Source organism: Onychomys torridus, chromosome 10, assembly GCF_903995425.1.
Source record: "Onychomys torridus chromosome 10, mOncTor1.1, whole genome shotgun sequence".
NCBI classification, from domain to species: domain Eukaryota; kingdom Metazoa; phylum Chordata; class Mammalia; order Rodentia; family Cricetidae; genus Onychomys; species Onychomys torridus.
Window position 1 is genome coordinate 89,450,767 of NC_050452.1, and position 72,089 is coordinate 89,522,855.

The 72,089-nt window shown below is 38.7% G+C and overlaps 1 protein-coding gene across 1 annotated transcript; it reads left to right on the forward strand.

The window, feature by feature from the left end:
• Positions 1–9,967: 9,967 nt before the first annotated feature.
• Positions 9,968–53,390, forward strand: Tmprss11e (transmembrane serine protease 11E). Its single transcript, XM_036201136.1, has 10 exons — positions 9,968–9,980; positions 28,023–28,147; positions 33,351–33,472; positions 35,930–35,997; positions 37,402–37,565; positions 38,663–38,701; positions 40,219–40,399; positions 41,321–41,580; positions 45,472–45,614; positions 51,553–53,390. The coding sequence occupies exons 1-10, from the start codon at positions 9,973–9,975 to the stop codon at positions 51,712–51,714; spliced, it is 1,272 nt and encodes a 423-aa protein (XP_036057029.1). The 5' UTR covers positions 9,968–9,972; the 3' UTR covers positions 51,715–53,390.
• Positions 53,391–72,089: the final 18,699 nt, after the last annotated feature.

A 72,089-nucleotide genomic window follows, 5' to 3' on the forward strand; every position in this document is an offset into this window, starting at 1 on the left:
AAAACTTTCTCTTGGTCAATCATGAAACGAAGGTTTCTCATAAACAAAGTGATTGCCAAAGTGACATTTCAAGTGTGTGCTTCTTACACTGAAGAGTTTGATAGCTTGGACTTGTGGGTCAGAAAATAAGTATGTATTTCACAGAACTGTGCTGTTTCATCCAGCAGAGTCAGTCTCTTCTTCAGTCCATGCCTAAGCCCTTTGCTTCATGCAAATGTAAGTGGGAAATCCCTATTTGCCTTTCTGCTGCATCAAAAATTAACCCCTCTTCCACTTAGCCTCAGAACCCTGTGTAGTAAACATTAAATTTTTATGAATTAAAATTTTTAAATTTTAACTTATTTTCCAATTTAACTGATTGTTTTGATTACTTTATCATTAAAAGACCATGGTGGTTTCAGTATTCAAAAGGCTTTGGTTTATTTTACTGTTCTGATTATCAATAAGAGAATGAGGTAGCAGTGGCATTTGTCTTGAAAGGTGAGGTGTGAGGTGGGACTCATTGCATGATTCAGACTGACACACCTAACCACTGAGTAACTCCTCTAAGGTGATGATAGAGGAAACACACCTAATCAGGGCTGACTAATGAAGAATAATGGGATGTCAGATGAAGAAAGGCCTGTACTCACATATGCTACCCCTGTTTATGGCATTCAACTCTGCATTTCAAGTTAGTTCATCAAAAGAACTCTGGACACTAGTCTAGATTTTTTCTCTTCCAACTCTAAGCACATATCAGGCATTAAAATGCTACAAAATTCTGATTCCTTATATAAGACATTAACCTTTAATAAATTAGCATGTGCCAGAATAAGGACATAGATCAGCAGAAGAGTACTTGCCTTGCAAGCATTAGATCAGTAGAAGAGTACTTGCTTAGCAAGCATAAGGTCATTGGTTCATTTCCCAGTACTGCAGAGAAAAAATTTAAAAAGACATATCTTGGTCACCCAAGTAGTGTTGAGTATGGGTTCCATTCATGGAGTGGGCCTTAAGTCACATCAGATATTGGTTGGATACTCACTCAAGTTCTATGCCACAATTGCACTAGCCTGTCTTGAAGGCAGGACCCCATTGTAAATCAAAGGGTTTGTAGCTGGGTTGGTGTTCACATGTCTTCTTTAGTAGCTTGTGGTATACCTTCTGGTACCAAGAACACTAGTCAGAGTTGTGGAGGTTCTAAGTAGTCAACAGCTTGACTTCTAAGTGTTCAATGAGTTGTGTAGGTGCTGTCTTCAGCAATAGGACCTTGTTTTCAGTTTGTGAAGAACAACCTATAGTCTTGGCAAACAGCCTGGGTTGTCTGGGGATTCCTGTGGGGTCCCTTTGGCCAATAGCTCAATAAGATGTAACCCAATCCTGGTACTGGAAGCTTCGTTTGTTGACAAGAGATGGCTAGCCAGGGCTCAGTCTCCCCTGTTTTTCTGTGATTTCATTTAGACCACCTTCATATATGTATATATCATGGTCATTCATAGTCCTTCCCCTCAAGCAAAGTCCTTCAAGATTCATCTTTATCTATCTCCCTGCAGCTCTTCAATTTGTTTTCTTTCCCCTTCTTCTTCCTCCTCCTTCTTCTCCTCTTCCTGTTCTTACTTTCCCACTGCCTTCCTCCCTCCCCTTCTTCCTCCTCCTTCTTCTCCTCTTCCTGTTCTTACTTTCCCACTGCCTTCCTTCCTCCCCTTCTTCCTCCTCCCTTCTTCTTCTCCTCTTCCTGTTCTTACTTTCCCACTGCCTTCCTTCCTCCCCTTTTTCCTCCTCCCTTCTTCTTCTCTTCCTGTTCTTACATTCCCACTGCCTTCCTCCCTCCCCTTTTTCCTCCTCCCTTCTCCTCTTCCTGTTCTTACTTTCCCACTGCCTTCCTCCCTCCCCTTCTTCCTCCTCCCTTCTTCTCCTTCTCCTCTTCCTGTTCTTACTTTCCCACTGCCTTCCTTCCTACCCTTCTTCCTAATCCCTCTTCTTTCTTCTTATTTCCCTAGTCTCACTTTTCCTCTCCCCCCTCATTTATCATCGTCTTCTTCTTCTTCTTCTTCTTCTTCTTCTTCTTCTTCTTCTTCTTCTTCTTCTTCTTCTTCTTCTTCTTCTTCTTCTAATTCATGCTGCCATATACTCCTAGGTGTGGGCCATCTGTTGGAGTGAGGTCAGCTTACAAGAATCTATTCATTTACAGAAAAATGCTTCTCCCTCTCCCAGAAGTCATCAATTGTTCATTGTTTGTTGATTAGGAGTAGAGGATCATAATATTAGAAAAATAACTTTCAAACTATCATGTACTAAATCATTATTATTTTGAAAGCTATAATTCTCTTTTACAGAACAATATTTTATGCAAACTTTAGGTGAATACATTTTAAAAAGAAAGCAAATAAGATTTTGTAGCATTGAATCTTGAACAGTTAATGCATCCAATTTAGATAGTACTTCACACATATTTTCTTTCTGGTTAGCCTACATTCACCACATTGTAGTCTTACATAGGTGAATTTCACTGAAGAAGACCACTCTTAGCCCTTGTGTTGTGTGCATACTAATGTTATCAAGTATTAACCACTTTCTTAATGCCCATGCTTAAACCTGACTGTGTATTTTGTCTTAATAAGCCCTGCAATTGTCTTTACTTAATAAATATGAATTTTGCCTCATAAAAATGATACTCATTTTTTTACACTTTTTAAAAAGATTTATTTATTTATTATGTATACAGAAGAGGGTGCCAGATCTCTTTACAGATGGTTGTGAGCCACCATGTGGTTGCTGGGAATTGAACTCAGGACCTCCGGAAGAACACTCAGTGCTCTTAACGTCTGAGCCGTCTCTCCAGCCCAAAAAATGATACTCTTAAAGGTATTTTTAAAATGAAAAATACATTAAAGCTGAAAGGCCATTGGTTTAGAAGTGACACATGCAGTATAACAATGCAGTTGTTAGTAGCCTATGCTACAAGCTAGAGTTTGATTTAATCACAGCTAATTCATACACCATTGTGTGTCCTGGGTTAACTCCTATCTCCATTCATTTATCAACAAAGAGATAACAAAATCGTAACACCTACTATGTAAGATTGTTGTGAAGATTAGGCCAACAAATACATGGGAAGTACTAAAAAGAGGGCATGACAAGGTAAATGCTTCAAAGTGTTACTTATTTTCACTTTACTGGAGTGTGGAAGCTTGCTATTCAATTATGCAGGTAGTCTTATAGTGCTCCAGAATTAGATTGCGTGCAGTGAAACATGAAACAAATATTTTTATGTGTGGTGTGTGTGTGTGTGTGTGTGTGTGTGTGTGTGTGTGAGATGCTGAGAACTGAAGCCAATATATTGTACAGGTCAGGCAAACATTCTATCATTGAACTACATCCCAGTTCTCAAAACAAGTATTTCCTTAGTGCATTTATGTCAGTCACTGCCTAAATAATGAGTATAAACCCAAGGAAGAGTAGATGCAGTTTCTAGTTTGAAGGGACTACATTCCAATGAAGCAAAATATATGTATTACAGTAAATTGTGTGTGTGTGTGTGTGTGTGTGTGTGTTAATGGCCTTATAGAAAAGACAGTGGCTTTAGGAATGGAGACTAATGGGATGTACAGATGTTCCTCTATTTAGAACAATGTTAGTGTCTCTAAAAGCCCAAAGAAAGTTGAAAAATACTTAGTTGGGTGGTAGTGGCACACACCTTTAATCCCAGTGCTCAGGAGGCAGAGGCAGACAGATCTCTGTGAGTTTAAGGCCCACCTGGGCTACACAGTGAGTTCCAGGAAAGGCACAAAGCTACATAGAAAAACCCTGTCTCAAAAAACCAAAAAAAAAAAAAAAAGTGAGTTGAAAACACTGAGTGAAAATGCACCTAGAACACCTGACCTACATCACAACTTAGAAATTCACCACGCTATAGAGAAAAGGTGATCAATCTTCCCAATTGCTTATCTGACTCAGGGCTGTGCCTCACCATTGCTGCCCGGGGATGTCAAGAGAATATTATAGTAAACAATGTTAGTCTAGGAAAAGCTCAATGTTCACATCTCAAAACATAGTTTTTACTTAATGTATACAGCCTTCTCATATCATCATAAAATGAAGAAAATTAAGTTGAATTACTGTGGATGTTAGGACAGGTTGTTTTTGATGGAGTGTTCAGGACTCACTGGAGTAGTTGTTATTTGAGCATAGATGTGAATGAAGTGAGAAAATAAATACTAAGAAAATCAGAAAAGAAAGGATTCTAGAAGACAGGAACAACAGAATAAAGACGGAGGCAGAGCCAAATTCAGTAGTTCAGGAGCAAACAGAGGGGCCATGTGGTAAAAGAGAAGGTTTATGTTTGGGGATGAGCTAGGAGTAGCCAAATGATTTGGGGTTCGTATAGATAGTAGTTATATTCTTTCAACTCAATGGAAATGATGAGCATCATGTGAAAATGCCTTAAGTATAAAATTATAAAGAAATTATATCTAGAAATAAGGAAGATTTTTAGATGGCTAGGGGATGATTTTTAACTGTTCACAACTGAAAATAGTTCACTAAGATGCTACGAGTTTGGACTTCTCTACCCAGCAGGGCAAGCAAACTACAAGGTACTATAGTGTGCTGTCTGTCTGGCACTCGGTACTCATTTTGCAATATGAGGACAAAGAAACTTAGACAGCTGTGTAGGGCTAGTTTGTGGATTCATATGTTGACAGCATTCATGGAGAAAGGTTACTGCTCTTCCTAAAGGGAACATGTATCTTTTTTCTGCCTAAGGTCAAATGATTCAAACCCAATAGGAGTTGTATGCACCATGGAAGTAAGGAAAGGGGCAGGCTAATGGATATAGAAAGGGATAGTACTCCAGATGGAGGAGGAGTATGTACAGGAATTGTTATCAAAAGCCAAAGTAGATTGAAGATGAGTAAAGATGAACACTGTCTCTAGGAAACCACATGTATTTCCCAGTGCCAAAATCTGTCAGTGATAGACAGAATGGGATTTAACTGGCAGAAGACTTAGGTCATATACCTCTACAGATACACAAGCGAGTATGTGAGATGTCCACCACCCTTGCCTCCTCACCAGAGACCAAAATCACAGAAGTTAAGCAGTGTGAGTGAGGATGAAGAGCTCCAAGTCAGAACTTGCCCCGTATCTCTACACACACAGTTAGCTTCACTGTTATGTGAAGGGCTTGGTTATATTTGTGTTAGCTTTGTAATTGAGATTTTGAATTTGACAAATTAAGTGTCAATGACGAAAATTAGTGGAAAAGAACACAAAGATGAGATTTGATACTTCATGACTACATGTCTGACTGGAATAAAGAAAAATTATTTTAAGGTTATTTTCTGAGATATTGTATACATATAGCCAAACAAATAAGGCACAGTAAGTCAACTAAGGACTCAAAAGTCATTATCTATAAAGAATAATTCAAATAAAATATCACCTTGATCCTGTTTCCACAAAGTATAGGTTGTTCAACTGTTTCTTCGGTTTAATAAGGTAATTGGTTTTCTCACTTAGCAACATCTAAATTCTCCAAGCCCATCCCAGAGATATGGCCTCAAATCATTGCCTGTTTGTTCCTGTAAGTTCTTGTGGGAGAATTACCATTCACAAAAGACTCATCTAAGGAACATTGTGCCTCTCTCCTAGGCAGCTACAGCTCAAGCTAAATAGAAGTATGTATGCATACATGGCCACATAGAAATATGTCTTTATAAGAGTCAGTGACCTACTGCAACTTCAGTTATTTTCTAAGATAGCTTTAATTAAGTATGAGAAATGATTATATAAAATTCTATAGTATTTTTTTGAGAAAATATTCCTGGTGGTATTCAATACATTTGTGCTTCATATGAGACATTCCTTTATCAACTTAAAAGACAGAGTTTTTACCCCTCTGTTGTTTTCCTCTTCAGTAGTGAGAACGGTGTAACTTTGCTTCCCATGCTATTCTTGCTTCCAAAAAAGCACAAAATCCTTGTTACAACTCTATCAAAACAAATGTCTTAAATCAGATCTAGAGCACACTTGATTCTCAACTTTTTCTTACCTTTGCTTACTGTTTGACTAAGCTGTTATGTACTTTGGAGGAGTGTTCTTCCCCTGAGGATCAAGCTCAAGTCATCAGGCTTGATGGCAGGTGTCTTTTTACCTGAGAAGCCATTTTGCCTACTCTTATTTTTCAATTTTAACAAATCGTCTGTCTGTCCACCATCTATCTATCTATCTATCTATCTATCTATCTATCTATCTATCTATCTATCTAGAATGGTCAGCTTCCATATATATGTACACACACACACACACACACACACACACACACACACACACACACAGGAATAAATTCTCTACTGGCAGCATCTTTGCTTACCCAGACAGCTAATTCACTCGCTATTTTAACAATATTGGTCAATGTGTAATATACATCCCAATAAACTGACCAATGAAAAGCATTCCTTTATTATTAGAGTGATACAACCTCAGGATAATTTTAAGGGCTTCCAGAAATTAATCAGATTATTATAGACATCTGTGTTTCACCTAGCATTAAATAACTAGGTACAAGCTAGGGTGTATTTAAGCAGTGATAAAAATCATCCCTGACTAGCCACAGTGGCACTATACCTCTGATGCTTGTGGCACCAGATGGTCATTGTTGTAAAATTGCTAAGTGTATAAAAGGACAATGCAATAATTTGTCGGCTGATAAAAATACCTGTGGTCAAGTTGCTAACTTTACCTGTTATGCAGTGCAGGGCATTTGCTATGGTCTTACAAGAGAATCTCCTGCCCAGATATTCTCTAGACTCTACTTTCGCTCTTCAGTGGACTGTGACATTCATAACTGATTCATGCCCAGAGTGAAGGTTTCTTCACTCCATTGCTTAGGATGCAGAGAATTGTTTCTGAAAAATGGCAAAGAAAAAGTATTTGAATGAAAAATGAAATTCTTCTCCAAGAAACTTTTTTGTCTCTCTTAGAGATACTTTTAAAATGATTAATATTATTTTTAGTTCTACAACTTGAAAAGTAAATATTTTTTTAAAAAAAGCCTAAGTTCATGAATTTTCTCAGTGGAGCCTTCAAGTCTAGTATTTTCTTTCCTCTTTTCCTTGTCGTTTTAAAATTTCTACTAAACTGTTAATAATATCATTAACTTTGCTGTTATATACTGTTACAGCTTTGTGTATGAGTGAGATGTGTGCCTGTGGAGGTCAGAGGTCAACATCAAATGTTCTCTTTGTCCATTGCTCTCCACATTATTTGTTGAGGCAGGGTCTCTCAATAAACGTGGAATTTACCAACTTACTAGACTGGCCAGCTACCTAGCTCCAGGGATTTTCCTGTCTCTACACCCCTGTACCGCACAACCACAATGCTGGGGTGACATGTGCATGACACTACTCAGTTTTTATTGTGGATATTAGAGTAGAATCATGGCCCACTGACATGTCTGCCCCAGGCTGTGTAGTGGCTTTTGAGTGGCCTGATTAGAGGACAGACATATTGTGATTATCTTTCAAAATCTTTAAATAGATAGCTATTTAAACCTGTTTACATACCCATAGCCCCTGATTTTGTCAAAGCCTGTTCTCATAGTGTTTAAACAAAGTCAAAACTGTCCTCTTATTTTCCGCATCTTTATCTATAGGTATACATGTATAGGTATACACATAGCCATGTATATAACATCTTAGAGACATAAAAAGAATTTATTTGAATTTGAAATGTAGTATTTGTGAAATAACAAAAGAAGTCATGAGATCTTGTTAGCTGAGTCTGGCAAGTCTCGGCCCAGAGTTATGTGGGAGAGAAGTACATTTTCCCTTGAAGATAAATGCCTAATGAACATTTTCAAAAGAACTTAATTCAAAATAAGATGTAGGCTGGGTGGTGGTGGCGCGCGCCTTTAATCCCAGCACTCGGGAGGCATAGCCAGGCGGATCTCTGTGAGTTTGAGGCCAGCCTGGGCTACCTAGTGAGTTCCAGGAAAGGCACAAAGCTACACAGAGAAACCCTCTCAGAAAACCAAAAACAAAATAAAACAAAACAAAAAACCCAACAACAACAACAACAACAAAAAAACAAAACACCACAAAATGAGATGTAATATTATTAAGTGATAACATTTCATTGTCAGAAGTGCCATTTTTTTAAAGGCTGTTTAAGAACAATTTTGCCTCAAAATCCAGAGGATTTGTTTTTTGCTGTTGTTGTTTGTTTTTTCATTCTTTTCTTTTTTTAAACTATATTTTGTTTTCTTTTTATTTTTGGATAAATTTGTAAGTAGACAAAAATCTGATACATATATTGAAAAACTTCCAGTAAGTAAATATGCATATCGTTCACCTGTCTTAAGTGATTTATTGACTTGAATACATTGGGTTTGAAAGGTAGCTCAAGTATTTGGTAGAATACTTGCCTGGGTGTGCACAGAGATCTGGGTTTGATCCCCAACACCATTTAAACCAGATGTGCTTGCTGGTAATCCTAGCATGGGAGGTAGAAGCAGGAGGATCAGAAATTCAAATTCTGTTGACCGTCTACTGATGGGCATACAGCTTACCCTTAAGAGCAGTTTATTTCCCAGAAAGACTCCCTTGGAGAAAACTAGGTGTGGTTATCAATTGGAGATAACTTTAGGGTTAGGGATGAGGGCTCATGTCCACTTCTCCTTTCAATTCTAGGACCCCATCTGGTGTAAACTCCTGCAGGCCCTGTGCATGCTGCCTCAGTCGCGGTCAGTTCATGTGTGTGTTGGTTCCACTGTGTTTAAAAGGCCTTGTTTCCTTGGTGTGCTCCACTCCTGGCTCTTACACTCATTCCGCCTTCTCTTCTACAGGGTTCCCTGGGCCCAATTAGTAGAGATTTTTTTTTTTTAAAAGTACATCTGTGAAGACACAAGGACAACTTGCCCAGGTCAGAGGTTCCTTGCAGTACTGCTAGAGTGAAGTTACCCTCATTCCTCATCACGAATCCTTACTTCTTGCCCTTGTTCAGCTGAGCCCTGGGATAACTAACTGGTTATACAGTCCAATCAAGCAGTGTTCTTTCTCTTCCATATATAATTTTAAGAGTCTATGTATGCTACAAGAGATTCCTTTCTGTTAAAAATTTATAACCAAGTAGAGTGAGAGACAATTAAACAAAAAATTCCTTTACAGTAGGCAAGAGTCATAACACCATGAGAACCCAGAGGTGAATGGCTAACCTGCTTTATGGGGATTAGAGAAAGCAATTTGCAGATAATGTCTCAAACAAACATAGAGAGTCTTACATTCTGTTTACAAGAACACATTGACAAGTATATTTTATTTGTTTTTTGATATAACTAGTCAGGCAATATGCCAGATTCTAAAAAAAGGAAAGAAATAAATAGACTGCCTTAAGTGGGGATTAGTATTTGTAAATGGCTTGACTTTTCTAGAACAACAATGACACATAGTTTTAAGATGTTAATGTTTTTCCATCTTTGATGTATTTCCAGCACCTGGCTTATAGTTAATTCCGAAGGGAAACTTTCATTTATATGCTTGACTGAGAAGAAAATGTGTCAGCTTACTTAAAAAATAATACTGTTGTTAGTCCCTGTTGGGCAGTTCATTTAACTTAATTAAACCTGGAAGCTCGAGGAGGCTGAGAAGGATAACTCCTAATTTTGCCTCTTTATACATTTAAACAACTGGACATCCTAAAAAATCCCATCATGTTAATGTTTTACAAGCAGTTCAAGACAATAGCTTTTAAGTCCTTACTCCTAGAAAGTGCTTATAAATTATTCTTGTTGTTGGTCTCTATAAGAACGTCTTTGTTGCACGAACCGCAGGAATAGTCTCCACACTAGCCAAGACTTGTCAGACTGGTTCTCTACAGATCATCAGTGACTTCTTTCTTCACCTCACTTTAGCCTACAAAGCCACAGGTGAGCTGATGCACATGCTCAGTCTCGGACCGGTCACCACAGCACTCGGATCTTGCTAGTCAGCGATGCATCGGTGAGTCCTGGTCTCCCTTCTACCCAATAACTTGTAGTCTGCAGTGTTCTGAGGCACCCAAGGACTCTGGGGTCTCCAGCTGACTATACTTAAGGTTTTATACATGTCATTGTGTCAAGTAGGTTCTTGTTCTTTCTCTAGGAGTGTTCTCTCTCTCTGTCTGTTCATGCTCCGAAGAGTTTTCCAAAATGTAAAGGAGACAGTAATGGACTGCTCTGCTTAGTTTGCTTGTTTGGGGATGAATACTATATTTTTCTGGTTTAGGCTTTGTGGGTCTTATGAGAAAGTACACTTATTTCATAAAGTATATGTAAGAAATGTAAATGTGAGCTCATGTTGGTTAAAGTTGTTTACTTCTTTAAGTAGTCTAATATTAAAAAGTATAAAATTTTGAAAGAATAAGAAGCAATTTCAGATGGCTGCTTTGAATAGCTAAATTGCCATAATTAGATTTTAAAAATAAATCTAGTGATGGAGATGTAGTAGTTCCGGGGTAGAGCATTTACCTGGCTGGTCAGAGACTCTGAGTCTCATATACACATCGAATCCAATATACCTGGCCACAATAAACTTCTCTATTGTTTTCTTTCAATGTCAGAACCTAAATAGTAACAAAATTTAGTCTACTAATTTGGAATTAAAATAATCTTATTTAATTTTATATTAAAATTTATTTCCTCAAATATGTTGAGTCCCTTTTGTTTTATACTTGATGTGTAATTATCCTTAACACTTTGAGAAGAAAATATAAAAATTTCAGTGAAATCTGTGCCTTCACTACATAAGGAAAAAGCCTGATTTTGTCACTGGTAGAAATTATATATGTATTTTATGAGAAGTTGGATATTCTAATATCTCAAAGAGGCAACTAAGAGCTATAGATCTTGCAAACATGGTGATATCTACCCTTTACAAGCACTTTTGATAACCACAGTGCTTGTTGTATCTATACTTCTTCCTTTTATTCACTTTAAGAACGTTACTATAGACAACAGCACTTCAAGAAAGTCTCTATCACGCTCACCATACTAGCTTCCAGGTCTTGTCTATGTTAGATCTGACTGAATTTGAAATTGATTCTAAATGCTTAGAGAAGCTGCAATGGAGAAAATATTACAGTGAATTCTTTTTCTATAATTTATCTCTATTTTAAAACAGAAGATGTGCTAATTTTCAAAAGTCCTGTTTCAGAATAGATGAGATTTCCTCTCAAGTAAACAAACAAACAAAAAATCCAAACCAATAACAATAAAAAAATCTTACCCATCTGAAGGTTTTATGACTGATAAGCAAGCTTGTGAGAATGGGAGCAATGTTGGATGAGGTATCAAGGGACTGAGCTGAGGTGTAAAGGGACTGGGCTTATTACACAAATGTTTAACAAGGTTGCTCTGAAAAAATACGAAGAAATACATGTTGATAATTTCTGTTTGAGGACTTTGGCTCATTGCTAGAGTGTAGAAGAATTAGCTGGAGAGTTGTATTTAATTCACTTTCATCTTTAGCCAAATTCTGACAGCCTTCTCTCCACTCCACCTAAATGAGAATCATTATTTAAGAAATTTAAGGGTAAGAAAATAATTTGGACTGGGTAAAGATTTTTCCTCTTACCCTTCAATTTTCTTCAAATAGTTATGCTATATTATTTTTTGAGCATGAAGAAATCAACACATGGGTTTTCTAAACACACACAGAAGAAAGTCAACAAAATCCTCACTGTGTAAGCTTATAGGAGGAGGCTTGGGAAGAGGAGAGGATATTTCTTAAATATTTTTATTTTCTTAAATATGTTTACCAATAACTGATGATAATGAAAATTAAAAGTAAGAGGATCAAACTTATAGGGATTACTGTCTAGACTTTTTAAATGGCTGAAGGTGAAATGAGTACTATTCAAGCAAAACAAAATATACAACTTTAATTTTTACTTATAAACTACTCAGAGAGTAGCCCCTATACAGCTTCCCATTAGAATCAATAAGCACTTAATTAAAGTAGAGTTGTTTGGCTCTGTGCCATAAAACCTAATAAATCTGTGGTTGGAACACATGTTAAACATTTGCCCAAAGGAAATCTCAACTCCCTTATGTTTGAGAAAAAAACAATATAGTGTAGACATGAAAAAGAAAGGAATATGCGAGGCTGAAAAACACCCACAAAGCATTAATGAAGCAGTTGTTATTAAAAAGAATCACCCTTTGCTTTGTTCAAATTGAAATAATTGTATCTTAGTGAGAGGTGCTCTCTCCCTAGTCACCTTTCCCTTCAAGGAAGGTGAGCACTTATTTGGGCAGCATGGTGACGACCTTGCAAACAAGGGTCATTTCAGAAGGTATGGAAAGTGAAGGGAGGGGGAAGACATATTTGGGTAGCTCACATCCAACAGGGAAGCAGGCCTTATTTTTATCTTCAAAATAGGTTTGTTTACAGGAAAAACCTCACCGTAAAAACTATGCCACACCCGGAAATTAGTCAGCGGTGACATTGAAAGGATTTTTCATTGACAGGTAGGTTCAGAGTTGCAACACGTCTGTGCTACAAGGGTTTAACATGCACTCATTTCTCTTTCAGCTAAGATCAGTGCTGTCCATAGAAAAAGCTGTAGTAAGTTCTCATTGGGATAAGCCCTATGTGGATACAGATTATGTATTTTGTAAAATGTATCCCATTGAGTAAGTGAATACAATAAATAATCACTCTTCTAAGTGATTGTTGTTATCATTCCTTTTAAAAGATAAGGTGGTGTGGTACAGATGGACCAGGCTCACTGTGGGATCTAGTACCTGCACTTGTGGTCTGAAAATCCAGGCCCAATTGCCAACAACAGAGTGTCTATCACAGGTGGTTACTGGAGGCCCCTTCAGTCATTGGAGAGCTTGACAGAAATGGGAAAAAATCTCCATATATCTACATGGATAAAATATAATTACATAGGTCAAGAGACAGATGGTATGTAAAACCAACATGCACTTGTCTACACATGTGCTGAGGAGAGACTGGAGTATAATTTGACTTTCATGTATGGGTTTCTAAACATCTTTAAAGAATCAACTATCTTACTAATGTCTAAAATTTGTCTTCTATAAAATAAACATGTGACCTAATTTCCCTGTTGTCTTAAAGGTGACCAGTGACTGTGAGCATAGCATTTAGATTATATCACTGTTTCCCACAATTGACTGTGACTGTCTTTTCTTCTGAAATAAGATTGGTCATTTTAAAGAGGGAACAATTTGAAACATCAGCACTGAGTTTCATACCCAAATTGGAAAGGATTCTATACTCAGCAGTTGTGAAATAGTTCTCCTGAGATATTCTGTGGGAAAAATGGGTTCCATGGATATTCAATAGCTCTTTCAGTGTTAGTGTTTTAAGAACTATATTAATAGTTACTCAGGGTGGGTGAGGTGGTATTCAAGAAGCTGAGGATTGTTTGGGTTTAAAAGTTTAAAAGTTCATGGACATCCTGGGCAATATAGTGAAACCTCAGCTCAACAAAAGAGAATAAGATAAAATTCATTCCAACATATATTCTGGGAGCTACTTAATTGAAGATAATGGGCAGGAAATGTAAATAATCTCCCGAGTCTGAGATCAGTAGATTAGGATCAGGAGGACTGAAGGCTGAATGAAAGTGGGCTGCAGAGGCATTAAGACACCACGCCAGGACCTGCAAGCCTGACCTTTCTCCAAGTACGTACAGGGCTTGAGTGGGAGGATGAGGTTTCAGAGTTTTCAAACAGCAATTCTAAGATAACAAACTAGTTTCAGGGAAATTCAAAATGCCACTGAAGCATCATTAAATTTTATCTTAAAAACATTTCATCTGAAGATGTCAGATGACAAGTATTTTGAAGCTGAATAAGTAAAGCCAGAGGGATTTTGAACTTTGTCTAAAGTTAAACTGTGAGTCAGAGCACGACAAAATAATAATTGCTATCATTTGAATATACTATGTAACAACTACCATCTTAAAACATTACTTGTGTTTAATCTTCATAACAACCCATGGTTATATTGCACCCATTCTATAGATGGGGAAATGGAGGCTCAGAGACATATCATTGTTTTTCAATTGGTAATAAATGACAGAACTGAAAAGGAACACAGGTCTGTAAGACTCCAAAACCTATGTTTTAATTGCTATACTGACTGACCCATTCTTACTGGGCCTTTATGTTCATCTATATGGCCCTCTAGGACCAGTTTAACTGTCTTACTATGCTAAAAGATAGAAAAGCTACACTTTGAAAGAATGATTCAGTTATCCAATAAATGTTCTCTAAAATGAGCCTCTGCAGCAGGAAACATGGAAATTCTATTCTACAAAGGGAACAGAGCAAAATTAACTTATTTGCATATGGCCACAGGAATAGGTGAGTCAGTCATTACTGGAGATAGAATCTGACCTCCCAGTGCACCTGTGTACTCTGCATAGTTTAGGAGGAGATATAGAATAGTGTGGGCTAACTACATGGCCCAGGAACTGTTGTTATGACTAATACTATTAGATCTTGAATAAAAATAAATGGCCCTCTTAAAAATTAACATACATTTATTATGTACATGTTGATTTGAAATACCTACACATTATAGGATGGTTAAATTTAGCAAATGAACATATACAGTACTTCACATAGATTATTATTATTTTTTTAGTGAGAACAGGTAAAATCTACCCTCAGTATTTTTCATGCCTATGATCCATTGTTATTAAATGTAGTCACCATGTGGTAGCTCTCTGATGCTTATTCCTCCTGGTTAACTGAAAGTCTATTTTATAAAGTTATGCTGAATGTTTAAAGCTTGTCAGTCCATATATCATAAAATGCTAGGAGGACACATGCAGGGGGATAAATAAAAACACTACCTGATAGAGATTCCAGTATGGATGCTCTCATTTGTTGCCTTCTAGCAATCCCGTGAGGCAACTAATTTTAATATTAGATGGCAGTACACACAGAGAAACTAAAGATTGGTAGGACTGAGTCTTCCAAATCTCTGAGTCAGTGATGGGTGGAATTGAAGGTTTAACAGGCATGTTCTAGCCCTAGCTCTGTGCTGTACTGTACTCCCCCGTCTCTGTCATGCCATCAACCTTGGGTTGCTAAGTCCTACCTTGGCTATGCAGGGTTAATTTTCCTTGTCTTTTTAAGGAGTTCATTCATCTTTGCATCTTAACTTTTCTAATCAAGAAAATTTCAAATCCAATTAATTAATATACACCTATGACACTATAAAACAATCATTCAAACATACAGTACAGTCAAGCCATTATTAAGCTCTTGGTCACTCATTTCCTACCTCTGGCTTTGGGAATTAAAAGAATGGTACATTTGCACTGTACATTGGCTAACAGGAGGTAGCTAGCTGTGTGACTTCTCAGAGCCTAGCACAGTATTGACCTCAAGATGGATGCTTTTCTGCAATTATTTTTTCAAATCTAATTGCTCTATGCCTAAAGCAGGTCTCCAGTATCAAGAAAAGAATTGCTTTGGATGGATTAGGACCAGGTTTGGGAGGTTCCTCCATCTTCCTTCCATAAACCCTCATGCACATGTGAGGCCACTTGATGAGAAAACTGATTTCATATTATGGAAGAAATAGCGGAGCGGTGGTGGCACACACCTGTAATCCCAGCACTTGGGAGGCAGAGGCAGGTGGATCTCTGTGAGTTCAAGGCCAGCCTGGTCTATAGAGCTAGTCCAGGACAGGCTACAAAAGCTACAGTGAAACCCTGTCTCAGAAAAAAAAAAAAAAAAAAGAAAGAAATAATGGCAATAGCTGACAATCACTGAGTATCTAGTGTTTGTTTGGAAAAGTGCCATCACCTCTATAAATGTTTGCCATTTGATGTTGGAAGATTCTTATGAATTGGGTTAGCATTGGTTCAATTTGTTGGTGGGGAAATGTAGACTCAGGGAGGCAAGCAACTTCCCCAGTGTCATCTAGCTAATGAAGGGCACTGTAAGGGACAAACCCAGGCTGTTCATAGCTTAAAAGCTCATGTCTTAATCTACCAGGTAAAAGAATGAAAACATTTAGCTCGAAGTTTCAGAGCTTGTATCAGGAGATTATTATTATTTTTTAAAATAATATAGAATATATGATTTTCTTAAGATCTTTAAAATACATTTCAAAGTAAAATGATCTGAAAATAATGCATCAATAATCACATTGAATGTATATGGTGTAAATCAGTGGTTCTCAACCTTCCTAAAACTGTGACCCTTTAACGGAGGTCCTTACGTAGTGGTGACTCCCAATCATAAAATTAATTTTGTTGCTACTTCATAGCTTTAATTTTTCTACCATTATGAATAATGATGTAAATATCTGATATGCAGGGTGGTCTTAGGTAACCCCTGTGAAAGAGCTGTTTGACCGCCAAAGGGGTCGCCGCCCACAGGTTCAGAACCACTGGTCTACATACTGAAAGACTGGGCAGAAAGGGGACTCAGTGGGTAAAGGCACTGTGCCAAGCCTGGTGTCCTGAGTTTAATTCCCAGGGCACACATAACAGAAGGAGGCACTGTCTTCTGGGAGCTGTATGGTGTTTCTAAAGCCATTCCAGTAATAATTATGAAAGCCTGGTCAAATCTTTTCAAATTTAAATTTTTATTATTTACATATATTACATCCTGACTGCAGTTTCCCCTACTTCCACTCCTCCAGTACCCCTTCTCCCTGAAACTCCCCTCATCACCAGATCCTCCTCTATTTCTCTTAAAAAATTTCCTAACACTAAAGCTATTGATAAAATCAAGAAAAAAATGACTTGTAGTCTCTTAAGTCTCTTAGCTTGCTGCAAATTTGGTCAAATTGTCCAATACTGTAGTCAAAATAAAAGGTATATGTAGACATAGGTAGTGTGCTTACTAATTTTATATATCAGCTTGACATAAACTAGAAATTATATGAAAGGAGGGATCCTCAATTGAGAAAATGCCTCCAATAAGTACTGGCTGGACGACATTTTTCTAAGGGCTGGGAGGGCCAAGCCATTGTGGGTGGTGCCACCCCTTGGCTGGTGGTCCTGGGTTCTGTAAGAAAGCAGACTGAGCAAGGCATGGGGAACAACTTACTGTAGCATAACAAATAACAGCAAGACTAGGCACAAACCCTCATATCAAGGCTGCATGAGGCAACACAATAGCAGAAAAAGGGTCCCAAGAGCAGGTAAAAGAGTCAGAGGTAACCTCTGTTCCTGCTGTTAGGGGTCTCACAAGAACACCAAGCTAACGTAACATAGATGCAGAGAACCTAGCTCAGACCCGTGCTGGATCCCTGTTTTCACCTCAGTCTCTGTGAGTCCCTGTGAGCCCTGCTTAGTTGATTCTGTGGGTCATGTTCTCATGGTGTTCTCGCGGGTCAGATATTTTTAAAACTGATGGAAGGGCTTTGTGTCTGAATGGTTTAATATAGCCCCTTTCCTATCAAATTACTTTTAATGAACTGTTATTGACACTGCCAGTATTGAGGGAAATAATAAGAGTGTTCTGCAGCTCTTTTTGTTTAGATGTTAATAATAGAGACTGAAGTTAATTACATTGCACAGCATGCTTTTTATGAAGGCCTAATAATGATGTTGTTAAACACCTGTGCTACTTTTTTCTTATGGATGCTGAAAAGAAGGTATCAGATCAGGATTTGCTTTTTTTTTTTCCCTCTATTTGGGGGATGTCTTCTAGAAACCTACCATACTCAAGGAGATGTCTGTATGCAAATACTTCTAGTACTATTTCCATTTCATATTTTTACTTATTTTGCCTTCTCCTTCCATCCACAAATTTAATTTAGTAACAACAGCAACAACAACACTTTCTCTTTCTCTCTCTCTCTCACACACACTCACACATGCACACACACACTTTTAGAAGTCATCTTAAATCAGTTTGGTACAATGTGGCAGACAAAAATATTTATGATAAGAACACTTATAAAGCAATTACCCAACATAGGTCTTAAATTAATCCCCAGAGCTGGAGATAAAAGCAGTTTTCTGAGATGTCATTGAGACACAGAAGGAGTTTGACACATAGAATGGGAGAGAGGTAAAATCCACAGAACATAGATTAATAAAAACATGGGTTAGTTTAAGTTATAAGAGCTAGTGGGATAAGCCTAAGCTAATGGTAAACCTTTAATAATTAATATCTCCGTGTCATTATTTATGAACTGATGACCTAAAAGAAAAACCAAACTACATGACACCATCACACAGACATACATGCAGGCAAATAAAATAATAAATTTTTTAAAAAGAAAAAAAAAACAGTTTTCTTTTATTTGTAATGATGCTGTAAAAATAAAATAGAATCAGTTGTTTGGCAACTAGTGACATTCTTGCTTTAATTGCAGTTTCTTTTTCAGAATTATTAATTATCATTATAGGGATTAAGCATAATTCAATCCACATAATAAGATGATTCTCTTAGATGTTTCATAGATGTGTTCTGTACATCAACAAATAGAATAGAAATAGGTTTATTTTTGCAATTTTATAAGAATAATTTGCTTGAATTTCTTCTTAAAAAATTAACAATGACAGTTAGAAAGACAATTCAATGGTTTAGAGCATTTATTGCTCTTGCAGAGGACTCAGGTTCAGTTTCCAGCCCCACAATGTAGCTCACAACCATCTGAAACTCTATGGACCTGATTCCCTGTCTGGTCTCCATAGGTACCAGGCAAACAAGTGGTACTCATGTATGCATGCAAGCAGTCCACTAATACATTAAAAGATAGCAATGAAAACATACTACCTGTCTCGGTGTTACTATTGCTGAGATGAAATCATGTCCAAAAGCAACTTAAGAAGGAAAAGGTTTATTTCACTCACAGCCCCCATAACAATTCATCTTCAAAGCAGGGAGGAGGAGAACTCAAGCAGGGCAGGAACTCAAGCAAGGCCTGAGGCAGGAACTTTCGTAGAGGCCATGGAGGGGTCTGCTTACTGGCTTGTTCCCCATGCCTTGCTCAGTCTGCTTTCTTATAGAACCCAGGACCACCACCCACAATGGCTTGGCCCTCCCAAACCCTAGAAAAATGCCCTCCAGCCAGTACTTATTGGAGGCATTTTCTCAATTGAGGTTCCCTCCTTTCATATAATTCTAGTTTATGTCAAGCTGATATATAAAATTTTGTTTTTCCCTTGGGTACTTATGTAATTTTGTTTTAGAAATGTCAGAAGGAGTAAAAATCAGTGTCCTAACAATACATGGTTTACTTAAAATAACCAGCTGAAGCATTTGCATGGGTGAGAAAAGCAGGCACAATCATGTAAGCCAGAGGTTCTCAACCTTCCTAATGCTGAGACCCTTTAATACAGTTCCTCATGTTGTGGTGACTCCAACCATAAAATCATGTTGTTGCTACTTCATAACTGTATGTTTGCTACTGTTATGAATCATAATGGAAATATTTGATATGCCGGTTATCTGATGTGCAACCCCCAAAGAGGTCTCAACCTACAGGTTGAGAACCACCACTGTAAGCTAAGCTGGTGTCAAACACATAGTAAACACCAAGCAAATGCTAGTTGATATGTTGCTGTTTTATTTTATTTTTGGTTTTTTGAGACAGGATTTCTCTGTGTGCACTTGGCTGTCCTAGAACCGGCTCTGTAGAACTCAGAAATCTGTCTGCTTCCTGGGTGCTGGAATTAAAGTGTGTACCGCCACACCAAGCCTGCTTTTTAAATTTTTAATTGAATAATTTAATGTGTGCACTCATGGGTGGTGTATGTGTGTGGAGGTGTGCATGCTCATAAGTGTGTATCTGTTGGGGCCAGAGGTCCAAATCAGGTGTCTTTCTGTCATTAAAGATGTGCTACATTTGTTTAATGATGCAAAGATGGGTTGCATTCTCTTACATTGCATTTGTTTAAGTCTGTGAGGGTGTTACTTTGCCTGTCTTGGCCTAATAAACACCTGATTGGTCTAATAAAGAGCTGGACAGCAAGTAGCCAGGCAGGAGAAAAGATAGGCAGGGCTGACAGGCAGAGAGAATAAAGAGGAGGAAATATTTGGGAAGAAAAGATCAAGGGAAAAGAAAAGAAGGAGAGAGGACATCAGGGGCCAGCCACCCAGCTACACAGCAAGTCATGGAGTAAGAAGTAAAGAAAGGTATATAGAATAGAGAAAGATAAAGTCCAAAGGCAAAAGGTAGTTAGGATAATTTAAGAAAAGCCAACTAGAAACAAGCCAAGCTAAGACCAGGCATTCATAAGAAAGAATAAGCCTCTGTGCAGTTTATTTGAGAGCTGGGTGGCGGGCCCCCCAAAAGACCAAAGGAGCCAAAGAGTAAAAAACACAAAATGCATCTTCCTCTGTTGCTCTCCATCTTGTTTTTTGAGACAGAGTGTCTCACTGAGCTTGAAGCTCACCAGTTGGACACACTGGCAAGTGAGTCGCTGGAATCCTCTTGTCTTTGCCTCCTTGTTCTGGGATTATAGCATGTGCTGCCATGTCTGGTCCCATGGGTATTAGAGGTCTGACTCAGTTCCTCATTCTTATGCAGCAAGCACTTTACTCACTGATGCATCTCTGCAGCTTTTTGTGTTATGTCTTGAGCACTGACTTAGGAATTTGTAATGCCGTAGATTCTATGATGTTAATACTTTGTGTTATCTTTCCTTCTATTGTTCTGATATTATAATAAGTATGTTATAATATGTCTGAAGTGTGTCTTCTTATTTGCATTACACATACTTTGGCAACAGTTTTGTAGTAGAAAGAACATATAGTTGGAATATCATGTGTTTAAATACAAGTTAAGTGGTAACATCAGCCATAAATCTTGATCACCATATGAAGTATTTTATGAAAGTGAGGCTTTCTGAAATAGCAATTATTCTTAACAAGGTTTGACTTGCCTTTCCTTGTCTTCAGTATCAAGTTGTTTCTTGGAACTAAGGTGGATTTTGAGTTGATTGAGAAAGATGAAATACCATAGTGTGGTATTGAAAAATGACTTTTTTGCAGCTTAATTTAGTCAACTTTGCTTCAGTTTCTGAAGAATGATCAGCTCTTGAGCATGGGGATAAGAATGCATACAGACAGATGAGGCTCAGGCTTATCCCCAGGAAGGTACATAGACAAACAAATGAAACAAACAAAAACCCAAACAAAAAGATGTCAATATGATGCTCAGGATGAAAAGAGTAACCAGAGTAGGGAATTTTTAAACCATCTCCTAAATACACAAAAGCATTTTATGGGGGTGAGCAAAGGATAGGCTCTAAGATACTCTACATGGGAGGCAATAGGAAGAGCTTGCTAAGGGAAGCAGTGTGGTGTCTAGGCAGACTAAACCATTGTCCATGGCACTTGTAGAAAGACAGTTTACTAGAACAGAGAGTGTTTCAGACTAGAGAGCTGGAAGAGAAAACTGTTATTAAGCTGTGAGTCAAATACTGGTGGGCGTTTCCTGAGCAAGTTCATTGGCAGCAGAGTAGGGAACAGATCTGGCAGGACTCCAGATCATTAGCGTTGACTTGTAGGCTATCCAGTAAACCGCCATAGTAAACTATAGGGACCCAATCTGATTCATGATTTGCTTTTATAAGGTGCTTTAAGTAAGAACAGTTTTCATACTTTTAAGTAATTGAAAGCAAACTGGAAAAGGTCATAAACTATTTTGACAGTTAGGACATATTTAACTATCAGTCTCTAGATTTGAAAATGTACCAGGACACAGCTGTGCCCTGCATTGATTCTGTATTGTCTGTGGCTGTTTTACGACACAGTGACAGAACTGAGTAGCTGTAGCAGAGAACCTCTAGCCTAGAAAACAGAAATATGTATCACTTTAACCTTCACCCAAAAGCTGTCTAGACTCTGGCTGAAGAAGCTGATGGTCATTCTTCAGGGTCACCGAGTTATGGACATGAGGAACGTGCTTGTGAGAGCAGCGGGGACTGACAACGTCAGCACGGCTTATCATCAGGGAGAAGAAACAAGAAATTTCAGAACCACTCTTGCTCTAAACGGGGTGCTGACTGTGCTAAGTAGCCGCTTGTTCTGACAAGCTCTCCTCACAAACATCGCACTCCTTACATAATCGCCCACAGCATGCCAGAAGGCCTGCTTGCTGTTTGGCCTCTCCGGGCCCTCATGTTTTGCTGTCACTGGCTTTCTTTCTTTCTCTTTCTTTCTTTCTTTCTTTCTTTCTTTCTTTCTTTCTTTCTTTCTTTCTTTCTTCCTTCCTTCCTTCCTTCCTTCTTTTCTCTCTCTCTCTCTCTCTCTCTCTCTCTCTCTCTCTCTCTCTCTCTTTGTTTGTTTTAAAGTATTGCTTTAATAATGACATATTAAGAAGTGATGTGGACAACACAATGTTGGGTCTATTACTTGTCTCCCAGCAATTTAAAGCCAGTCAAATGTATCTGCACCTTAACACCTATATTTACTCAACTTCTCACTAATTATACATTTCCCCAAATGATAAGAAAAATTACAGAGCAATTTGGTGATTTGAACTTGTTGAAGGAATAGAATTCAAAAAGTCTTCCTGAGGGTGAATTTAGGCGAATTAAGCTAAGTTTTAGAGGAGCAAAGAAGTGTTTGGATAGGATACCTGATACAGAACATGTGCTTGATACAGGAACACCAACTGATATGAGAAATAGATTTATTTCTCTGTTTTATGGATGTTTTTTAGAACACTCTCTAACCATATCTACTTTGGAGCAGTTTAGTACTGAATGACTTCCTGAGGAAAAAAGGTAGCTAAGAAATAATAAATTATACCTTTATAAAGGGAAAAAGGAAGCCAAGTCAATTGGCATCAATGCTATAGACTGGAAAAGCAAGATACAGTGCTTCAAATGGCATATGTCTTGGTAATGTGGGCATCAGTACTGCTATTAATAATTTAAATGATTTTGATAAATGCTACTAATATTTGTATTTTTTTCACATGGGCATTCAATGTAATAAAATGACTGAACTTTTTTACCTCCACAGAGCACATCAGGTTAGGAGGGAGAATAACAATCTTTGTTTTTCGTATAGAGAAAACATGAGAGAGTTATGCATCTACTGGGATAAAGAAGTTGGTGGCAGCACACAGAAATACACTCTCATAATTGTTTGTCTATATTGCTTTGACTGGATTCTCTCTATCTTTGTCACATGATATCCCTCTTCTCCCCCTAATGCCAAAGAAAGCATGCCACTCAGATATTGCCGGGATCATGGAAGGAAACCAGAGTGGTACCTTAGCACAGTGGTAAAAAGAAGTACACACACACACACACACACACACACACACACACACACACCAGACCTGATCTTTCTCTTCTCGATTTAATTCAAAAGACTATTTATTACTTAAAGAATCTATCATAAAACTAAGGCATACATGGATTCAAATGAAAGTTTTGTTCATTTCTTATTCTACTTCTTACTGCTAATAATTCAGCACCTCCTATGTTTTTATACCACATACACCATGTAATTATCTTAAAATTATAATGTAAAATACATCTCATTCATATTATCATCTTGTTTTTTGCTAAATGGATAATTGGCTACTTTCATGAAATACAAGCAGATTTGCACTCAACAACTTAGTAACTGCTTTGCTTGGATTTCTGTCTGGATTAAAAAGGTCACTGTCAAACAAATACAACTTATATTTCATATCTCAGCATTGTAACCATATATTATTGGCCATTCTATCCTGATTTCTACACATGTAAATTTATATTTTTTATCTGGCATGCACAGACATTTGTTGAAAAACCTTCCCTCCCTGTATCAACCCCAAAGTCTTGCTTACGTCTGCTATATGCATCTCCTGTCTTCTGCAACAGATGAATAGCAAGCATTCAGAGATAGATGGAACAGGAATAAGGCTGGGGAGCTTCTGGGGCACAAATGCGCATGGAAAAATAAGCACCTCATGGAAAAGTATTTTTATGTTGTAGTAATTGCCATTCTAGGAACAGGTGTTTGCAACCCTACTCAAGGGAGAACTGGAGATCAAAGAGGTCAGAGAGAGAACCCTGAAGTTTCCACGGATACCATCCCATGGGAAAATCATAACAAGAAAGGAGGGAAACAAGTAGGGTCCCCTGGGCCTAAACACTATATCCCATAATTGGCAGCTGGGAAGAGTAGGATCCTGTGAAGATGGTAACACCAATATTCCCTACTCAGTGTCCAGGCAAAGATGTAATCATGGTGCTGCAAGATCAATGCCATAGTTGATCTTGTATCCTGCTATGTTGCTGAAGGTGTTTATAAGCTGTATCAGTTCCTTGGTTGAATTTTTGGGGTCACTCATGTATACTATCATATCATCTGCAAAAAAATCAGTAGCCCTCCTATATACAATAGACAGACAGGCTGAGAAGGAAATCAGAGATACATCACCCTTTACAATAGCCACAAATGGTATAAAATACCTTGGGGTTACTCTAACCAAGCATGTGAAGGAACTATATGACAAGAACTTTAAGTCCCTGAAAAAAGAAATTGAAGAAAATGTCAGAAAATGGAAAGATCTCCCATGCTCATGGACAGGCAGGATTAACATAGTAAAAATGGCAATCTTACCAAAAGCAATCTACAGATTCAACACAATCCCCTTCAAATTACCAACACAAGTCTTCACAGACCTGGAAAGAATAATACTCAACCTCATATGGAAAAACAAAAAACCCAGGATAGCCAAAAGAATCCTGTGCAATAAAACAACTTCTGGAGGCATCACAATCCCTGACCTCAAGCTACCATAATAAAAACAGTTTGGTATTGGCATAAAAACAACATGTGGACCAATGGAATCGGATTGAAGACCCTGACATTAACCCGCACACCTATGAACATATAATTTTTGACAAAAAAGCCAAAAATGTACAAAGGAAAAAAGAAAGCATCTTCAACAAATGGTGCTGGCATAACTGGATATCAATGTGTAGAAGGCTGCAAATAGATCTGTATCTGTCACCATGCACAAAACTTAAGTCCAAGTGGATCAAAGACCTCAACATAAATCCAGTTACTTTGAACCTGATAGAAGAGAAATTAGGAAGTAATCTTGACCTCATTGGCACAGGAGATCACTTTCTAAATATAACATCAGTAGCACAGACACTGAGAGAAACAATCAATCAATGGGACCTGTTGAAACTGAGAAGCTTTTGTAGAGCAAAGGACACAGTCAACAAGACAAAGCAACATCCTACAGAATGGGAAAAGGTCTTCACCAACCCCACATCTGACAGAGGGCTGATAACCAGAATATATAAAGAACTCAAGAAATTAGACATCAAAATGCCCAACAGTCCAATTAAGAAATGGGCTATAGAACTAAACAGAGAATTCTCAACAGAGGAAGCTCAAATGGCTGAGAGACATTTAAGGAATTGCTCAACATCCCTAATTATCTGGGAAATACAAATAGAAATGACTCTGAGATACCACCTTACACCTGTCAGAGTGGCTAAGATCAAAAACACAGAAGACAGCTTATGCTGGAGAGGATGTGGAGTAAGGGGAACTCTCCTCTACTGCTGGTGGGAATGCAAGTTTGTACAGCCACTTTGGAAATCAATATGGCGCTTCCTTAGAAAATCGGGAATCCATCTCCCCCAAGACCCAGCCATAGCACTCTTGGGCATATACCCAAGGAATGTTCAATCACACCACAAGGGCATTTGCTCAGCTATGTTCATATCAGCATTGTTTGTAATAGCCAGAACCTGGAAACAACCTCGATGCCCTTCAATTGAAGAATGGATAAAGAAAATATGGTACATATACATAATGGAGTACTACTCAGCAGAGAAAAACAATGATATCATGAAGTTTGCAGGCAAACCAATGGATCTAGAAAAAAATCATCCTGAGTGAGGTAACCCAGACTCAGAAAGACAAACATGGTATATACTCACTCATAGTAGGATACTAGATGTAAAACAAAGATGACTAGACTGCTACACAACTCCAGGGAGGCTACCTAGAAAACAGGACCTTAGGAAAGACACAGGGATTGCCCAATGACAGAGAAATGGATATGATCTACACAAATAACCTGGACAACAGTGGGAGTAATGAAGGGCAAGATTCAAGGGAAAGAGAGCTTAGGGGAGCAGGAGATCCCAGCTGGATCAAGAACAGAAAGGGAGAACAAGGAATAACAGACCATGATAAATGAAGACCACATGAGAACAGGAAGAAGCAAAGTGCTAGAGAGGTCCCCTGAAATCCACAATGATACATCCTCTGTAGACTGATAGTAATGTTCGAGAGAAAGCCTGATCTGACCTAGTCTGGTGATCAGATGGCCAAACACCCTAACTGTCGTGCTGGAACTCTCATCCAATAAGTGATGGAAGTGGATGCAGAGATCCTCAGCCAGGCCCCAGGTGGAGCTCCAGTAGTCCAATTGTCAATAAAGAGGAGGGACTGTAAGAGCATGAATTGTTGAGACCAAGATTGGAGAGGCACACGGACAAATAGCCAAACGAATGGAAACACATGAATTATGAACCAAAGGCTGTGGAGCCCCCGACTGGATCAGGCCCTCTGGATAAGTGAGACAGTTGAATAGCTTGAACTGTTTGGGAGGCACCCAGGCTGTGGGACCCAGACCTGTCCTTAGTGCATGAGCTGGCTGTTTGGAACCTTGGGCTTACACAGAGACACTTTGCTCAGACTAGAAGGAGGGGACTGTACCTGCCTGCAGTGAATCCACCAGGTTTAAATGAATCCCCAGGGGAGTCTTGGCCCTGAAGTTGATGGGAATGGAGGAGAGGGGGTGGGGAGAAGGTGGGGGAGGACAGGGGGAACCCATGGCTGATGTGTAAAATCAAAACACAAATATAATAAATAAATAAAAAAGGAGAAAAAAATCAATGCCATAATATTTCCTGATGGTCCTATATAGAAAACAAACGAGTTCTTTTTATTTTCCATAAGTAGAAAGTATTTATTGCAAAGACTTTGTATTTTGCAGAAAGTTTCCTGCAGTCACTGGGGTGTTCTGGACAGGAGGGGCATCCTGTGCCTTATTGATAGGTGGAGAAACAGCGTTTGAATGGTTTAGACCTGAGTCAGAGTTGGTAATGAAAATGCTGCAAGTATAATTCTCTTTCATGTGATTTAATACTCAGAATTCCTCCACCAGGACATTAAATTCTCTCCATCTTCTGTGTATTGGACAAGTAGCATTCTAGAAAGAAAGAAGCCCATTTATAGACATGAGAAATAGCTAATAAAAAAATAGAAGCATTATAGCCCAAAGCCTTACTAAGCAGTGATATTATTATGATTATTATTATTATTATTATTATTATTTTAATATTTGAATTTGCTTACCAACTAGAATATATAATCTGAATGGTTGGCAATTTAATTAACCAAACAAAAGCCTGCTCTACCATCAGGTGTTTGGACTGTGTTTTGAGGGAAAGATGATGTCATACCAAAAGGGCTCCCAAGACATCATTGAAGCTTACTGGTAAATATTAGCTCAAACACTAGGGTTTTTAGGAGGCCTTCCATAATCTTTTCCATGCACCCTCAAGGTTATGTTTGGAATTTAATCATAAAATTAAAAGGCAAGTAGAATTAGATCTGCAGCGTGTTATGCAGGTTAAGCTTTACTTTTTTATAAGCCATTTAAAATTCTACTGTCTAGAAACAAACGTTAAATGTATAGCTAGCTCTACAGCACCCTACTCTGTAGCTTTTACAGTGCTTGTTGGACATATGATAACTAACTGATACAGAACCCTGTGTACAAGTCAGGCACTATTGTCAGTATTTTACATATAAATTTGTGTTTTGTCCCTCCAAATAATCCAACGATATGGGGACCATTGCTATCATCTTTGTTTTATAAATAAAGAAACTAAGGCACAAAAGAGTCAAATTACTTGCCCAAGTTCAGGTAGTCAGAACCAGGACTCGTCTCAGCAGCTGGAAACCAAGGCAGCACACTGCCATCTGAATGTTCTTTGTTCCTAACTTGCCCAAAGTGTAGGTGATGAATGTACTGCCACATAATCCATTTGTTTACTTCTTTCCTCAGGTCACCGGTGGTGAGGGCCAGGAAGAGAACTTGTGTAGAGCCCTGGGTTATTGGCCTCATCTCTTTTTTATCCCTGATTGTCCTCGCCGTGTGTATTGGACTCACGGTTCACTATGTTAGATACAGTAAGTATGAGATGCTATGGTGCCACGTGATTTGCTCCAGCTGTTTCCTCATGGAATTTCCTGTTTTGACTTGCCTTGGGGTTATTTCTTCATCCCTTTGATTTATTTGTGTAGCTAAGAACACTTTGACTGCTTTGTTTTTCATTTTAATCTCCACAAACCAAGGAGGATCCATTCTTCTATCTTTAAGGGAACAGTGCTTCCTACTAGGAATAGAATGCTACTTTTCAGAATAGCTGATAAGTGATAAAGGGATCTTAAATAGGGGAAGACCACAGGTTACCTAGAATACAATGTCTTGAGTTAGCTGAGATCATAGGACAATAACCTTATTTTTAAAAAATGTAGTTCATCAAAATCTTAACATTCCAATGAATGAATTAGATAATGAAATATCATGGAAGGTTAAGCTCTATTTTCTACTAAGTAATTTGAAAAGGTGTTCACAATGGTGGAATATTAAATAAGTGCCCATGTTATTTAAAATCTCACCTTGGAATGTTAGTGATGACAGAGGACAAGATATGGTGAGGTTAATTATGAGGAGGTTCACTTTGTGGTTATGAGGTCTCTCGCCGCCAGATGAACTGCTAGCTGCTGTTATTAAGGAGGTACCCAGGGGACTACAGAGCTATTCTTCCAGGATGTAACAACCCTTCTGAAGTTTCCCTGTACTATGCCTTGGGTTTTAATTAGTTGACTCGACTATGACCTCTTAGTTTACTATCTCCCTGAGTGACTAGATTATGTTTTGATATTGAAGACTTTGAAACCATAGAAGCTAATCACTTGATTCTAATTTAATTGGGAACCTGATGCAGTTGCTTTAGTATACAGAGAAAGAGGAATCTGTAATCTGGTTATCTTCTGTGACTGTCTACAAAGTACAGTCTTGATTTCTAGACCAAGGTGGATACATGTCTTTTGGGTGGTTTAAGGAAAAAGAATGCTTAAAACAGATTTTTTTTTGAGGTAGCATTTATTCATCTTAAAAATTGGGATATATATTGATAATAGAAATTTCTCTGGAATATTTTTAATATAAAAGAGTTGCTAAAATAACATTACAATACCAATATGTTATAAATATACTGAACCTTACTATGTTGTAAGCATTGTTATTCCTGTGTGCATGTGTAAGGCTATGGTTTATTCATTTTTATATTTCTAATAATTTGAATATTTCTGGCATAATTAGGAGCATTATAAATGTTTATTTAATACTAAGTGATAAAAATAAATGGAATATTTTTAGGATTATCTGGTTTCATAAGAAACCCCTGGTAATGTTAGAGGCTTGATCTCTTCTGTGAGAGAAAATCACTTCTTCCTACATTTCTTTTGCCACTTCAAAACCAAGTTTTATGAGATTATAGGTCTTACTCACAGTGTACACTGAAAATCAGGTCATGTTTTCCAGTAACTGCTTCCTGTATCATACTGTTTGGATAATCACATCAGAAATTGTAACACACGACTTCCAATGCCCACACAACACACCTGAATAAACAATGATTCTTGTATGTTGCTATTTTGTATGTGTGATGGGTGATATACCATCCATCTAGGGGTGGAAACTAACAACCAAGTAGCTAAAACAATGAGCAGTCTGGAGCTCACATGCCAAACTAAACAGATGTGTTACAGGATAAAGACATGTGACTAGATTTGGAAAAACATCATTTTGAGCCTCACTTTATAAAGCTAGAACAGCTTAGAATTGTTTGTATAACTCCTGTCCTGTGCCTTTGGGGCTCTATTTATATTTTTTGGGGGACTGTGGATGTCAAGTGGATCTGTTAGTGAACAACATCACTGTGAGTTGTAAAATTACAAGCCTGTTAGAAAATTATCATCAAACTCATGTTCATCCATACTTTTAACATATTCAATATTCATTAAATTGCAAGAGATAGCATATAATGCTAGAAGTTAGAAATACTACTAAAGCTTAGCTGCCTGTTTAAGTCTATAGAGCAGAGTGAAATACTGATTATGTAAATTGTTCCTGTGGGTGATCCATATGAAAGTGCTGATAGTGACCATGTTTGCCTCTTCAAATGATAAATTCAAATGATCCAATCTGTAATTTTAAAAAAGTTATGCTTAAGCAAATAAAGGGGCCTCTCACTTTGTTGATAACATTACTATTTAACATTTGTTTGAGTACTGGCTACATCAGCATCAACTTGGACATTTAGAAATTAAAAAATCTGCATTTACAATTATTTTGTTTTGCCAGAATTCCCAGGTGGCCCATTTATTTATACATTACAGCTTCAGAAGCAATATTTCAAACTAAAGAATGCAGCTATATAGATAGCTATAGTTAACCACGAGACAGATGTTTCAAATGAAAAATAGAGCTGGAGAGATGTTCTAGTGGGTAAGAGAGTTTGCTGTGCAAGCACATGTATCTGCATTTGAGTTCCTAGCAGGTCACACGTGTCTGTAACTTCAGGGTTGGGGTATGGAGATGGGCAGATCCTATGAGCTTGCTGATCAGTCAGCAAGCAGAAAGAGAGCTTCAGGTTCAGGGAGAGATCCTGTCTCAGGAGATTAAGATGAGAGAGAGAGAGAGAACGTCATCCCACCTCCCCTGGCTTCCACGTATGTGTGCATGTATACAGACACATACACACACACACACACACACACACACACACACACACGCACGCACACACACACACACATGCATGCATACACACACACACACCATAAACATACCATCCTACCCAATAAGATAAAATAAAAATGCAAAATAGAACAGCAGCAGTTTATAAAGATAGTTATGCTGCTTGTCAATATTTCGATAACTTGAAAACTTTTCTTTCAAGCATGTATATTTCAGGGACTTGCCTGTCATTCATGTCATCTTGGCCATTCAAGGCAAGACTTGTGTAGAAGAAGTAACAAAACCCCCCACTCTCCCTTGTCCCTCACTTCAGTGGAGATTACACATTGTCATTTGCTGCTTAGGCCTGCTGGAGTGACCATCCATTTCTCCTTCTGTCCTGCCAAATCCTCTAGATGGCCAAGGTAATATCTTTAAGTTTACCAGGATGTTTGAATTAATTTTATAATAAAAACTTCATAATTTTGGGGGACCTGCAAGAAGGTCCCAAGCACAAATGTGCTAGCCATATAAGACTGGCCATTTGATTTTGATCGTTGGAAGCCATGTAAAGGTGTAAGAAAGCACTGGCTCCACCAGTTGTCTTCTGACTGCCGCATGCTTCCCAGGGCACTTATGCTGCACTCATGTGTACCAAGCACATACGTATTTTTGTTTGTTTGTTTGTTTGTTTGTTTTTTGAGACAGTGTGTGTAACAGTCCTGGCTATCCTAGAACTTGCTTTGTAGACCAGACTGGACTTGAACTCACAGATATCTGCCTGCCTCTGCCTCCCAAGTGCTGGGAGTAAAGGAGTGTACCATCACCACCCAGCATGTATATACAATCCCATAGTTTTAATGAGTGGCTATTTGTTTTGTTTTGCCTTTTTCATTCTAAGAAGCTACATGTTAAAGGAGACTGTGCTTTAGCTAGGCCTTGTCTTGAAATTCAGTCATGTATTTTTCTGGTTGTGTTATATTATTTTTGTCAAGTTATTTACATTTCTGAGACTGGAAACTGTTGTAGAATATTAGTTGAAGATATATGACATTTATGCAGTGGAATTTTTTTTAATGATGCAAAGATGTGTTGTTATATTCTTTTATGTTACATTTGTTTAATTCTACGAAGCTGTGTTAAAACTGTGTGTTAAAGCTGTGTGTCTAAAAAACCTGATTGGTCTAATAAAGAGCTGAATGGGTAGGAGAGGGATAGGGGGGGCCTGCCAGGCAGAGAGAATAAATAGAAGAAAAGAGGAGAGGGAGGAGCTAGAAAAGGAGAAGGAGAACAGGATGCTAGGGGCCAGTCACCCAGCAACACAGCCAGCCATGGAGTAAGAAGAAAGAAAGAGATATGGAATAGAGAATGGTAAAAGCCCAGAGCCAAAAGGTAGATGGAATCATTTAAGTTAAGAAAAGCTGCCTAGAAACCAGCCAAGCTAAGGCCAGGCATTCATAAGTAAGAATAAGTCTCTGTGTTTTTATTTGGGAGCTGGGTGGTGGACTCCCAGAGAGCAAAGAGTAAACAAAACAAAACAAAATGAAATGAAACAACAAAGCCAGCCGCAGGAAACCCCTAAATATAGATAACACTGCTTTCTAATGGGTTCTTGTAATTTGAATGAGGCATATGAATAGCCTGAGACACTAGTTCTCAGTGTTAGCTCCCTTTTCTGCTGGGGTTTAAGGGAAGAATGGGAAGGAAGGGGGGGGGAGAGGAAAAAGCCCTAGTCTGGGTGAGGTATAGTCCATTTCTTAGAAATAACCATCTTCAATGGTCTTAGGTTACTGTTATATCTGTAAAGCTTGGTACAACATCTTTCACAAAAATGTGGTAGGCATTAATATCCACTGAAAGTAGATGCAAGTCTCCAACTCATTCATGTACAGGAGAGGAAAACTGCACTACATTAACTCTGCAGCAGGTAAAAAAACCAGGTGTGTGAATTGGTAGCAGAGACTGGACACAGTGGCTAAGAAGCAGATAAGACATCTCCTAAACCCAGTGGAAGAAAAGTTCTGTGACAGAGCTGTCCAGTGAACCTATTTAGTGTCTATGAAGGCTACACCAGGTGGCAATTCAATCTCCCTAAATTTCAATTTTCGGAATTCCTACCCTCATTTCCATTTCCAGAAAAAATTTTTTTTCTCACACTACATCCAGAATTGATGAGTAGTTTAGTGAATGGGGAGGGGTCTACTTCTTTAATATAAAGTAATTCAACCCTGAGGAGCTTCAAAATACAGCCCAATGTGTTCATTCAGATGGCATGACTGCATATGCTTTGGACTAACTAAAGAATGGAAAACATATGAGTAATTAACCCACAGTTCCCATGTGGTATTTGTACAGCACTCCAGAGCACCAGGCATTTATCACAAACTTTACACTCTATATAATAGTATGATGAGTATTTCCCTTTATTCTGAGATCACTCTGGAGCCTGAAGCAGGATGATGGAGCTGATGACCAGGGGTTGGAACATTCCTTCTTGTCTTAGTGTTTCAAGTAATCACCAAATGGGGTAATAATGATGCTTGGTACATCTGATAAAGATTATGATGGGTTTTGCCTCTTTCCTTGTAGATCAAAGGAGGACCTACCATTACTACAGCACATTGCCATTCACAAGTGACAAGCTGTATTCTGAATTTGGAAGAGAGGCTTCTAAAAATTTCACAGAAATGAGCCAGAGAATTGAAACTATGGTAAGTAGGGTTTTTTCCTCCATGTTTATGACACTGGGCATATCTTTCTGAAATATTCAATCATTTGATTCCCTGCATATCTTTGAAAACTGATAGGACATCACACATAAGGGGTCTGAAACAAAACTCATAATAGCTGACTTAGAAGACTACATCAGTAAGGCCAAACCGAGTGGCACCTAGCCATTGGGAATGTCCCTTCCCCTCTCCTTTTCTACAGTGTATTACTTTTGATCAACACAGCGCAGAAACTCTGGAGCTGTGAGGCCTATCCAGAATAAGGTTCTTTTACACAGACATCCATTCTGGGGAGGAGTCTCCAAGCAAAAGACTGTAGAGATTAAAACCATTCAGACCCATATATAAATACTGTGATTTGCTTGTAGACTTATCTAACACATCAATTTGGTGCATACAAGGTATCAGTATTCATCCTACAGAAGGAATTCACTAGTTAAGAAAATAGAAAACCAGTAGTACAGATCAAAATAACAAAGGCCTGAGTGATGAATTTCCATCACTGTATTACCTAGACAACAGTTTGGAAGTTTCTTGGCTAGTGAGATGATTTATGGTATGACATGATAGAAAGAGAATTGAAGAGCAACTTCTGCCCTGATCTGTCAGTCAGTGACATGTCAGTGTGTGACAGATCACCTTTCATTCCAGATAAATTTCCTTGTATGTTAATTCAGGTTTTAAGTTAATGTAATTTGCAAAAATGTCTTTTAGTTTCAATACTCTGAATAGGGACAGAATGGAAATAACCTGCATTGGTCTGCTTTTGTTGCTGTAGTGAAATACTTCAGTAGTCTAGTTCCTAATGCATGGAGGTTATTTTGGTTCATGGCTTGAAAAGTGCTGGCTCAAAGGGCCATATCTGAAGATGGGAGCCTTACCATATCACCACACTAAAGACAGAGAGCACTTGAGTAGTGAGTCTCCCCTGCTGTCTCACTCTTCACCAGGATTCAATCATGAGCTCTGCCCTAATAACCGTATCTAATCTGACTTACCTCCTGAGTGCCCCACCTTTATAAGCACTATGATTTTTCACTCTCTAACTACATGACAATGGGGATTAAATTTTAGTGCATGAAGCCCTGGGAGGCCTTCCAACCATTTCTGAACCTTAAACCCACCAATACCCTTTCACGGAAACTGCATAGCTCTCTAAGGTCCTGGTGACTTGTGTACTTGCGAGTGATACATCAAAGGACCTCTTCCCTAATGTTAATACACACATAAAGTAAGAAAGGTGAACTGAGCTCAGAAAGCTGAAATGTTATTATATCCCTTGTGTTTTGGGCCATTTACCAAAATAAATTTTCTAAGATCCAAATTGATTTCAATCTAAAATAATATAGATCTTTAGTACCTTCCAAATCAATAATAATTGTGAAGTACTTGATAAAAATAAACCCTTTAAGTGAAAACATCCAAGTGAATCAGCAATACAAGGACATAACCATACTATAGTCACTTTAGCATCAGTTCTGGAACCAAGGAAATCAGTTCTGGAACAAGAACAGAACAAAAAGTTAACTCTTTCTGCAAATCACCAGTCTGCACTCACTGTGTCTCGAGCACATCCAGAATATTTCAGAATGTGTGAAAACAAGAAATCACTGAACTCTTTACTTACTCAAATCCTGAATTTTAAAGTTGAAATTCATTTGTACCATTTATAGCCAGAAACAGCTTCACAAAGATACTTCTGTCATCTTACTAGAGGAACTTTGTAGCTGTGTTGCTCAGAGCTCCAATTTATGGGATTTTCTCAGAGCATTTCCAGTCTGATCTGGGCACTCAATATGTGAGCATACTTAGTCACTGTCTCATCCAACCCTGACACACATTCGTTCCTACAACCCACTATCACTGAGGAGAATTACTTCATTCCCTCTTCAAAACCATGAGTCTCAACAATTTTTTTTGTCCTTTAAATGCTCAGGCATTTTGTCACAGTGATAGAAGTCTGAAAACTAAAAGAAATGCTTCATTTTCTTTGTCTGTCTGCACTAAAAGTTCTTAACTCAGGAAGCAGAGGGTGAACTATTTTAAGGAAACAGCATGCTCACTGTCTTTGATAGCCTTCTGAGCAGAGCATGTTAGGTCCTCACTGGCCTCAATGTGGCCATCATTCTGAATGCAGAGCTCAGCTCCTGACACTGGGTAGGATGCCACAGAGGACTTGTCAGCTTCAGTCCATTGTGAATGCTCTCAATGAGTTTTGTTTGCTTGCTTGCTTTGTTTTGTATTTTAATTTTCTCTGGAGCATTGGATTAACTTGAAGGATTTCAGAAAACTGTTCTTGTTGATGTGTTTTAAATGTTTTTGTTTGTTTGTTTGTTTTTGTTTATTTGGAGCTGAGGACTGAACCCAGGGCCTTGTGCTTGCTAGGCAAGCACTCTACCACTGAGCTAAATCCCCAACCCCTGAAATGTTTTTAAACAGGTGAAAAATGCATTTTATAAGTCTCCACTGAGGGGACAACTCATCAAGGCTCATATCATCAAGTTCAGGTATGTAGACCGAAAATGCTATGCTGGATTTAACTTAATGTAGAGACTTTTTTTAATGCTGTAATTTTTAACTTGGTCACTGACAAGTTGTAAAATACTGGTGATATTATGTGATTCAGTTTTACAAACATTTATTCATCTACTGTATGAAATCCATGGGCTAAGAGTACTTTATTTAGTATCTAATTTGAAAATGAACATTTGTGAGATGCCTGTGTAAACTAATCATCACAATTGGGGATTAATTTAATAGCAAACAGTATCCTGCAAATGAGATCTGTGTGTCTTCATGTCTTCTATTACCCACCCCTTACCCTAGTTAATTTAGCCTATTTTCTTCTATTCTATATTTTTATGCTCCAAACATTTACTTAAGAGGATTTCAGAACTCTTATCAATTATTGCTGAATAGGCAAGATCAGAACGTAGTTTTCTACTATTGTTGTTTTGTGTTGGGAACAAGGTCTTGTTATGTAGTCCAGGTCTGCCTTGAACTCTCAACCTTATTGCCTCAGTCTTTGGATTACAACTGTGTAATTACCTGTCAGGCACAACATTTTTAAGTAAAATGCTACTTATGGATTTTAAAGAATGTATTCTAACACACATTATTTACATTTTTTCGAAACAGGGTAAGAACTATTTATAGTATTATTCAAATGATACCATTCTGAATTAATTCCCAGCCTGTAACTTAACTGACACTTCTGTGGCATTGTTCTGAAGACTTTCTCTTGAAAAATTCTATACCTGAGATAACATTCTTTTGGAATATCTCTCTACTTCTTAAATTTCCATTCTTTTAAGGGATACATCATTCACATGGCATCTTATGTTATTGGAATCTGATTTTTTATGTCTAGTCTGAATGGTTTTCCTGATTTCTGTAACTATTTGTCTGTTCTTGCACCCCTGGCAAAAGGTTGCATGGTGAATTCCCTAACTCAAGAAGAATTTAATCACACCACTGAAACCCGAAGTTGCCACAGAAGCCTATTTCACCCAGACCCCTTCACTTATAAAATAACTAAGCACTACCAGTTTTACTTCCCAAGTCACTTTGCAGCTAGCTGACTTCATCTTAGTGATCCTGCTATTGCTCATTTTTCCTTCCTTTGCTGCTGTAACGTGAAAAGCACAAGTTTAGGGGAAGCATAAACACTTAGAGAACCATAGAGTTAAGACACTAGCAGACCACAGGAGCTGAGAAGGTCAGTTTGATTTGATGGACAGACAGGAAGTTGAGGTCAATAATGTTTAAGTTTTAAGAAAACAAAGAAAACCAAAGAACCATGCATAATAATTCTTCTCACAAACTTCCTCCCTCCGACAATTCTTTCATTTCCCCCTCTCTTTTTCTCTCTCTCTCTCTTTCTTCCTTCTTTATATTTTTTGGGACATTAGTAAAGAATATGATGGAGTGTCAGCTCACATGCTACTGATTTTTCGAATTCGCTCTACTGAGGACCCTGAAGCTGTGCATCAAATTATTGAACATGTTCTGCATGAAAAGCTGAAATATGTTCCAGGACCCCCCACAGTAGATCCTGACTCAGTTGAAATTAAAAGTAGGTTGGTTTGTTTTGCTTATTTCTCTCACATAACTCTAAAATAGCTTTAGGCATTTAGTTAAAAATTCTTTTGTCCTTTAATTGCTGAGGTCTTGACACCTGTAAGTTGTAGCTTTGGAGTAAATGGTGTTAATGAACAATTTTCGTTCATGAAAGTGTTCTAGACCTTTTCATGCAGGCTTTCATTATCTTCCAAGAAGTGTCTTTATTGTGCCTTGTATGTTGGATACAGAATCTAATTGAACATGGAAAAAGTGGCTTTGAATATTCTTCTTCTGCTTGTTGCTTCCATCATCTGTTCTGAGAGTATGACATAATGAAAGCTTTAATACACTTTCTCACAGCTACTTTCTTAAGATTATTTCCAGGGAACAACTATAATTTACATATACTCATTTCATGTGCATTTTACAACTGTAATTGAATAGGTTGAGGTGATATTTTTGTTATTTTTTTCTGGAACCACAGAGGATGATGCAATAGTATTTTGTAGTTCCTGTAACTACAGTTGTCCTCTTGGTCCATTGACAAGTTGTAGGCAGTCTTATATCTAAAACACTAGCAGAAAGAAAATTTACAGAGGAGGAGCATTCCTTTTAATTGTGATCATGGAATTGAGGACTGGGTTGCACATGTGGAACTATGCTATGTACATAGTAAAATATTCTGAAATCATGTTTAGTAAAACTATCATTGCATTTAAGGAATCAGCATTATAGTTTAATTTAATATTTATCAAAGAGGGGCCATGGGCTCCCAGAATCTTATTTTCTGCTATAAAACTCACATTCTTAGGTTTCACCACAAAACTTGTGAATCTGTGTTATTGAGAAATGCAATAGTAATCTACATTATATACAGGTTATCTGCGTGCTTCTTTTTCACACCAGAGTTCCAGGCACATTGCTCATGCCTCCCTCTCCTCTTCAAAACAGGAAAAAAAAAAGCATGTCTGTGGTAGCCTAACTATATTTCTTTCCTTATAACCCCAAGATACTGTTTTAGAAGTTTACCAGCTGTCTAGTGCTGAAAACATAGACAGTGAAACTCTCCTGTGCTCACCCCATCCTTTTCACCATTTGTGTGTATTTCAGAAATCAACAAGACAGAAACAGACAACTATCTCAACCATTGTAAGTTGAATGTATGCATTAAGACTCCATTACCTGATTGCACAAAGGTTAACACTCTAGAACATGTACATGGGCTTTGTGTTGATACTGCAGAGATAGAATAGAGTTTTAATGATTTAATGATTTATACAGAGCTCATGGCACTTTGTTTTGTGTCTGAGATTCGCTAAGGAATAGAAAAATTGGGAGAACTTCAGATTGGATGTCCGTGTGTCCATGGGAACCAAAGTGAGTTGGGCAACTGTTAAGGAAGAAGCAAAAATACTTTCTTTGCATGTGGCTATATTCATAGTTTTTCAACATATAACACTGAGACACATGCTGTTATTTTTCATCTTAATGTCAGTCTACTCTAAATAAAATCGTCTTGATCTTGTTTGAGTACAATAGAAATTGTAGGTAATTATGGACTTGTGGTTTATTAGGTGAAATTAAATATGATGAAGTTTTAAAGGTCTTTATTCTAGACCAAGTCCTTTACTCTCTCATAGCAGACCACTCGCTGTGGCTCAAAAATATATTTAGTAGTTACACAATTGGTAAGAGGACATTTATCATTTTTTTTTTTTTAAATGGAAGGAGGGGAGATGGCTCGGCAGGTAAGGGCACTTTCTGCTAAGCTTGACAACATGAATTCAATTCCTGGGACTAAATACTGAAGGCTGTCCTCTGGCCTACACTCACAGTAGTAGATACACACATACTTACACACTAAGTAAATAAATGTAATTAAAACTTAAGATAAAAGCTTGGAATGTTGATTTGTTTATAAAGTTCACTAAGCCTAGAACCAATGACATATATTCTTGCCATCAATAATAATTAGGAAGCTAGGATGTGCTGGTTCTGTGTTAGCCAAAAGCAATGCAAAATGGGCAACATATACCTGCCCAAAGCAGCTTACACTCTGATATTACCAGATGCTTGATTCATGATCACATGATTCTAAAACAGCAGTTTTAAACCCAGGGCTTTGCTATTGCATAAAACATCATGTCCTACTTTGGCCTTTTCATCACAATAGTGTGAGGGACTGTTACTGACATCTAGTTTGTCTCAGTCAGGAGCCCCACTAAAGATAGTCACTCAAAACTAAAACATTTATGACTCCACGCAGCAGTGGCACCCAGGCTAGGGAAAAGCTCCATTGTAAGCAATGTGGAGGAATAACAACAACAACAGGTATAATAATAATAACAACAAAAATGATAATGATAATAAAAGCACTTGCACACACATATGGAATGATATCATTAATTAGTATTTTCACAAAGGAAGCATTAAAGAAGTCACAATTAATTTAGTTTGGAAGCAGAGAAATTGATAGAGAAGTCACCCAAAGACAAATAATGCCCAATTTAAACCTCACAAGATGAATAAGTGTTGACTAAATAAAATGTTATTATTTAATATAATGATATAAACATGAGAAAATGTTTGATCTGTTGGACCATGCAGTAAAAGAGAGTTGGGATGCTTAAAGAACTGCTAATTACTGTCTTCTGTCTACTTGACAGGTTGTGGGACACGGCGGAATAAATCTACAGCGCAGACTGGTCTCAGGATTGTGGGAGGGACACAGGCAGGCGAGGGAGAATGGCCATGGCAGAGTAGCCTGCAGTGGGATGGGTCCCATCGCTGTGGAGCAGCTTTGATCAATAACACATGGCTCGTGAGTGCTGCTCACTGCTTTCGAACGTAAGTCCTGAACTCTGAGGACAGGACAGAAGAAAAGTGCATGAGGTTTTATATTGTATATCCATGAAATAACTCACGGATTTCTAGAGAAGTGAGTTTGGCACAAATCAAAAATGATGTTTATCATAAAACACAGCAGGAATCTCAGCTAACTTAGTAGGAAGTCTTGTGGTCTCTGGGAATGAAAATGACATCAACATACACTATGCGGTGTAATTACTCATTGAGAAATTTATGATAGTTTGCCAAAGAACAATATGTACTTTAAGTCACATTTGAATTTTGAGCTTGTTATCAAAGAGAAGAACTCATGGTAACTAAGTATCTTTTTGAGAACTGAAGTTGATCAGTTGGTAGCTTTAATCCCTATGAGGAAATTCCAAGAAGAAACGAGGAAGTGTGAAGGAAGTTGGAAGTAACAAATTTTATAACTGAATAGTTGATTTTTCATGTTAGAAGGAATGTTGATTTTTCAATATGGTGTCAAAATATTGACAATACCCACAGTACTAATGCTTTTTAAATTATATGTGACCTTTGTGGACTTCAGAAAAAAATATTTTTGCAGGAAGAGGATGTGGGGCATGCAGAATGTTTTACTTTCATCTATGCAGAATTTTCTTTTCATGTGTTGCTTGAAGCCACTTATAGAAAAGGCTCCTGGATCTGCAGTGGACACCACGGTGCACAGTGTGACATGTAACTCAGGGAAAGCAACCTTGTACCCCGTGGCTTCCCCCTGGCTTGAACCTAGAGCCCAGTTTTCTCATTGGAAAGAGTTTATTTCTGCTGATATGAACTATAACTAAAAAAAATAAAATTTTATGCTGATACCTGCAGATATAACCATTACTTACAAATTATTACATTGATACCAAGGTAAGCTCGAATTTATTATTGCTACTATTTTTTTTTTGGTAGGCACAAGGACCCATCCAGATGGACTGCTTCCTTTGGGGCCACAATACAACCTCCAAAACTGAGGACAGGCATCCGGAGGATAATTGTTCATGAAAAATACAGTTACCCATCGCATGACTATGACATTGCACTCGTACAGCTTTCTAGGCCGGTCCCCTGCACAAATGCAGTGCACAAGGTTTGTCTCCCCGATGCAAACCATGAATTCCATTCGGGGCAGAAGATGTTTGTGACAGGATTTGGAGCAGTGCAAAATGATGGTGAGCATCTGGAGGAAAAATCAAGGCACATCAAGGGAAAATCAGGGGAAAATCAGTGACCTAATTTGGAGTCCCAAGGCATTTTAAATAAGTAAGACAACATATGACAGGACAAAGTATGTCGGTTGTTCATCCTGTGGATTCAGGATAAGGCAGGCTTTAAGTCACTTTGACAATGCCTACATTCTTTTTCGCCTTCAGTTTCTATTTATTGCATTTCTGCTGTTACTGTAATAATGTTGTAAGACATGTGAAGGAGCAGATGTGCCTGTTGGACACTGAATTTCTTTTTTTAAATGAGTGTATACACCTGTAGGGTATGTATGTGTGTGTGTGGTGGTGGGGACTGTATGTTTGTGTGCTTGGTGTGTTCTCTGATGTGAGTTTGTCTAGGCCAGAGGATGATTTCAGAATGTTTTACTCATCCTTATTCACCTTGTTATTTACTTAGATACAGGATGTCTTTTTTTGTTTATTATTCTTCTCTTGTATATTACATCCTGACAGAAGTTTCTCCTCCCTCCTCTCCATTCAGCCCCTACCTGCCTCCCCTCTCCCCTGATCCCTCCTCCTCCATCTGTCCCCTTCAAAAAAGAAGAGCAACTGAACATGGCATAAGAAATTACAAAAAGACTAGGCACAAACCCTCATATCAAGGTTGAGGTGACACAGTAGGAGGAATAGGTCCCAAGAGCAGGCAACAGAACCAGAGACAGCCCTGCTCCTGCTGTTGGGAGTCTCACAAGAATACCAAGCTATGCCTGGTGGTGGTGGCGCATGCCTTTAATCCCAGCACTCGGGAGGCAGAGCCAGGTGGATCTCTGTGAGTTCCAGGCCAGTCTGGGCTACAGAGTGAGTTGCAGGAAAGGCGCAAAGGTACACAGAGAAACCCTGTCTTGGAAAAAAAAAGAATAGCAAGCTATGCAACCATATCATATATGCAGAGGACTTAGCTCAGACCCATGCAGGCTCCATGATTGTCACTTCAGTCTCTGGGAGTCCCTGTGAGCCCTGCTTAATTGATGCTATGGGCTGTGTTCTCCACTCCTCTGGCTCCTATGATCCTTCTTCCCCTCTCATGCAGGGTTCCTCAAGTTCTGCCTAGTGTGTGGCTGTGGGTTGCTGCACCTGCTCCCATCAGTTGCTGGATGATGCCTGATTGATGAAAATTGGGCTAGGCACCGATCCATGAGTATAGCAGAATATCGTTAGGAATTATTTCATTGACTTTCTTTTTTCTTTTTTAACCAGTTGTGTTCAGTTCTATCCTGGATCTCTGGGTCGTCCAGTCTCTTGTTCCTGGGCATTCAGGCAGTGTCCAGTATGGGCTCCTCTCATGGCATGGGCCTCAAGCTAAACCAGTCATTGGTTGGGCACTCTCACAAGTTCTGCACCACTATTACCCCTGAACATCTTGCAGGACACATTGTAGACTGAAGGTTTTGTGCATGGTTGATGTCCCGGTCTCACTGATGAAAGTTTTGCCTGGTTATAGAAGATGGCTGGTTCAGGCTCTGTAGCCCCAGTTACGAGGGAGGGGCCTTTGCTAGGGTCGCTCTCATAGGTTCCAGGGAGTTCCCGATGCACTAGGTTTCCACACTGCCCCCAAATGCCCTCCCTGTCCTCTTTTACTCCATTTCCTGCCCCCTAACTCTGACCTGATCCTTCCTGTTCCCATCCACACCTGCATGCCCGCTTTGAACTCTTCTTGTTATTCAGCCTCTGGGTCTGTGTATTGTAGCATGATTATCCTTTATGTAACAGCTAATGTCCACTTGTGAGTGAGTACATACCACATGTAACACAAATTGCTAAACAGTCTTATAAATAAATAATCCAGTGCCAGATATTGGGGTTTTAAACTGAGAGATCAGAAGAAAGGGACAAGCCACAGCCAACCTCACCATCCTGATGCCTCAGTCTCCAAAGAGACCTACTTCCTGTATACCTGTGCCTATATGCAATTCTTTCCCTGCCATACGACTTCCTCTCCCTGCCCAGTTACATCACTCACTTCCTCTTTCTGCCCAGCTCTGTCACTTCTTGTCTGTCTGTACAGACCCCCATACCTTTATGGTTAGCTGGTGTTGGAACTCAAGGCATGTGCCACCATGCCTGGTTCTGTTCCCAGTGCGGCCTCGGACTCACAGAGATCCCAGTGGATCTCTGCCTCAAGAATGCTATGATTAAAGGTGTGTGTTACCATTGCCTGACTTCTATGGTGAATATAGTGGCTGGCTTTTTCCTCTGAGCCTCAGATAAGCTTTATTATGGTGTACAATATATTGGGGAACACAATATATCACCACAGCCACATATGCATTTCTGGGTCTGGATTACCTCATTCATGATGATTTTTTTTTTAGTTCCATCCATTTGCCTGCAATTTTCATATGTCATTTTTTTTTTAATAACAACTGAGTAATACTCCACTGTGTAAATGTACCACATTTTCATTTCTTCTTCTTTTGGCTTTTGGTTTTTTTGAGACAAGGTTTCTCTGTGTAACCTTTGCTATCCTGGAACTCTTTTTGTAGACCATGCTGGCCTTGAATTTGTAGAGATACACCTACCTCTGTCTCCCAAGTACAAATTTTCTTTATCCATTCTTAAGTTGAAAAACATCTAGGTTGTTTCCAGTTCCTGGCTATTATGAATAAAACTGCTATGAACATAGTTGAGCAAATGTACTTGTGGTAGCGTGGAGTGTCCTTTAGGTGCATACCCAAGAGTGGTATATCTGGGTGTAGTTGTTGTTTTCTTTCTTTCTTTTTTTTAATCTTTGGGGGGCTATCATCCAGCTCCCAAATAAAAACATGGAGACTTATTCTTACTTATGAATGCCAGCCTTAGCTTAGCCTGTTTTTTAGCCTGCTTTTCTAACTTAAACTATCTCATTTTACTTTAACTACCCTTTGCCTCTAGGCTTTTTACCCTTTTTTCAGTCTATATATCTTTCTTTCCTTCTTACTCTGTGACTGGCTGTGTGGCTGGGTGGCGTGACCCTGGCTTCCTCTGCTTCTCCTTTTCTCACGCCTCACTACTCTCAAGCCTAGATTTCTCCTCCTATTTATTCTCTCTGCTTGGCAGCCCTGCCTACCCCTCTCCCGTATGAGTATTGGCCATTGAACTCTTTATTGGACCAACTAGGTGTTTTAGACAGGCAAAGTAACACAGCTTTGCAAAATTAAACAAATGCAACATAAAAGAAGGCAGCACATCTTTGCATCATTGAACACCTGTTCCACAGCATAAACAAGTGTAACATATCTTAAACTAATATTTACAATAGTTGGGTCTTGAGGTATATTGATTCCCAGTTCTCTGAGGAACCAACCATTACATTGACTTCCATAGTGGCTGCACAGTTTGCTCTTCTACCAGCAATGCAGGAATATTTCCCTCGCTCCACATCCTTGCCAGCATAAGCTGTCACTTGTGTTTTTGACAGGATGTCTTACTGAATCTAGTGCTGGCTGCCAGCAAACCTCCAGATTCCAGCTGTCTCTGCCTCCCCGCTGTTAAACCCACCAGGGTTTCAGGCATGTGATGCCACACTAGGCTTTTGGTACTGATTTTCCTACCAGACAATTGGCCATGTGAGAAATTAGGGTTTGTTGATATACCTAATTGTGAAGATTAAATAATTGTACAGCTGTTCTCCCCAGACAAAATCTTGTGGTGCTTCAACAACTTGAAGCTCTTTTTTAGGCACTGAAAATTTTATTTAAACTAGTTAGAAAGAATTCCTTCAAATGTTACTGTTTTTAAACACTCCACCAACCCCTCACCTCCCCACATGCAATATTGTCATCTTATCTAATAATTAGAGCAGAGTATTTTCAGGTTTATAAAATACTCATATCTATAAAGATGACTGTCTTTTCTCAGGATTTACCCAGAGTCACCTTCGGCAAGTACAGGTGGACTACATAGACACTCAAACCTGCAATCAACCTCAAGCATACAATGGCGCCATCACTCCTAGGATGTTGTGTGCTGGCTTCTTAAGAGGAGGGAAAGATGCATGCCAGGTATGGACTTACCTATTAGTATACTGTACAATGGTTTCTGCACCTTCCATTTTGAAATAATTATGGATTCCCAGGGCCTTGCATAGATTTCACGGGAGAAGGTCACATGTCCTCTTTAAACAACTTGTGCTCCATGCTATTTTATTTTGTGTGTGTATGGCATGTGGGCATGCATGTAACATAATGTGTATGTGGAGGCCAGAGGATGACTATATGGGGTTCTTTCCTTCCATATGCATGCTTCAGGGATTGGATACAGGGAGCCAGGCTTGGAGGTAAATGCTTTTATCCTCTGAGCCTTCCTTCCTAAAGTGTACTCATTACTCCATTTCCTTCAGTGGTTACATTCACACAACTATGATGAAGCTACAGGGAGTTATTATTGTGTAAAATCAGGGGAATGGACAGTGGCACAGAACTATTCATCTAGGTATGCAGTACTTTGCTACCTAAGATAGATTTATGAAATTGCCATTGCAGTCAAGATGGCATCTATTCCATTACTTTGGAGATCTATATTGGGTAATAAACTCTTGGCCTCCTCTGCCATCTTTAACATCATGCAATTGCTATTTTTCTCCATCTCTATAATCCTGTTGTTTTTCAGGATGTTAAGTAAAATTACACTATTACTTGTTTTGGAATTCCATTTGTTTTATCTGCTACTACTCTCGATTTCTTTGTAGAAAAATGCAGTAGTTACTCTAACTTGTTTGTGTAGACACATGTATGTGATATATACCTTACCACAGTCCATTGCTATTAACATTTTATTCATTCAAGTAAAGAATAGAAAAATACCTTCATTTAAATCTCTACTATTCCTTTTTATTAAATATTAGTAAGTACAAATATTTACATTTCTTCTCTGTGAATATCTACAGTAGGAAACGTTTTCCTTCATTGCTAAACATAATCTAGGTATTGAAGTGAAGAAGGAAACTCTGTTGACTCAAAGATTTTCATATCTCCTTCCTTACTAAGATTCTTTTTCTGTTTTAGGAACTTCCTGTAACCTTACTTTTGATGTAGGTCTGTTGATGACAAGGTTATTTTATTATTATTATTATTATTATTATTATTATTATTATTATTATTATTTTGTCTGTCAGACCATTTACTTCATTGTCATTTCTGCAGCACAGTTTTGCCAGATATAGAGTAGGAGGCAGATAGTTCTCTTTGGGCACTTGCATCATGGCTCCCGCGAGAGATGAGTAGACTCTACAGCCACCAGATTTGCCTGTACATGTCTCTCTTGTCTTCAAGGATTTTCCTTTGTCTTTATAGAGGTTTCACCCTATGTCTTAGCATGGATTTCCTTGGCTTTATTCATCTCAGAGTTTGCTCAGAGTCTGCTGAGACCATGGGTTTATGTCCTTTGCCGCCTGAGAGAATTTTCAGCTGTGACTTCTCTGAATTCCTTCTTGAGTTCCACTTTTTCACTCCCCTCTTCTGGGACTTCGATGTTACATTTCTGGTTTCAGTCCCGGAGGTCCACAAGTTGTTGTTCATGTGTGTCCGCTGGACTTGGCTCTGTTACTTGCTTGCGTGAGTTTTTTGATTCCGATTCAAGTCGCTACCCTCTCTCTGCCCTTCTTCCACAAAGCTCATCAGCCGAATGGTGTTTCCAATTTTGGTTATGATTACAGAGTTCTAGGGTTTGCATTTTACTCTCATTTGCCTAGATATTCTCTGCTGAGGTTTTATTGTTTTATTTTTATTTATTTATTTATTTATTTATTTATTTATTTATTTATTTATTATGTATGTATGTATGTATGTATCTATCTATCTATTTATTTATTTATTTTTCATTTATTTCACACACTGAGATATTGTGACTTTTAAAAAGGGCTGCTCATCCATTACCTCAGAGCTGGTATTTGCATATTGCCTTTTTTGTCCAAGGGGAGAATTTCCTGGTTCACCACAGAATGAGTCACTTTCAAATGGATTCTGAATACTAGACTTCATAAAACTGCTGTTAAATTTTCAGTCTTAGTAGCCATGCTGAGGCCACACTGACAGGAGAAGGGCAGCGTGGGCCTTGCCTTGTTCCCACTCAAGGAGAATGCCCAATTGTGTCTGCTTTTAGGTGCAATTTCAGCATCCCTGTGAAGCCTTCTCTGCAATCACTTTGACTGGAACACCTTGTTGCCATGCCCTTATAGCCACTGCTAACACCACAACATAGTGGCTTCATTTGTCCTTGACAATGATGAAAACTAATGACTACTCAGTTATGTGTTCTCTGATGTCATCATGACGGGAGCAGACTCATGACACATTATCTCCTGCTTGTAGACCATGTGCCCCCATAGTGATCATAGAGGTTTTGGGTGAGGTCTTTGCTGTCTCAGAATCACTTAGCCTGCTTTCACACCAGTGTAGAGAGGATTGGGCCTGTTTGTACAGAATGACAAGTCCTAGAATCTATGTCTTAGGGTTTCTATTGTTGCTATGAAACACCATGACCAAAAGCAAGTCAGGAAGAAATGGTTTATTTGGCTTGCACTTTCATATAACTGTTCATCATCGAAGGATGTCAGGACAGTAACCCAAACAGGGCAGCAACCTGGAGGTAGGAGCTGTTGCAGAGGCCATGGAGAGGTACTACTTACTGGCTTGCTCTTCATGGTTTGCTCAGCCTGCTTTGCTATTGAACCCAGGACCACCTGCTCAAGGATCACACCACTCACAATGGGCTGGGTTCTCCCCCATCAGTCATTAACTAAGAAATTGCCCTATAGGTCTGCCTACAACCTGGTCTATGGAGGTGTTTTCTAAATTGAGGTTCCCTTCCCTCAGATGACTTTAGCTTATGTAAGTTGACATAAAACTATCCAGTAAGTCTACTTATTTAATTTTAACTCATTGCCTAGTATTTCTATCTTCCCCCACCTACTCTGCTTCTGACTCTTTTACTAAGGAGGTTTTGGATTGATTTAAATTAATTTATTTTATGTGTATGAGTATTTTGCCTACATTTATGTGCAATACATATGTGCCCTCTGCTTGTGGGGGTCAGGAAAAGGTTTTGGATCTTGGAACTGGAGGTATGAATGGCTGTGAACAAACATTTAGGTGCTGGGATCCATATCCAGGTCTTCTGCAAGAATAATTGCTAAACCATCTCTCAGCCTGGAAAAAAGGGTTTTTTTTTTTTCTCTTGAGACCTTTAAACTTAATTTTTTAATTGCACCTCTTCACAGGTTGACAACTTGTTTGACTGTTTCAGCTTCAAATAACCAGATCATGAAAAGCAATTTGCTGCTATACTAACTCCCCAAGTCTGAAGTTACTTAGTCTACTTGCTTTCTTCACCTTACATTTCAGAATATTTTTATATTTGTTTGATTTCTAAAACCCACCATTGGTTGTTAGCTTTAGCCAAATCTAGCCCCAGGAGATAGGATAACTCAATGTCATCCTAGTTTGAATTACAGACATCTTTGAGTTTTGATCCCAGTATAATCTTTTTAGTGTTGCCAATTCAGTGTCTTGGTCAGTATGAAAATTCATCTATTTATAAGGTGCACAAATGGTTTCTTTAAAAACACCACCAACAAAACATTGGAGCAGGCTAAATGCTTTATTGGGTATATGTCCTTCCTACAATTTTTACTTTGTAATTTAGAAGACTAAGTTTAACATGTTTTTTAAATTCCATATTCTTTGAAAGTTCATCTTGTTCTTCAGTTTCAATCTAGAACTATACAAAGACATGTATTTTTTCAAGTTCTTACTTTATATATTTTCATATTTTTTTCTCATGATTTCATGGGAACACTGCCAGTTTCCACCTCTATCACCACCTTCCCCTTTTGACTACCAATGGAACCAGATAGACCTTTCTGCCTTTATTTTTGGGTCAGTCATTTTAGCCATGTTCAATTTGTATAACTGAGCTCTCTCATGTAGCTGACCTTTCTGCATGCCTGTGGCTAAAGTTCAAGATTAGACTCATTTCATTGTGTTTAATTTTCTCCTCTCTAATCTTTGTTGCTTTGGGGATAATAGAAGAGACAAACAATGGTTATTCTATAAATAAATGTCCTCAGGTGAAATCAAATATTGAAAGAGTTATTTGAAAGTACATTGCTAATTCCATATTTGCAACTGTTCCCATTCACCAAAATATTTTAGCTTGAATTCAATACTCAAGGCACCTTTACTATGATCGTTGAGGAACATGAACAGAGCAGGAAGATGCTTCAGTGCCAAATGTGCACACTTCAATTTGAGATAGTGTTGTCTCTCCATTTTCTCCACCCGATGGCTCTGAACAGCTTTAATAACACAAAACCATTGATAACATAAAACAACACTCTTAACTGGGTCTGGTCTTCCTCATCTCAGTGTTATTTGGCAAGTTTCTCTTTTCTAAAACATGATCTTTCTTCAGATTCCACAATCCTGATTCATGAACCTGATCTGTGATTGGGCTCCACGATGATTTCTGCCTCCTCTTCTATCCAGATTTGGCTCCATCCTCTAGTTATCTTTCTTATCAGCAATCTCTATACCTAAGAATTCAAAATTGAGATCTCATATGAAATTTTCTGTTTTGTCTCTATACTCATTCTAAGAAGCCATCTTAAAAAACTTAACTGTAATTGCTTTAATGAGTTCCCCAAACCATATCTTCCAAATTAAACTCTTGTTCAAATTTAACCCCAAGTTTCCAAATACTTCAAGGCCATTTTCATTCACATGTTTTAGGCTGTTAGTGTGAGATGAAACTTTAATTGCATTCCCAAACTCAGTAGGACTGTGAAATATTTTAAAATACTTATTATTATTTTTTTAAAATACTTATTATTTTTTATTATGTGTATATGTGTGTCTATATGTGCACGTCAGTGCAGCTGTCTGTGGAGGCTACTAGTGGTGGATCTCCCTGGAGCTGGAGTTATGGATATTTGTGAGCATGTGTTGTGAATACTAGAAACCAAACTTGGGTTCTCTGAAGAGCAATATATACTTTTTGTAGATGAGCCATTTCTCTAGCCTCAGATGTTAAGATCTCTGGATTTTCAAAGCCCATGTCCATGTGGCTTATTAGTAATAAACTATTTACCACTTACTGATAAGTTAGGTCATATTAATAGGGCAGTGACCTGAAGAAGGGGTGATCTGGTCAGAAGCACCAGCTAAGTCCACAGTACTATTTGTTCTTCAGCTAAATGAACTTTCTCTCAGTGTTATGAAACACAAGGCCAAAACAGCTCCCCTGGCAGCAGAATGCCTTTCTGTGGATAGCTGCACTTCTCTGTGTTTCAACATCTTGCAGTGTAGTTGGTTTTTATTTTTAATATTCGGGGGCCCACCATCCAGCTCCCAAATTAATACAAAAAGACATATTTTTACTTATGAATACCCGGCCTTAGCTTGGCTTGTTTCTAGCCAGCTTTTCTAACTTAAGTTATCCCATTTCTTTTTAACTATGCTTTGCCTCTGGACTTTTTAATCTTTCTTTATTCTATATACCTTTCTTTTCTTCTTGCTCTGTGGCTGACTGTGTGGTTGGGTGGCTGGCCCCTGGCATCCTCTGCTTCTTCTCCTTTTCTCACTCCTCTTTTCCTTTTTCTATATTTCTCCTCCTACTTATTCTTTCTGCATGCAGCCCCACTTATCCCTCTCCTGCCTAGATATTGGCCATTCAGCTCTTTATTAGGCCAATCAGGTGTTTTAGGCAGGCAAAAAACACACCTTTACAAAATTAAACAAATGCTACATAAAAGAATGCAATACATCTTTGCATCATTAAACAAATATTCCACAGCATAAACAAATGTAACACATCTTAAACTAATATTCCATAACACCAAAGACTTAAAAATCATGACATTTGTTATAGTTTATCATGGGTAAATAACAAATTCTGCCTTTATGAGGTAAATTATAACTAAATAATCTCTCCATTTTTCTTTAGGGTGACTCTGGAGGACCACTGGTTGCTCCAGATGTTAGAGATATCTGGTACCTTGCTGGAATAGTGAGCTGGGGAGATGAATGTGGCCAACCAAATAAGCCTGGTGTTTATACTAGGGTGACTGCCTTTCGGGACTGGATTGCATCAAATACTGGTCTCTAAAGCAGAAGGACCCAGTGGGATGAAATGGATGTTTTAGTCTGTAGGATGTTCTTGGAGACACACAGCTGCAAAAAAAAATCTTTATAAATCAGGAGGACCTGAACCACTACACTGAACAATCTGAAGTGTACGTTTCCTTCCTAGCTTTGTTCTTTATACAAGCATCTTGATTCTTCCAGAGTGACTCTGCCAACCTGTACTCTTTCATTTTCTACAAGTTTCCTGTCGCCAAAATTTGACTTACTGATCCAAAGTGCTCATGCATACTTACAATTTGAAGCAAGCCCTTCATTTATCTCACCAGCTTCTCTCATATTAGTGAATTTCTACTTTTCAAGGGCAAGATGAAGAGTGAAATAAAGTGGGAAATGAAAAGGAACTACAATTTTTAATGTACAGAAAAACATTAGGGATTTTAAAAAATAGAATGTGAGAAATGATCACATTCATTATAAGAGATCAGCAAGCATGTACAGCAACAGACTGGTCAAAATTTCATGTTGGAGAAGAAGTTGAAGAAATGGAGAAACTAATATATAGCTAAATTCTCTTCCTAATTGACTAACAAGAGCAACATGAAAATGATTGTTTCCTATGGCTACAATAATCACACAAACTCTTTATAATGTACTTGTTATGAGCAAATCAAAGAAAATAATATCTATTTGCAATTGGCATGCATAGGCTGTCAACATACAATCAAGAATGAAATAAATCACTTACTTGCTTGACATTGCAACATGAAAGCTAATGAAGAAATGAAGGATGAGGAGAATCTTACCAATAAAACTACTGGAAATTCTCTTAGGGTTTGAAGGTAGATTAAAAGTTTATTTCAAAGTAGTCAACATACCTTACATGGTAAAATAATTGTATAGTTGAATGGAACTCAAAAGACTCAGTCTAAACTAATCACTGTGCTGGGATAATCCTGAACCCTTTCCAAAGGGCAGATTATGACTGAAATAAAGTTCAGATATTGGTGTATAATAGTAGTGATATGGCTGCAGCTGGGACTTGGTCTTCTAGTTTGAGATGACAGCAGATGTGCTCCCTCTGCTGTCAGTTTCAGACTGTGCATGAAAAGTGGGCTTGTGACATCTGTCTATGCTGAGATGTCACTCAGCTGGGATGAGACCACAGGAATGACCTCCTGGAAGCTGCATCTACATTGTGCTGCGTTAGTACCCACTTCAACACAAGACTGAAGAGAAGAAGCCGGATACTGGCCACTTTTGTGATTTCAGTTTGATAAATTATTGCTGAGACATTAGATACCCTAGATTCAAAGGATCCATCCAGACCATAATGAAATTAGGACTGATAACATGTTTATGGTAAGATTTCACCAAGGCATTCAGCAGCCATCTCCTCATTGCACACAGACTATAAAAGAATATAGAATAGAGCGCATAGTACCATAGTATAGCCATTGTGAAAACCAATGTTATCAGGAAAAATGTTGACTTATATTAACTCAAATAATATTCACCTTAACAATTGATAAAATTTAGGCACTTCTCTAAGATAAGATATGAAAACTAACATGAATTGTCAATGTTTAATATTCTGAATTATTGCTGTTCTTTTTAATAAGCTCTTTGGGGGAAAGTTCATAAAATGATGAACTTTTTTGGTGAAATTATTTAGGCCACTCCACGTAGTTAAAAGGGAGGTTTATTTAGTGGTATAACTTACAAATGAAGGGATAGGTAGGTTGCAGGGTCTGGGAAAGGTATGGCGCAGTCCGGCGGTGTTCTCTGGAAGAATTCTGCTCGGTCTACCTCCAGCGTCCAGGGTCCTGGAACCAAGAGAGCCCTGGCATCTGGAATTTGGGTCTTCAGCATCCTCTCTCAGCCCTGCCTTGTAGGCATGACCATTACCGAAGCCTCAATGGGGGTTGGAACTACCAGATCAAAGCTGGATTGGCTACCCAGTACAAACTTCAGAGATATACAAGACTATTAAAGTCATATTAGTTTCAGAGATCTGTTAAAAACTGATTTGTGGCTTGAGAGATGCTTGGAAGTTATGGACTCACACTGCTCTTACAGAGGACAGACATTTGGTTCCCAACACTCACATTGAGTTACATTAGAAGTAACTCCACCTCCCAGGTCATCCAACACCTCTGGCATCCATGGGCACCTTTTTTCATCACCAACACAAACATACAAACATACAGAGAGTGGGAAAAATAGTCCTTAGAAAACAGAATACCAATTGGCTATCCAACACCAAATGGTCAGGCCTTAAAACATACACGAAAGTAGTATTATACAAGCTGACCAGGTTTTTACTTATATGTAGAAATTATATATACATGTGTCTATATATTCATATATTATATCACTATAATTGTTGAAAATACAATTAATTTTAAAAAGAGTAAGAAAGGATAAATAGGAAGGCTTGGAGGAAAAGAAGGAAAGAAATAATTAAAAAATAAAATAAAATGAAAAATCTTTAAAAAAAAAAAAAAGATTCCTAAAGTATACTATTCATATGAGCCTCTAGATGGCAGTCTACAGCTGTGGGAAGTTACAGGAAAGCCGCCTGAATGTAAAGATATTTGTGTTTTCATGATACAGTCAAAGCAGAAGTCAAAATTCTATAGCTTGGTCTCAAAAACCACAAAATAAAATCTAGGTTTGAAAACATATTTATAGGTTAATTCATGTTAATTTAAGACATTTATTAGTATTTTGCAGATTTCTGGAGTTTGTGTTTCAAACTACAGTTAATCTTGCATGATTTGAGAATCTATCTCTATAAACTAAACTTTAAGGATTTAAATTAAAGATTAATTTTAGAAGTTTAGGTTTTATGAGGGTGTTATGGTCCTTAGATAAATATATGTAGCATTTCCTAACACAAAACATTTAAAGGGAGATGTTGGTTTGTGTCACAACAAAAATGTAAGTTATTTAAGTGTTATGCGAGGCAGTACAGTACTATATCCTCAAAACAGTGAGTTCTTTAGAAAACAATATAAATGGGCTTTATTGTTCATTAGGGTATCAGTATTAACCATAATTGCAGGAGGGTAGAGAGTGGTGCTTGCAATATTTATTGATTATACAGAACAGGCATTTCTCTTCTGTATCTTTTAACCCATACCGCCAACCAAGTTTACTCCATGTAATACTCTTTTACTACATTTTATTTAATGGATCTTCTATTAATTTCATTATGCAGAAAACAGATTTATTGTACAGTCATGTGCCACAGAATATTTTCACTAGTAACCCACCATGTACAGGACAGTGTTTCCATAAGATGATAATGGTGCTGTTTCTCTAAACTTCTGCTGTTCTAACCGTCCTAATGCTGTGGTGCACTGCACTATGAATGTATTTGCAGTTATACTGGCATGAACAGACCCACTACACTGTGTCATCTGAAAGTATAATAAGTTAGCAATTAATAATATGATAATAAATGACCATAACAATAGTTCATGTATTTGCTATTCTGTAATTTTTGTTGTTCATTTAGGATGTACTCCTACATTAAAAAAAAAAGTTTACTCTAAAACATTGTGTCATGTTACACCACCATCGTCACTGCCTACCTTATGTGGAGCAATTGACCTTTGTTCTTGGGTTTTGCATAATTGATGTGATGTTCATTATGGTGATAAAACAGCCTGATGTGTCTTTTCTCAGAATGCATCCCATCCGAAAACAATGCATGACTGTATTTACATACTGATTTTTGAAACTGATCACAGAGCTTATTATAACTATACAAGCCAGGTATTTAAAGAATTTAAGCCTAAATCACTCATGTATAGGGAAAATAATATTTATCCACCTAGTTTCCTTTTTTAAACTTTTTAAATTGATTCTTCGTGGATTTCACATCATGCATCCTGATCCCACTCATCTCCCTTTCCTTTTCCTCCACCCTCTGTCCTTGTAAGTTCCTCCCTAAACAAAACAAAATGTACAAGTAAAACCAAAATGAAAGAAAAGAAAACAGCAACCACAGAAATCTTGGTGTGGAAGCTGTAGTGTGGCCCAGTGAGTCACACAGCGTATATACCCTTTAGTCCATACATCTCTACTTGTAAGTGTTCATTGCAATGAATCATCGCTCTGGGTTGAGGCCTCTGAGGCAGGTAAGGCCGAAAGCAGTGGGCCATGCCTTAAGCAAACAAAGAGCTCTGACATGTGTAGTGGTATCCTGACCCAGAGGAGCCCGAAACCGGACCCCCAAGATGATAACTGCCGACTTAAGATCCAGAGCCAACAGGGAAACCACAGTAGCTGGAAGCAGAGCCGCCAAAAAACTACATACATAAGTACCTCAGTTCTTTGTTTAATAAACGAGATTGCTTACAGCCTTCCAGAGCCTGTGTCATTTAGTTCTTCATCTATTCACCCCCTACCCCCAGAAATCAGAGACTGTGGGACCCCAGCTGCAGAGCTAGCAACACTACACTACTGATATTTGGCCCTCACTGGGACTCCTCTTGGATGCCCTGTGTCATGGAGATCCTGTAGCTTTGGATCTGCAGGTCTGTCCCCTTCACATGTTCCAGCTGTTCATAGATGTGGTGGGATGTTGGGGTGGACTAACTCCTAGGCCTGCTTCTGGGTCTGAATGGTAGCTGGGTTGGTCAGCATGTGAGCTTTCCCTCACTGTCACCACCCAGGCAACTCTCCAGCACTGCCCCAGCTAGCTCACCCATTGTAGCAGACAGCAAGGCATGGAGTCAATTCTGCTGTCGTGCCCTCGGGTCTGGCTTTCCTGCACCCACACCCACACCACCACGGCCAAGCGAGGTGCAAGGTCCGCTTTCCCAAGTGGTGCAGTTGCTGAGGGGTGGGACCTCTCTCGTGAACCCAGGGCAGTCTCTCCTGCCTGCTGCATCTTTCCCTCGCCCATGCCACCACCTGGTATTTGAGGAGAAGGTGGGGACAGCTCTCCAGTTCTGACGTCCACAGGACTAGCTCATCTGTACCCTACATCCAGGGGAGGCTCTACTGTGCTGCCTGGGTGAGGTGCAGCGGCCGCTCTCCTCAATGCTGCTGCCAGGGAGAGCCAGTGCCGATTTTCCCAGTCTCATGGGGCCAGCTCTCCCACCTGCCACAGGTGGTGAGGGGTGGTGTAGAGGGGAGGTCATCTCTCCCTCACCCACTCCACCGTATCCAGATGAGGGGTGGGACCAGATCTCCCATGCATGTTTGTGGGGTGGGATCACCTCACCCCCCCTCAATAGGATCAGCTCTACTGTGCTGGCCAGGCAAGGTTCAGGGCCCACTCTTCTGAATGCTGCAGGTGGTGAGGTTGCAAGGTCAGCTTTCCCATTCCTGGGACTCTGGGACCAGCTTTTCCCGTCTACAGTGGGTGGTGAGGGGCAAGGATCGAGGAGCGAGGGTCAATGGGTGAGGTGGGTATCTCTCTCTCACCCACACCACCACTTGAGAGACAGCGGAGCTAGCTCTCCCATTTTCATGCCTACAGGGTTGGCCTACCTGCATCCCAGCCAACGAGGACAGCTCTACTGTGCTGCCCAGGCAAGTTGCAGGGCCCACTCTCCTAAGTGTTGCAGCTGATAAAGGGCAGGGCCAGTTCTCCCCTAGTACTACAGCCAGTGAGGAGTGGGGCCAACCTTTTGCAGCCCTATCCTCAATGCTTTCAGTGGTAACACTAGCCACAGATGTTAACCAAGACTGAGGCTGCAGCAGGGCCACAGACCCAGATGTGACCCTCGGCAGCAGCCCAGGCCTGGATGACATCACGGCCCCAGGTGGCAGCACAGGCCACTCAGATCTGTATGGCTGCTGCAGGGACTTAGCCCTCTGTTACTAACATGGCCTTAGACAGTGGCCCAGTCCTCTGATGTCCATGTGGCCCTTGGTGGCAATACAGGCCATGGATATATCAACACAGATCCCAGCTGCAGTTGGACCATGGACCCAGACATGGTCCTTAACAGAAGCCTAGGTGTGGATATCATCATGGCCCCAGTTGACAGTGCTGGTCACTCAGATAGGCATGGAACCAGCGGTCCTGTGGCCTTTGAAACTCCGAATGGCCCTGGGTGGCTGTCCAGATCCCAGGCATCCATATAGCTTTTGATGGCAACAGGAGCCTCCCAACATCAACACAGACCCTGGCTGCGGCCAGGCCATAGACTCAGAAATGGCCCTAGCCATAGTTTCGGCCTTTGTAACACCACGGCCCTGGGAGGCAGTGCATATCACTCAGGTAGGTATGAGCCTGTCAGTGGCACAGCCTTCAGACACCAACATGGCCACAGATGGAACCCAGATCTTGGGCATCTGTGTGGCCTTTGGTGGCAACATAGGCTATGGATATCAACACAGACTCAGGGCTGCAGTAGCATCGCAGACCTAGACATGGTCCTTGGCAACATCTGAGGCCCAGATGTCATCATGGCCTTAGCTGGCATTGCAGATCACCTAGATTGGCCTGGTCCCAGTATGGCCCTTGAATGTCAACATGTCCCCAGGTGGCAGCCCAGACCCCAGCCATCTGCTTAGCCTTCGGTGGTAACAGAAGCCATGGACATCAACACAGACCCTCGCTTTATGTTGGAGCCCACAGGATTTCCTAGTGGCTGTACCCAGCAGGATTGCATAAGTGGTTGATTAGACCATGGGCCTAGGTACCAGGTGACTGTAACTAGCAAGGGGGAGGTCTTTTGCTCCACCCTTTGGCAATGTTATGAATAGACCTTTGGAATAAACTTCTGGTATGGTGGATAAGGATCCAGGCCCACCTGAGTCTATCCTGTGTTTTCTCTCTGTTTCTTTACTCTCTATTTCTAACTAACAATTCCATTAAAAATTATAGCATCCCCCAAGCACAGCTGGAGTTGCAAATATGTTTCCTGAGTGAGTCGCGCCAGACCTCTGTCCATGCCATCTAGGCTCAACTGGGAGCTGTGTCTGTGTTTGTGATCTCTCAGTGAATCAACTAAGACTTTGGTGCTGCACCACCCCTCCATGCCCAGACCTAGCAGGGATTAACACTCACATGCTCTTTCTATTAGTGATTCTGCCACACATCCCTTGATCCTCACTGCCCTTCCACCATCAACATTCAATCAATAAGAAATCAACATCTTAAGCAGATCGATAACAAAGAAATTGAAGCAGTAATAAAAGCCTTCCACTGTAAAAACTTCCAGGTCCAGATGAATTTACAGCAAGATTCTACCAGATTTTCAAAGAACTACAACCAATACTTGTGAAATTATTCCAGGAAATAGAAACAAAGAGAACACTTCCAAGCTCATCCTATGAAGCTAGTGTTAGTCTTGTACCAAATCCAGGTAAATATACAACAGAGAAATGTTGCAGTTTGGTTTCTGTCCATGTGATTGACACCATTAAAAGGGGAAACTTTTAGGGGAAAGAATTAGACTTAGAAATTAGTCTATCATCAAGGAAAGCAACAACAGGAACTTGAGCAGGAATCTGGAGGCAGGAACTGAGGCAGAGACAATGGACAAGTGCTGCTTACAGGCTTGCTCACAGGCTCATATTAAATTACTTTACTAATATGCCCCAGGAGCATTTGTTCGGAGATGACAGTGTTCATAGCAGGCTAGGCCCTCTCATCTCAATTAGAAATCCACACAGACATATCCACAGACCAACCTGATGGAGACAGTTCCTCAACTGAGGTTTCTTCTCCTTCGGTATGTCAAAGTAACAGCCAGTGTTAGCCATCACAAGAACTGTAGGTCAATACAATATCCCTGATGAACACTGATGCAAAAATTCTCAATAGAACATATTCAAACTGAATATAAGCATATATAAAAAGGTCCATTCACCACTTTCAAGTTGGCTTTGTCCAGAAATGAAGGGATATTCAATATATGTAAGTCAGTAAGTGAAATGAATCATATAAACGGGTCTAAAGACACAAATCACATGATTATATCAATAGACTCAGAAAGGGCTTTTGACAAAATCCAACAGTTTTTATGATAAAAATTCTAAAGAGAATAAGCCTGGAGGGAACATACTTCAACATATTAAAGTTTATATATGACAAACCCACAACCATTGTGGGTTTGAAATGGAGAAAAACTTGAAGAAATCCCATTAAATCAATAATGAGACAGGGCTGTCCATTATCTCTACTCTTTCTCAATATAGTGCCTTAAGAACTAGGTGGAGCAATTAGACAAGAGAAGGAAATTAAAGAGATACAAATAGCAAAAGAAGAAATCAAATTATCCCTTTATTGAGATAATATAATATTATATATAAGTGTTCCCAAAAATTTCATTAAAAACTTCTAGAAATGATCAATATTTATATTTAAGTGGCAGAGCACAAAATCGAGTTACAAAAATTAGTAGCTTTTCTTTATTATCAACAATAGACATGCTGAGAAAGAGAGCATGGGAACACTTCCATTCACAATGGACTAAAAAAATCTATCTAGGAATAAACCTAGCTGAGGATGTAAATGAACTTTACAATGCAAACTTCAAATCTCTAAAGAAAGAAATTGAGGAAGATACCGTGGACTGGTAAAGTTAATATTGTGAATATGCTCACCCTATCAAAAGCAATTACAGATTCTGTGCAATTTCAATCAAGATCCCCATAACCTTCTTCACAGAAATAGAAAGAACAAAATGTTATAAAGGTCATCTAAAAGTGTCAAAGACTCCAGGAGGCCAAAGCATTCCCAAACAAAAAGAATAATGCTGGAGTGATTACTATACTGGACTTCAAAGTGATATTACAGGGTTATAGCAATGAAAAGAGCATGGTACTGTGGCAAAAAACAGACATATAGATTTATGAAACATGATAGAGGACACAATCAAATCACATATTGTTGCATCTAGCAAATATTTGATAAAAATACACATTGGAGGAGAGATATACCTTCAACAAATGGTGCTTGGAAAACTGGAATGAAGTAGACCCAAATCTATTACCCTTCACAAAAACAACTCCAAACAGATCAAAGGACTTTCTGTATAGGATCCCATTTGCTCAGGAGTTAAACTTAACAGTTGTTAAATGGGATCTCACAAAACTAAAATGCTTTTATATAGCAAAGGAAACAATCAGTTGAATAATGAGGAAGCTGACAGAGTGGGAGAACATTTATTTTGACAACTATACATCTGGTAGAAGATTAATATTCAGAATATACAAAAAACTCAAAATAACCCCCAAAGTAAATGACCCAATTAAGTGTTTTTCTTTGGATCTTTTGAGAACTCTTGCTCTCAAAAGAAGAAATAAAAATAGTTAAGAAACACCTTTAAAAAAAGTGTTGAACATGTTTTGCAATCAGAGCAATGCAAATTAAAACTACTTTCAGATAGTCTCTCATTTCAGCCAGAATGGCCAAAATAAAAAAACAAACAAACAAACAAACAAAAAAAACCAAGATATAGACTTACAACAAAGCCTGCCAAGGAAGTGGGGGAAGGGAAACCCTTATTCCATGTTAGAATCATTGGTGCAGCCACTGCTGAAATCAGTACAGAGAATTCTCAAAAAGCTGAAAATAGGTCTATCACAAGACCTAGCTCTACCACTTCTAGGCATATGCCCAAAATACCTGGCTGGAAGCAGCCTATAGTCTATCAGCTGGTGAAGGGATAGTGAAAAGTGATACACGTGCACATGTACAGTATTCAGCTGTATGAAATGTGAAATTAGCAGGTAAATGAATGGGTGTGAAAATAATCATGCTGACTGAAGTGATCCAGACACTGAAAGACAAATGCCACATGTTTTCTCTTTTTTGTGGATCTTAGCTCTGAATCCTTAGATTTGAGTATTTAAGATGGGGAAATGGCAGAAGCTGGGCAAGTGAAAGGGACTGTGGGGAACAGAGGGGCGGGGGCTCCACAGAGGGGATGGTAGGACACAGGTGTAATGAGGGGGTAGAACATTGTTGAACACCTAACTGCAGAGGAAGGAGGGAGGGTATATGAAAGGGAGATGGAAGAAGGAGAGATAAGCACCACAAAAAGTGTTTGAACAAGAAAAAGGGAAACATTATTTTATAAGCTTATATAAAGTGCATACAAGTATGTAATATATGTGTATGTGTATATATATATATATAAATATATAAAATGTAGTGTACCATGTGGGGTGATAATGCTTAGGAGCTATAGACTAACAAACCCTTGAAGTGCTAGGCATAGGAAATGTTTCTTCAATATGTTGGTCAGGGGTCCAAAGAGACCCTGAAAACAAAATAGGTTACTGCAATTGTTCTTGGTCATTCCCCTAGTATTTGTCGGTAAGACACAACACATTAGGTATACACTTAAAGGAATTGAGCTAGTACAGATTTGGAAGTCTCTTCAGGGTGCTAGTTCTTATAGCAATCAGAAGTTTCTATGTAAGATGCTAATGGAGAAAAGTAATCAATATACCTAATGAGTCTATAAAAAATAATGATTAGACAGCAAGGTATCCCAAATGGTGCAGTACTGGCACTTATATATTGAAGGCAACCAATGGCTGTCCCATTGAATGAACTCAAAGCCTGGTCAGCAGTAGGGAACTTATGCCTGCTTTTGTAAACCTCACCAGGAGTTGGTGAGGTGAGATTGGCTGTGGATTGCTCTGCTTCTCTGATTTTTCAGCTTTCACCCCAATATCTGACTCTGGGTGTTTTGTTATAAGAGCTTTTAAGATTTGTGTTAAGGTCTCAATAAGAGTTCTGTGGGCACAAACTGTACTCAAGCTATAGTGATGAAGAACTGTGTTCATCAAATTGAGCATCTTGTCAGACTGTTCTCACAACCAGTTCTGTTAGAATTGTAATTAGCTAGGATGAGTCTAATAAAAGATCTGTTGATTCTTAGGGCAGCGAAACTACTCTGAGTAATGCTGTAGTGGTGCATTTGTGCTGTTATTCATCAAAGGCAGTAGAATAGACACCATCAAGGCTGAACCTTCATGTATGGACTCTAAGAGAAGTAGCAAATAAAGTTCACCAGCCTAACTCTAGTGGATGTGGACAGGGTTGGGGGATGTTATGAGTAAGAAAGAGTAGTGGAGAAGTATTTGAAATCTTATTGTATCTTCCTTTTAACTTTGCTTTTTAGCAAATAATTTAAAATGTACTTAAACTAGTAAATAAAATTGGATAAGAGACACAGTTCGGTGTATAGAGCAACTGCTTAGCATGTGTTAGGCACTATGTGCAATTGTTAGCGCAGCAGAAAAAAAATGTTCTCTGTAGCCTGCCATGGTGGTTTGTCTCTATAATTCTAGCACTGGGGGCCAAGGTAAGAGGAGAGATATCAAGGCCAGTCTGGGCTATGCAGCTAATTACAGGCCAGCTCAGGCTACACAGCAAAAATGGAAAAGACAGACAAAATAGTCTGTGGTCTCATGCAAGACAAGCTAAGCAGCAAAACAAGGAAACAGAAAAGAATGCGGTATGAAAGAACCCAAAAACACATGGTTATAAATAGGGAGGAAGGAGCTTTCCATTTCATAGTCTAAGAGTCACATAGTCAACTTCTAAGTATTTTTAAGAGATTGGAATATATGGGCTACTAATACGATGCATAAACCCTAACTTCAGGAGTTCCTAACTATTTTATGTGATATTTGTCATTTATCCCAGATAATAATATTAACATGAATTAGAATTTCTACAGAAGATTCAGTAGAAAGTTTGAAGGTACTTTTGAGGGATTTCAAGCTGACATTGCAACTTCATGGCTGAACAGACGCTGAGAGATCAAGTTTGAAGGAGTGTTCTTAGAACAAATACACACTATAACTCACTCCACTAAACAGTGATGATTCAACAAGACATGAGAGTCACTATACATAAGTGCTTTTCCTTCAGATGGACAAGACCTTTGTGGTTATGTATCTAAAGGGGAAAATGGAATGAAGTGAAATATTGGGCTAAGTTTAAGATGGAAGTTCTTCTGCGTCAGAAGCAACATTGTTAATTTACAGAAGGTTGTAGAACCACAGTCGTTCACAAACTCTTTTTTCTAAAATTAGAGGAAATTAAAAGAAAAAGTAGATGCCTGTTATACACATTAAGTAATTGATGCTTTTAAACAAATGTCTTGATCCCAGCAACCCAAGGATTGGGGCAGGATGAGTATACACTGGAGGCAAGATGGACTACAAAGAATATTTAAGGTCAGCCTGGGATTCATAGTGAGACTTTCTCTCAAAAAACAAAATAAAACAAAAATAAAAATCCAAAAGAAGTTATCAGATTATAAACATTAAATATCAGTTTTATTACTTAAAGATAATATTACTATGGTCTATATCTACATACATATTCCTAATTCTTTTGTTTGTTTATTTTGTTTTGTTTTGTTTTGTTTTGAGACAGAGTTTCTCTGTGGAGCCCTGTCTATCCTGGAACTTGCTTTGTAGACCAGGCTGGCCATGAACTCACAGAGATACATTTGCCTCTGCCTTTTGAGTGCTGGGATTAAAGGTGTGCACCAGCACTGCTCAACTATATTTTCAAATCTTAATGGTAATAAAATAAAGATTTGTTTAGGGTTCATTTAGCCCAAAATATGGATGCCTAAAGAGGAGGTAGACCTTTTATAGTCATGGTTGTGTTAGCTTTTTTTTTTTTTTCTTCGAGACAGGGTTTCTCTGTGTAGTTTTGGGGCCTGTCCTAGATCTCACTCTGTAGACCACACTGGCCTTGAACTCACAGAGATCTGCCTGGCTCTGCTTTCCAACTGCTGGGATTAAGGGCATGTGTTACTGCTGCCCGGCAGTTGTGTTAGCTTTAACATCTTATATTTACTGTCCTAAAGTATGTTCATTTCATATATAGTTTCAGACAAGTTACTTGCAATAAAATAACTACTTACCAATTTATTTTATGAGAATAAAATAGCCTCAATTATAAAATATAACAACGAGACAAAAAAATATGTTTTCTGTCTTAGGTGCATGGATGTAAAAACACTAACCAAAATATTAGCACATGAAACCCTGTGACGAATAACCTGTGGAGTAAGTTGCCATCAAGTTAGGGCTATTCTAGGTTATTTAATTTAATAACTTTAATTTACATAGTATGCTGAAACTAGAGGTGGAACAATATCAGCACTATTTCAATGAAAACAAAAAAATCAAATTTGAATTTAATGGCAACAAGCTAGTAATAGTAGCTACATTAAAATCAACATTATATTAAAAGTTGTTTCCAACATGGAATACATGTTTATACCTAGTTTTGACTGAGGAGTCACAAGTCAGAATAATGGACCTGATGAAACACAGAGTTAGGATTATCCATAGTTGGTACCAGAAAGCTGGTCCTTGAGTGTCCTTTTAGATGACCAATCCAAATTCGGTTGTTATTATTTTTCTAAATAGCCAGTCAAGGCAATTATGTCCTTGATAGCTCCTATATTGAAACCATCAAAATTGTCTGTTATTAATACTAGTCAGACAAATTTCATCTTATTTGTTCTTTACATTTTTACCAACTCATAAAACTCAGCCAAACAACACTAGATCTAAGGCACAAATAAAAACCCGCACCAGAAGGCTCTTATTTGTATCATCACCTGCCCCACCACCGTCATCAGACCCAGCATCACCCTCATCATTGACAAGACCACAAGAGTCAGAATATTATGTGCAGGTTAATGGGGTTGTGTTTGGGAGAGGAAGTCTGGGAAACTTAACATGCTGATGGAAAGTATTTTTTAAATTTTTGTTGAGTGGTTGTTTTCTATACTTTAACTTGTATTTCTTGGCACTTTCAAGAAACATACTGTTTTCTTCTTCTTCTTTCCTTCCTTTCTTCCTTTCTTAGTATTTTTTGGAGACAAGGCCTTTGTATGTAGCCCACCTGGTCATCCTAGAACTCTCTATAGAAACCAGGCTGCCTCTGCTTCCCTAGTACTTGGATTAAAGGTGTGTGCCATTATGCATGGCTGAAACATATTATTTTCTAATGTATAAAGTCCTCTTGAGGTTCATGAGAAAGTTCTCACAAGTAAAAACATAAAAACAAAAATAATCATCAAAACTTAGCAAGGTTTTGCTTTACTGGTAAAGGATATAAATTTATAATCGAGTTGAAACATTAATGGAGTTAAGTATAACATTTTTTTCTTACTCACCCATAATGACACTATAATTTTATACAATTAAAATATGTTTTTGGTTTTGTTTTGTTTTCTGTTTTTGTGAGACAACATTTCACTATGTAGTTTATGACAACCTGACTCATAATCTCAGCTTCTACAAGTGCTGAGATTACAAACATATGCCAGGCCTACTTTCACATTTTATAATATTAAAATCTTTCTTAGGGGTGAGGAAATGACTCAGTGGGTAAGAATGCTTGCTCTGCAAGTCTGAGGACCTGAGTTCCAATTCCCAGCTCCTATGTAAAGATATGAGCAAGACGGTACATTTCTAAAACCCCAGAATTAGGGGACAGAACCAGGAAAATCCTAGAGCTGGTTGCCTAGCTGAAATAGTGAGCTTCTGATGACCCAATCTCAAGATAATAAAGTGGAGAGCAATGGAAGAAGATAACTAACATCTTGCTATGGTCTCTGCATGCACACTTAAGTGCATGAGCACATGTGCACTCATGCACACACACACACACAAATAAATAAATAAAAGTTATATATAATTAAAACAATGAGTGAGTATCATTACAGATCATCTTTAATTAAAAAAATCTCTTTTACACTATAGATATCAAATCAACAGCAGAAAGGCTGCTTGCATTTCTCAAACTTCATGGATCTGTAGATAGGTCTATGGGCTCCAGGGTATCAGGAAATAAAGGGGGTGGAAGCCACATACTTAGTAAGTCATTGTGCTTCTGTACTTCTTATTTATAATATTTATTCCAGTGACTAAGAAGTCTTCCACAGAAAAATGTTTATCTTTATGAAATTCAGAGAATTTTTGCTTTGACGACTACATAACAGATTCAGGTGCGTCTAATTCAGATAGTTTGTAAATCAATCAAATTCTTATGAATTTTGAACTGTATTTTTGTGTGCTTTGCAGTTTGCATGCAAAAGCAGTTCCTGAGTATAGTTATGAATAAAGCTAACCTAGAAAATGATAATTCTCGTGGGGTCTGAGCATAGACTCACAGTGAGGATGTTGTTTTAGTATTGTGAATATCCTAGTTATATTAATTTTAAAAATAGCATAATTTTTGCAAGTTGAGTTAAGGCCAATGGCTGATTAGGCCAGGATAAATAAAGAAATATTAAAATAGATTCAATTCCAAAGTGAGGCAATCTTTTTTTTTTAAATTATGTGTTTTAATTTTATACATCAGCCATGGGTTCCCCTGTCCTCCCCACTCCCACCCCCACCCCCACCTTCCCCCAGCCCCTCCCCTCCATTCCCATGTCCTCCAGGACCAAGACACCCCTGGGGACTCATTTAAACCTGGTGGATTCAGTACAGCATAGACTCATAGTGAGGATGTTGTTTTAGTATTGTGAATATCCTAGTTATATTAATTTAAAAATAGCATAATTTTTGCAAGTTGAGTTAAGGCCAATGGCTGACCAGGCCAGAATTAATAAAGAAATCTTAAAATAGATTCAATTCCAAAGTGAGGCAATCTTAAGCTTAGCTTAATATATGAAGATGTTTAAATTTGTTGAAAGTTAATTAAAATAAATCTTAGTTAAGTATTCACCCAGCAATTTAATGTCTTCCCTCTGAAAACATGGTCAAACTGGCTGGAGAAGTAGCTCAGTTGTAGTGTTTGCTTGGCAAGTACAAAGACCTGGGTCCTATCCTCCAACCCCCCAACCTGGTGCAAGAATACACAGCTCTAGTCCCAACACTAGGGTGGTGTGACAGTAGCAGTAGGATTGGAAATCCAAGCTCATCCTTAAATACATAGGTAGCTGGAAGGCATCTTATGAAACATGAGCACCTGTCCCAAATAAATGTGATGTAAAAAGAATTTGGTAAGATAGGAAATTATTTCCTGCACAGGCCTTTATTGACACGACCTTAAATTTAGTAATTATTCAGGAGTCAGTTTCTAGAATATGTGTATCCCAGTTATTAGAGGAAAGACTGAATTAATCGTAAATCACTGCAAAAGAATTTCCTTTGTTGTTTTTGACTGGAAGACAGATACATGGAAGGAAAACACTCTTATATGAGCTGTAGACAGCAACATGGATTCTTCCTGGTTTTCAAAGTATTCAAAAGCTGCTTTCAGAGAACATCCTCTCAGAAGGTGTAAAGCAGCAGTTATTTTATAGAGGTCTTTAGCATCAGTATTTATGTTGTAAGACATTTGAGTCCCTCAGACTAATAGCCACACCCCAGATGGACTAATCTGCATACTAAGAGGTTAATCCAAAACATGAGGCCTTACCTTACAGTCACCAGGAAAGGCATGTTATGAAGTATTAATAGAGTTGAAACATCATAAGGAATTTTTGGCCAGGGTATCCATTTTCCTTTTGTGGATGGGACTAAATACCAGAGCTTCAGTTAAGAGCATAGACAGAATGTGTCTGACATAGGGAGTTTCTTTGAAGAGAGTTAAACACTGATGAACAATTCATCAAAAGAGACAGGTATAAGGAAGAAGAAGGATTAGGCGTGTAGAACATGTAAAGAGGAAATAAAACTAGGTGGAGTTGCACAGCTATGTTGAAAAGCAAAGCAAAGCAAATGAAAAGCCTGTCCAATAAAGAAAAAATACTCGCCTAAAAGTTCATTGTAATGAGAACAAAACATCCACATATCTGTAGAGAAGAGCTAATCGGTCAGGAATGTTCCAGCTACAGCTGTATTTTTCGAAAGTTTATATAGAGTGATGAAGAACACAGACTGAGGAAATAATTGCAGTAGTTTATATCTGAAGTAAGATTTTGTGTGTGTGTGTGTGTGTGTGTGTGTGTGTGTGTGTGTGTGAGTGTGCTACAGATCTTCCTTCAAATAGGCAATCACATGACATTACACTTTTTGAGATTTGAAAGATAATGTTCAACTCCATATAGACTAGGTTAAGTATGGCTGCAAAAACCTAGCTACAGCTAACTATTCTATCTTTGTGGTGTTAAGCCAGTATATATTGTGATTCTTTTTCACCTGATTGCTTGATTTTCATGAAAGAAAAAGAAAGCATTAAATAATCATCATCTTATATTAGGTAGATAATTGACATTTGTTGGAAAACTTTAAAAACACCCAGTGGTGGAAAGATAAACAGCAAAGAAAACCATCAATCACAGCTTCATAGCGTCAGGATTACTGAAGCTGACAGCATGGTGCTTCCTTCCACATTTATTAAATCTGTAAAGGATGTAATAGAATGGATTTAATCATGCATCTAAATCTTTATATATCCATGTCCATGATGTACTCATGATTTACAAAAACATAATAAAACCACATCTAATTTTTTATAATGTGTTTTTGATATTTAAAATGTTGTCTCATGGGAATAGGGAAGAACCTGGTGCTTGGGAAGTTCCCAGGAATCTACAAGGATGACCCCCCAGCTTAGACTACTAGCAATTGTGGAGAGGGTGCCTGAGGAGGCTTACACCTGTAATCAGATTGGTGAATACCCTCAGTGTCATCATAGAGCCTTCATCCAGTAACTGATGGAAACAGATAAAGAGATCCACAGCCAAGCACCAGGCCGAGCTCTGGGAGTCCAGATGAAGAGAGGGAAGAGGGATTCTATGAGCCAGAGGCATCAAGATCATGATAGGGAAAGTTAGAGAGACAACCGAACCAAGCTCAGGGGAACTCATGAACTTTAAACCAACAGCTGTGGAGCCTGTGTGGGACTGGACTAGACCTCTGCATAAGTGAGACAGTTGTGTAGCTTGGTCTGTTTGAAGGGCCCCTGGCAGTGGGATCAAGATCTATCCCTGGTGCATGAGCTAGAATTTTGGAGCACATTATCTATGGCTGGACATCCTTAATGCAGGGGGAGGGGTTTGGACCTGCCTCAACCAAATGTACCAGGCTTTGCTCACTCCCCATAGGAGACCTTACCTTTTCAGAGGAAGGGCTGGGAGCTGGCCTGGGGGGCAGAAGATGAGAGAGGGGAGGCGAATGGGAGGAGGGATGAGAAGGAGATCTGTGGTTGGCATGTAAAATGAATAAAACATTTCTTAATAAAGAAAAAATAAATAAAATGTTTTTATTAAGATTTTTTTTATTCATTTTACACACCAAAGATTCCTCCTTCCTTCCTCCTGCCCCCCAGCCTTTCTCCCAAACCCACTCCCACTCTCCCCTACAAGAAGGCAAGGCCTCTCATGGGGAGGCCTATCCAGTAGAGGCAAGTCCAAGCCCTTCTCCTTGCTTCAAGGCTGCACGATGTGTCCCATCATAGGTAGTGGGCTCCAAAAAGCCCCATCATGCACCAGGGATGGATTCTGATCCTGCTGCCAGGGTGGGCCCCAAGCAAGTCAAGCTACACAATTGACTACCATATAAAGGGACTAGTCCAGTCCCATGCAGGCTCCACAGCCATTGATCCAAATTTCATGAGTTCCCACTAGTTTGTTTGGTCATCTCTGAAGGTTTCCCCATCATGATCCTGATGTACTTGCTCATAGAATCCCTCCCCTCTCTCTTCTACTGGACTCCTGGAGCTTTGCCTGGTGCTTGGCTGTGGATCTCTGCATCTGCCTCCATCAGTCATTGGAAAAAAGTTCTATGATGACAGTGTATTCACCGATCTGATCACTGGGGCAAGGCAGTTCAGTTCAGGCACCTGCTCCACTATTTCTAGTAGTCCAAGCTGGGGTCATCCTTGGGTAAGCTGTCTTTTTTTTTTTGTCTCTGTAGCATGAAAACAGAAATCATGCTTAATTTTTAGGTTTTGCTCAGTGGTAGCCTCATTAGCTGACACAATATTCAAATCTCCCTTTCTCACGAGAATGAGCATTGAAGTGTTTCTTCTTTGAAACATTTGAATCCCCTGTGTTCTAAAGTATCAGGGTATTAATATATAAAGTATAAATCATGTCTAAACTGAATGAAAGCCAGGCAGATTTAAAACACCCAGCATCTAATCTGAACCATCTTCTCTTTCAGAAACCCGGTGCATCCTCCCAGCGACCTTGGCCTCCATGGATGGTGATTCTTATTTTCCTTGCAGTGATGGCAATCTTGGGAGTATCTATCAGGCTCCTGGTTCATTTTTTGGCTATAGGTTAGTATGCTATTTTAAATTTTACTCTATATCACTCAATCCTTTACTTCACAAAATTGAGAAGGAACACAAATATTAAATTTCTTCTAGGGCGTTTTCTTATTTACTTACCATTTTATTCCACGATCATGACTTTCTGCTAATTGGCAGCAAAGTTTACAATGATTTTGAGTCTGAAGCCTCTTGATAGGCTGTTACCAAGTATGGCAGTGTGGGCAGGATTGTAGGGCTTAATACCAGCACTCAGTGGCAGAGCTGGTCTAGAGGGATTCTAGTTGGCTGGATATATTGCTGAGTACACAAGTTCAAACTCCAAGGACCACTGTTATCCTTGGCAGACATCTGGTACTGATTATTAGGATAGTATTGGTAAGTAGCAAGGGAAAATTCACAAATGACTCTTCTCATGCCAAGCTCTTTATGTGGGTTTTGTGATTCAAATGCAGGTCTTTGTGTCTGTAAGGCAAGCACTCTTACTATTAAGCCATCTACCCGTCCCTCATCCTTAGGGTTTTCTGGTTTGGTAGAACAAGGGCAGGACCATTCAATTTGTGCCTTTAGAAGCTTTCAGGTAGTGTTGCCAGCCCTGAGTTTAACATTGCTTCAGAGAGGTAACCAAACATCTATTCTACGTTAAAGTGGAACCCCCTGTTCCAAACTTTGGGGATTAGCTGGTTGTCATGCAGCTAGTATTGGGTCTGTAAACTGAACATCCTCAGTCTACTATCAGACATTGAGGAAGTTCCTATTGATCTTATCTAAACAATTGTATCACTCAGCTCAAGCTTCCACAACAAAGGACTACAAATGGGAGTTTAAAATTCAATATCAAGGTACTATTCAAGTTGCTTTCTGATGAATTCTTCTGGCTTGCAGACAGCTTCTTCTTCTCACTGTATCCTAAAATGGTCTTTTCACTCTGCACAGATGAGGGCTAGGGAGATGGGAAAGATACTCACTTGATGTTTAGTTCTGTTCTTTGTTTCTCCTTGCAGTGATTCAGTGACTAACAGCATAATTAATTTATTTTCTTTCTTTTAAAAATATTCTTGTTTTATCTTAATTTTTATTTATTTATTCATTGCGTGTGTATACATGCATACACATGCTACAGTACACATGCAGCAGACAACTTGAAGGAGTTGGTGCTCTCCTTTCACTGTATAGGTTCTGGGGACATAATTCAGGTCCTCAGGTGG

Bases quoted from the DNA above. Each gene is read 5' to 3' on its own strand.
- Tmprss11e (XM_036201136.1), top strand. The intron at 33,473-35,929 runs GTAAGTAGGGTT...GTTTTTAAACAG, and splicing joins GCCAGAGAATTGAAACTATG to GTGAAAAATGCATTTTATAA. The intron at 40,400-41,320 runs GTAAGTCCTGAA...TTTTTTTGGTAG, and splicing joins GCTGCTCACTGCTTTCGAAC to GCACAAGGACCCATCCAGAT.